The sequence below is a fragment of the Podarcis erhardii genome (assembly GCF_964252035.2).
Source record: "Podarcis erhardii genome assembly, chromosome: 2".
Lineage (NCBI taxonomy): Eukaryota > Metazoa > Chordata > Lepidosauria > Squamata > Lacertidae > Podarcis > Podarcis erhardii.
In genome coordinates this window covers 88,264,364-88,336,452 of record NC_138498.1, presented here as the reverse complement: position 1 = coordinate 88,336,452, position 72,089 = coordinate 88,264,364, and the positions used below count along the sequence as shown (strand labels likewise).

Below are 72,089 nucleotides of genomic sequence, written 5' to 3'. Positions count from 1 at the left end.
CAGTATCTGGTTACTGTCACAGAGAAGATACCTGAGTAGTATAGTCAGCGGTTAGTCGTTCATATAAAAATTCCTATGGTCATGTTTTCCACAGCTCTTTCCAAAGTGGTTCCATCGAGCAATTGATAACTAAATGAATCTGGACACTCTCTCTCTCCCTATTTTTTTTTTTTAAAAAAAAGCAAACAGAAGATTGAAGTTAACGTTTAACTTTTGGCCATTTCAACTCTGATAGCTTTGGCATTGATGTTGATCATTTAATGCGTGCGCCCTTGTGTCGCTACAGCAACCGCAGCCCTGGAAGACCTTGACGTTCAGTCAGCGAAAAATAATAAAGTTAATTTGTTTAGGCCTTTGCCGATAAGTGTCTGCGCTCAGAGTCAATTGTTCTGGCAAACAAGAGCCAGAGCTATCAGAAATGTACTGCATGTTTTAACGCAACTGTTGCACAATATCACCTCCTAGGCTCACCAGGGGCCCAAGCCAGCATGCAAACAAACAAAACTATATGCTAACTTGCATGTTTGATGTAAAAAAAGAAAAGAAAAAGTAAGAATACTTGCCAAGTGACTTAGCATTTGTGATATCGTTATGCAACAGAGCGCAATTGTTGGTTCACCAGCAGCATCTGAAGCAGGCATGGCGGCATTCTGTGTTGAAGTTGATGGACTAACACACATCACCCCTAACCATCAGCCATTTTGGCTGAGGCTGATGGGAACTGAAGTTCAACCATGCCACCCTTGTTCTAAAGCACCAGGGTATATCCAGTCTTATGTATACTGTCAATGATACTAATGAATATGCCTACTGTGTGGAACAGGCTACATTTCGGATAAAAGATTTATTCAAAATACGGCCTCTAACTCAGCACACTGAGGAAATCCACAGCCACATTAGAAATGCACTGCAAAGCTCAGAGGATCACGAATTGTCTATCAAAGAACAATGAACAGGAGTTTGTTTTTAAAAGATATAGATATAATTGATTAAAAACAACAACCCTGAAGAGGAGAGGTCAGTTTCTGATAAACGAAATATGAAAACACAGTAGAACCTCTCTTTTTTTCCACCCAGACTTATGTTTGTCATTTAAATCAGGGAGTCTTTGGAACTCCCTGCCCTGGTAATTTCATTTGGACCTTTTTTTGGTGATATCCTGCTGCCACATGAATATGTTGTTGCTGCTGCTGTTATTGCTGCCTTTTGACCTGAATGCTGTTTGATATTATCTGGCTACCACCCACCGACACCCATTCCATTTTGATTATATGCTTTTATCTGTCACTCTGCCAGTTATAGATAAAAAGGCTGACTAATTATGTGCAAAATTGTATGAAAAAAAAAGCCACATAAAGGAGTCAAGCCCCATGCTGTGCCATATTTCTGCTGCGTAATTTTAGAAGAATGTGAATAGAAGTGGGTGGTATTCAGCAGAGGTTTACTCAGAGGGTCATTAATTTCGATGGGTCTACTCTGAGTAAAACCTAATTGGCTACCACCCTGTGTATTCATTTTGCATGTATCTGATTATGTGCTGTTTGCCCTGGGAAACCTGGAGAATATTATGTGTCAGTGTGCATATAATATTAAATATACAATAATGCAGGTCATAATGCATGTAATATGCAGTAGCTGTTCATATGTTTAGCGGAACAGGGGGAGAACTGGCTTCTGTTTGAGATGAAGGAGAGGGATTGGAATTGGGGGGGGGGGGAATCTAGGTGGATAAGCCTGACTTTGAGATTTAAGATGAGCTCCTTGGGAGCATTAGGAGACCCTAGGTTCCGTGAAGATTTGACAGTTCAGCCTTGACTTTGAGGCACATCTATTAAATAGTGTTAAACAGCCGGTGTAACAGCATGTCAACTTCTGCAGTGATTAGACTTCTCCTTCAGACAGGTGTTTACACATATTTACACATATTACTCCATCAAAACCCAAGACGTTTAGCCAGGCACTAATCACATGAGTGATTGTGTTATGATTACGAGCGATAAGACTGGGAGGAATGCAGCAGTAACAGTTACAAACCTATTGCAAAAAATAAGAAATAGCTGCTGTCTGTAAACATTTGCCGAATAGCAAATTAAGCCATCGCTCTCCTCTCCCTCCCCTCCAGTCAGCAGCATTTTGTGAACATCTTGTTGGGGGTACTAGGCTGACTGTTACTCAATGTTTCGAGTGACCCAATTCTCTTGGGAAGAAGGAAAAGGAAGGCTGCCAACTTCCTGAACTGAGCGGAACAATGATCCTCGACTCTAAGAACAGCATCCAAGCCTTCTGATGGTGAATTATTTATCGGGTGACACAGAACAAAACACACTTTGTTGTCACTGTGCAAAATTCTCCATGTGTGTTGAATTAGAAGGCAACGCAAAGCTAGCTATGTGATTGTAGAAAACAGGAACAATGTCTTCTCTAAAAGAATTCCATAAAAGCTTCATGATTCCATAATAGCTCTCTGTAGACCCTAGCTAGGAAGATGATCCAAATCAGAAGGGACCTGCAGGCTGCATTTCGGTTACTTCAGGACCTAGAGAAACAATGGTGGGAGCTGAGGTATGGAGCTGAAGCAGCTAAGAAAAAAGTAGGCCGCAGGGCGGTCTCAAGACATTTTGAGGGGAGAAAATTGGCTCAGTTTGCGCTTAAAGGCAGAGCTACCTAATTCACATTTGCTGAACCAATACGTTAATTGAAACACAACCACCCTAAATTTGCATTTCTCTGACTTTTGAAATGCAGCGCTTCAACCCAGAAATGTGGACAAAAATCTGTGTATTTGGAAAAGCTTCCCTTCAAATGCCCGCATTAGTGACAGTACCATATAGAAATACATTCTATGAGGGGAAATTGCTTGTATCCTAGGCAAAATTGTATACAAAAAATTGTGTATTAGGACAGATTTGGGTAAAATGCTGGTGAATTCTCATGAGGACTTTTTTGTGTGAAAAATTGCAAATGAATGTGGAGAACTGAATGCCTTTATCTCTCTTCCCTCTTGCCTCATTCTGTGGAGATGGTAAGGAACCTGGAAAATATATCCCATTAATATCAGAAAGCGATAGAGCATTTTATCCCCTTTTAACCCCAGCTGACAGAAACAGCCTCCAAAAAAATTATGCAGTCGTCCTTGGCATTCAAGAGAAACAGGAGTGCCCATCAGCAAACTGTTTATTGACTTCCACAAGGTGAACACCCGAGACAAATGCCCAATTGCCAATTTGGTCCCGGCTGCTCTCGTTTTTGAAACCTGCAGCATTGGGGCCTGGATGTTCACCACCATGAGAAGATGTTGGCAGCATAAAGTTGAAGGACCTTCCACGAACGTTAGAAGTGTTAGATATAAACACTTTGGGATTTAACAGTGCCATACAGAGTTGCTTCAATTACAAGAAGCTGACCAGCACTGGGGATCATTATATCATTCCCTACAAGCAGGACAGACCTGCAGTTTTGTGTTCCTTAAATAGAAATGCTTCCATATAGAGAAAATCTGCAGTTGTCAAAAAAAAATAAACAGTGTCACAAAAGTAATTGTCTAGCGATTGCAACTTGAATGGACATCCTGGCACTTTACCCTCTTTATTAGAGTATTTCATCAAGAAGTGGCTTGATTGCGTGTTGCTCTGCCCCTGAAACACACACTACATATAACCTCCTAGAACAGCTCCCTTTCCCGCTTCCTTTCTCCTTTTGCTTTCTGCATCGTCTTAAAGAGAAGTTGCCACATGCGTTCTTTGCCCTCACTTTCCTTGTACATCCCTCCTGCTAAACCAATCACATGCTCTGAACTCCCTCGCTGTTGCTGATGAAGCACAGCCTTGATGACAAGCTGTGTGTCAGTATATCCTTTTGCTGCATTGTCACGGCAGATAAGTCTGTTCACAGGCTTGGATGTATGGCAACAGAGCAAGAACTCTCTGAAATAATAGGAAGACAATGGCCACAGAGCTTCCTTCAGACAGATGTTGTGCCACAGAGTGTACATGTGGTGAAGAATAAGGCTTCAGTCCTATGCACAGGATTACTCAGTAGCAGGAAGTCCTGGTGAGCTCAGTGAAGCTTACTTCTGAGTAACATTCCTGAGGGGTCAGATTCTTCTGCATTGCAGTTTATTGTGGATTTGGTGCTGCACAGAAGGTTTTTCACAGCATCTAGGAAAAAACCCCTGGATGTACTCTTCCAAAATATAGGATAAAAAACAAATAAAATAAAACCTACATACAGTTAGAGCTTAATAATTATTTCACTATTAATATACTTCTTAATTGTATCTCACTATTAACATACTTCTTAATTGTACTTCGGTTCAACAATTACTCTGATAAAATACATATTTTGTTATGTGCAAATGGCTTCAGATAACTGTTTGGTCCATAAATTACCATATAGCATATATTCAGCACAAAAACCAGTGACAATTTGTTGTTGACAAAGGACAGCTGGACATATAAAGGGCCCCATTACCTTCAGTAGTTTAGGGCCTCATCAAACCTAAATCTGGCCCGGGAAATAGATATTTTTGTGTCTCCATGTATGCTTTTCTTGTTTTGCTTCTTAAAACAGAGCAAATAGTACAGAACTGCTCCCTCAAGCAAAGGAAACCAAACCCAAGTACCATTGCACCCAGAGCTTCTCATCAAATGTGTTAATCCTCAAGACCACCATTATGTATTATGTAGAAGTGGCAGTGAGGAAGAACATTATTTCCAAACATTATTTCCCCCAGCCAAAATGAAGCACTAGCTTGGGCCAAATTATGTAGGAGCTTCCTCTTGTGAATTCACTGGTCTCTGGATTGGCTCCATCATCAGCACATGCTTATTACTTCTGACATCCCCTTTGAATCTGTGTCCATCTATGAGAGCTTCAATTACAGGGGATATTCTCCTCCTGCCTCCGCCTTGCCATTGCTGCAATGAGCGCAGCACCACACAGAAAAAGGGCTGAAGGCACATCTGTATTAGGAGTCAGGAAGGTAATGTTGCAGCTCCAACTCTTACAAAAACGAATGCAATCATTGATGACAAAGAAATTGCTCAAAAAGGTGAGTAAATGGTGCTTAGAAAGCGTGCGGTGGGGGGGTGGGAATCCCACTAAGGTGCAATCGGTGGCTAAGGCAGAGCATCTCGTAGTCCATGTCTTAACACATTGTTCTTTGCTGGTATTTTGTAACTGTAGTTGCTATTGAGAAATCAATTTATTGTGCTCCAGGCAGAGTAATACCATATGTTTGGGGGGACTGCACTCTTGAATGAACATAGAAAGCCAGTGAGGATGACAAATGGGAAAACTGTGGTTTAAACTAAGTGGCAAGAAATTTCCAATAGTTTGGCTGGCTTGCAGTGGTTGCTCATTTTGGCAGTCATGACAAGAAAGCTATTGTCTAGGCCAAACTGTGTGTTACATACAGTTGTGTGTTTCTCTACCTTGACAGGATTTTTTCCTCCACTGAAAAGCAGCCCTGGAAGCATCAGTAAAGAATAACAGAGAGATGGCATAATCCTTTCCTACCATTTGTCAAAATTACCCCTCCCCTCCCCTCAGCTACTTTTCCCACCCACTGGGGAAAAGATATGGGATTCTGTATCTTTATCACCATCATTGAGGGGAAAGAAGCGCAAAACAATATGCGAATTGTAGTTAGCCGTAGTCCTGTAAATGGCCATGTAAGATGGCGGGTCAGAGCTGATGGATCTAATTTTAATAAGTGTACCTCTTGCAGAAAACCATGCATGAAAAGAAATGAAATCAACTTCCATATAATGGTGGTTTGGGTCATTAAAAGTGGCCAGTGAGGAGTGCATATAGAAATCTACATAGTTTGCATTGATGCTGATTCACCCTGCTTTGTTGTACAGTACAGTGGTACCTCAGGTTAAGTACTTAATTCGTTCCGGAGGTCTGTACTTAACCTGAAACTTTTCTTAACCTGAAGCACAGTGGCGTAGTGTGGGGGGTGCAGGGGGGCCCGGCCGCACCGGGCGCAACATCTGGGGGTTAGGGTTAGGGGGCGCAAATCCACGGGTTAGGGGGCGCAAATCCACGGGTTAGGGGGCGCAAATTACTTGCCTTGCCCCGGGTGCTGACAACCCACGCTACGCCACTGCTGAAGCACCACTTTAGCTAATGGGGCCTCCCGCTGCTGCCGCACCGCCGGAGCACGATTTCTGTTCTCATCCTGAAGCAAAGTTCTTAACCTGAAGCACTATTTCTGGGTTAGCAGAGTCTGTAACCTGAAGCGTATGTAACCTGAAGCGTATGTAACCTGAGGTACCACTGTACTGAGTTAGGTGGCCTTGTGGACTTTTTTAGCTATGTGATTTTATGGCATGAAAAATTCTACAAAACTGGTTTTTAATCACTGGAATAATATGAGGGGAGGGGGAGGGAAAAAAACCAATCTCCTGCCTGTTGTCATACTTTATCTGATTGCAAAATGTGTAAAAGTTTTTAAAAAACGAACAAAGGCCAGACTTCTAGATGAAATCCTCCTTTCTCTAATGGGTTCCCAGAAGAAGGAGGCTCTTATTTCTCTGTCTCCTTTCTCTTGTATACATTCTCAATCTTTAGCATAAACTCCTACAGCAATAGTTAATAATTTTGCAAATTTGCAGCTTTAAATAAGACCTTTGGGTCTGTTGTTCAGATACGTGTTGCCTATTGTATCTCCACCGTTGCTTTCACATGCTGACCCACGCAACCCTTTTCAGAATGCTTGCATAATGAAAGAGGCCAAATTCATCACTCATTGGCCTGTTTTGCTCGGCTGCTGCGAGTTTTGCATGCATATGTATAACTTGTAGTAGAACTGTAGCCACTGATGTCTCAGTGGATTCGATCTCATGCTAGTCTATCATTGTATCATTAAATTGTTCCTATAGGGGCCTACGATATTGCTCTTTTTTCTTTTTAAAAAATGCTTTCTATGCTGATTTTTTCACAAGGGAACTGGGACATTTTAATCCAGTTAAAATTAATAGGAATTGGGCAACCAAGTTCCTTACCTCTGGAAAAAAAATCTCAGCAATGTACATTGATTCCTACTTAGTTCCGCCAAACAACTCACTGTCCTGGAACAGTTGACTCAGTTCATTGAGTTGGAACCATGACTCTCCATTGCTGTCTTGTTTGGACCCCATAATTGGTTAGAAGGATTTTCATTTTAACCAGAGCGCTCAAGCAGTACACTTGCACTAATCTGTTTTTTTAAAAATAAGATAAACCCACTCCACAACAACACATCTTCTGTCTGCTCGATACTCTTCTCAATACTGTATATACCATCTACTAAAGGTCAGGTAAATGACAACACTGATGAAAGGGTTAAGGTCTCCACTGTGGTGTGCAGGACACCAAGGGTGAAGGACATTGGTTTCCTAGAAAGGGGTCTCTTGAGATGAGCCCACGCTTCAGCAGCATCACGTTGGAGGCCAAAGTCAACAACGATACATGTGACTCTGGTGAACTGTGGAAGATCTGAAGCTGGAGCAGGGGGTGGCTGCTAGCTCTGCAAACTGTGTTAATGAGCACATGACCGGAAATGAAAGGTTATTATGTACAAATGTATTGTTGACTGTTTCCCAACTTTATTCAGATATATCTCATAGAATCATAGAACTGCCGAGTTGGAAAGGACCCTGAGGGTCATCTATTACAATCCCCCGCATTGCAGGAATCTCAGCTAAAGTGTCCATGACAGATGGCCATCCAACCTCTGCTTGAAAACCTCCAAGGAAGGAGAGCCCACAACCTCCTGAGGGCCACATTCCATTCCTGGCAACCACTTGGAGTCCAAATCTCAGTGGTGGGTGGGGCCAGAAGCAAAGTGGGTGGTGCTAAAGACACAATTTTACCTTTGTACAACAGGGCTATTACGTACACAAATGCAAGCACCCCTCTCTGTCTAGTAACCAGGCTAGCAAGAAGCGTTATCCGATGCATTCCAGCCAGGGGAAAAACTTGAAGATGCAAAGCAGGGATAGTAAGGGTCTGGCTCAGTAGAGTGTGTGGTGTAGGGGGACTCCCAAGGGCCAGATAGAGAGGTCTGGAGGTCACATCCCCCCTCCCCGCCCAGGCCTGAGGTTCCCCATTCTTGCTATAAAAGTTTATTCCCCCACTCCCGTCATATTTTAGGAAGGAAGAGCTTTTTCACGATGAGGGGCTATTTCTTGTCTTACCATTTCAGTCACACTTTTATCTATGAGCTTTATAGTGATACAAAATGAAGAGAGGTTTTGAAATGTTTTATACTTACCTCCAGATTCACATTCGTTGGTGCGTGCTCTTAAGATGAGCTGAAACAACGTGCAGTACACAGTATGTGTGTTTGGGGGAAACAACAACCTATCAGCAGCAGTATTCCTTTGGGTTGATGGTATGTGATTTATCAGATGCAGCGGTGCACACTTGATGGCAGCAGACAAGCACACCACATTTACACTGGTGCTGCATGGGGATGACGACACATAAAATGTGGCTTGTGAAACATACACCACCAACCTCTCAAGGACACTAGAACATAATTGTTCAGGGAAGCAGCTCCATGTGATCAACTGCTTTGGTTGAAATGGTTCCCCACGTGAGTTCTGGAAATTTAATCACATGATGCTACTGATCATCGCCATCACTGCCGCTCCCATGGCAATTTGCAATGTGATTGTTACATTTTATTAAATGCATCATTTTAGTGTACTTTGTTGTGTTGGTGACTTAATTTGCATACACCTTTTAGAGCGGTGACCCAAGCAAATGTCTGGAACAGACTCTTGAGGGCTGAAGCACACAAATACTCAAGATGACAGCCTCCAAGGTCCCAGGTTTACAGACACTGCAAGCTTCACTCATGACTCCTTGGTAGTCACCTCTTTTGCTTCATAGATCTGAAACCTTGCTGACTCAGCCCTGTAACCTGACAGATTCTGAATGCCTTTTCCAAATTCAGATTAAATTCTTGCACAACACACACACACACACACACACACACAATTTTTTTTACTAGTGGCAAATGCAATTTGATCTCCGATAAAAGAATGTGTAAGATGGTCACAGTTGAAAATTTGATCTATGGTTTCAGTTCCAACACTCTGCCTATTGATCAAGTTTCCTGAATGGATTCCACATGTTCAAATGCCTCATTAACTTTTAACAAATAATGGTCCCCTTTTTTCCTTAAAAACATCACTTTTCTTCCTCCGCTGATGATCTTACAATCGGATCTTTAATATTTGCTGCACCAACAACACATAAGGGCTTAGAAGAACAGGCTGTACCAAAAGCTACACACGCAAACATGCCAATACAAATTCTTAGCAGCCTCGTGAAAATGATCTCAAAGCAATTACATCTTGCAGGGCCAGCTACAGTTTAAAATGCAACCATATTTTGTACACATTTTTTCCATTACGACCACATGCTTTCATGAACAAGTCAAACACCTGCTTGAATTGCTGCCAGTTTTCTGCTGCATTGTTTGATATCTTCAACGAGACTTGAAACACCATATAATTCTTTAAACAAACACTGCATACTTTTCCAGCTTTGCTCCAGAGCCTAAATTTCGCTTTCTCAGTTCAGCCTTGTTCTTGCTTCATATACAATGCAGTCAAAGTTAAGCACTCTTAAGTCCTGTCGATTACAAAGGGACATGTTTCACTCGCTCCAAATCAGCTGGATTATAGAATGCTTAACTTTGGCTCTAACATCTCCCTTCCGCCCATCAGCAACTCCTACATTTTGTACCAGCCACTCCTGATATATGCTTGGCTTCAAAAAGAAGAAATAAAAAATCTCCATGGCAACTAGATGTTTAAGTTACAAAGCTGTTTCCAAGAGTAATGGCTCTTGCGCAGTGTGATCCTAAGCATTCTTACTCAGAAGAAAGTCCTTCAGAGTTCAAGGGGATTTAAGATGCAATCGAATACTCACCAGTTTGGGAGTATGTGAAGAGGTAAGAAGAATTTAAGAAGAGTCTGCTGAGTCAGGCCAATGGCCCATCTAGTCCAGCATCTTGTTCTCACAGTGGCCAACCAAATGCTCATGGCAAATCTGTAAACAGGACCCAAGCACAAGAGCCCTCTCCCCTCCTGTGGTTTCCAGCAACTAACATTTGTCTAACCCTCTTAAAGCTGTCTATGCTGGTGGCTATTGCTGCTCCCCCTGGGAGCAAGATACATAATTTAACTGATGGCTGGGGGGGGGGAGTACTTTCTTTTATCTGACCTGACTCTTCCAACATTCATCCTCACTGGATGCCTACAAGACTTAGTGTTACGAGAGAGTCAGCTGTTGAAAGAGAAGCTTCCCCCACCCAAGAGGTCAACTTTGACAAGGGTCAGAAACTCACACCTATCAGGCTCCTGACATCATCGACATCAGGTGACTGATATGTCAGTGCTTCCACCAACCTATCCATAGTTGGCCTTTGGGCTTGGGGAAGGCCCACCAGACCATAGTTCCCAACTCCAAATCTAGGAAAGCTGATAAACTCCTCCAATGATTTCAATATATTGCTATTTTTCAAAAATATCTGACTCACGCCCATTCACACTTTCACACAGAAACTCCCACAATGTATATACAGTGGTACCTCTGGATGCGAACGGGATCCATTCCAGAGCTCCGTTCACATCCTGAAGTGAATGCAACCCACGTCTGCTCGGCTGAACGTGCCACGATTTGCTGCTTCCACACATGCACGTGACGTCATTTTGAGTGTCTGCGCCTGCGCGAGCTGCGAAACCCGGAAGTAACACATTCTGTTACTTCCGGGTCACCATGGAGCGCAACCCGAAAATGCTCAACCCGAAGCTACTTCAACCCGAGGTATGACTGTATACTCTGTAAGAAATGGCCCTGTGCAATGTATTAGATATTGAGAAGGGACTGGAGAATTCACTGGCATCTGACAGAGTGAAAGAATATAGCAGCACTGTTCAGAATCCTTCTCGTTCAGTACTTAACCTTGAGGGCTTAGTCCCTGAGCTGGGACAAACATGCTCAAGAGCTCTTCATTCAATAGAATCATGCTGTGACTATATGCACACACATCTCAGCACCTTTCGGTATGGGTTCTTACTTCTTTGAAGGCTTTATACATGTAAATGTGTAGGATATGATGTGCATACATGTGTGTGTTTGTAAATAGATTCAAGGAATGAGGAAGGTTGAAGATGAGGGTCAGACATTTGGATCAGGAGGACAGTTCTTAAGAACCTAACCTGATGATTTTCTGATTGTGGATTGTTGTGGAAATGGGATGCTATGAGTGTATGAGTGAACAGATGAGAAAAGGACAGGGAAAAGAAACAGACTGATCTGCCCGTCCATCCAAGTATTCAGCCTGCTACTAACAAATGTGTTCTTCATCGGCGATAGGTAGTACTGAAGGTGGAGAGAAAGCATCTATTTAAAAAGAAATGTAACCAAAAAGAATCTAACACTTCAGCCTTTTCTCCTGGTTTGTCTGTCAGTGTTTGGAAAGTGTGCTTTCCATGACTGTTGTTTGAGCAATCAGAAATGATGGTGTCATTCCCCCAAATATCTTGATGCTAGCACCAACTGAAAGAATGAACTGGAGCTGCAAAAAAAGTGCAGAGCACATTCTTGGTACAGAGAAAAATAATGGTCCAGATGGGAAGGGGAGGCAATTAACCACTCCCAGATGTCTTAACTCAGCAGTGTTGCATCATCATCCATCACAACTTTATCGGCGCAATCAGCTCCAGTGATCTAGCACTGCTCTGAAGGGCAAATGTGAGCATGCCAGCAAAAGGTGTACAGTTGTATCATTGAGAGATCATACTAGCAAGGGACAATGCATATGCATCGTGAAGCTGAGGCTCCAATGCTTTGGCCTCCTCATGAGAAGAGAAGACTCCCTGGAAAAGACCCTGATGTTGGGATGATGTTCCTAGTACGCATACGCCTTTTTGTAAACATTGTTTGGTTGGAGAACTGCATTGCAAAATTAGGGTAGCTGCAAATTTAGAAGGATGGCTGTGTTTTAGTTTGCATATTGTTTCAGAAAGTGCAAACTGGAAAGATTTGCTTTTCAGTGCAAACTAAATCAGATTTCTTTCCCCCCCCCCAAGGTTGTTCTGCAACCCCTAAACCAGCCTGCAGTGGCGTAGCATGGGGGGTGCAGGGGGGGCCGGCCGCACCGGGCGCAACATCTGGGGGTTAGGGTTAGGGATAGGGTTAGGGGGTGCAAATCCAGGGTTAGGGGGCGCAAATTACTTGCCTTGCCCTGGGTGCTGACAACCCACGCTACGCCACTGCCAGCCTGCTCTCCTCAGATGTCAGTGCTGAACTGAGATTCAGCTGCCAATCCAGTTGTCTTCTATATGTGACACAGGAAGAGCATTTTGTCCTTTGTCTCAAACAGCAAAATATCTTGGGTTGGCCCTGTAAGATGTGCAGATGATATGGTTCCTTTCCTTACCTACTTGAGGACTAGCAGCATTAAACTATAGAGCCTAGGGCTTGCCGATCAGAAGGTCAGTGGTTTGAATCCCCATGACGGGGTGAGCTCCCGTTGCTCGGTCCCTGCTCCTGCCAACCTAGCAGTTCGAAAGGACACCAAAAGTGCAAGTAGATAAATAGGTACCGCTCTGGGTAAATAGGTAAATGGCGTTTCTGTGCGCTGCTCTGGTTCGCCAGAAGTGGCTTAGTCCTGCTGGCCACATAACCCAGAAGCTGTCTGCGGACAAATGCCAGCTCCCTCGGCCAATAAAGCGAGATGAGCGCCGCAACCCCAGAGTCGGCCATGACTGGACCTAATGGTCAGGGGTCCCTTTACCTTTACCTTACAATCACATTGTCTGTCCATTCAACCATATATTATTGTTACAAACGTTTCCCCTGCAGCAGGGAGCTTTGCCACATAAACATGGCACAACGGCAACGCAGTAATTGTATGAGAGCTTCTGTCTAGCACTATTATTCCATAAGCTTGGTGTGCCAAAGAGTTTTCCATTCTTGCTCCTAAATTTCACTGTTCTCCCAGGCCTTCTCAGCTTCTCAGCCATGATTTAAAGTTTCTATAACGAAAACATATACAACAAATCCATTTAAAAAAACCATTATCAATATGAAGTTACAGGAACATTAGATGTTAATTGTTTGTTGTTATATGATTCTTGCCACCAGACTGTAGTCTAGAAAATTTGATCCCGCACAGTGCATTGCATACCATAATACATTGGCAGGGCTCCCAAAACAAGAAGACCCACCCAGAATTCCTGTGGTTTCTAGGCCTTTAGCACAAACTGCCTACATGTTTTCCCCTGGAACTTGAATGGCTATAAACTCATCCCAGAGAGAGAGAGAATATTCCTTGTTTCTGCATCAGCGAGGACCTGCTGCAAGGTCAGTTATGCAATGTCTTTACACAGACTGATACCCTTTAAAAAACTGGTTGTGTATCAGCTAAGCGCTGATGTGCAAATGATCAGCAACAGCCAAATAACATGCCAGAGGTTTAGAAGAGTGATGGAATCAAATCATTCTGTACTACATTTGTGATGCTTTACAGCAGAGGTCCCCAACCTTCTGGCACCTGGGGGCCACATTAGAAGGTCTACGGCCTGAAGAGGGCCACAAGTTGAATCAAAACGTGACTTCACATTATTGGCCTGCTAATGAAGGTCAAGAGCAGAAAGTCAAAGGTAAATGAAGAAACGTTAACCTGAACACAATCCATATTGGAACAATATTTAAGCATTGTAAATTCTTATCTAGGTACACAGGCTTACCTAGTCAGCGTGAGTTCTGTGTCTGTTTTGTGTTAGCCAAGGCCAGGTCAAGATTTGTGCAAATGATCAGTACAATGTGACTTGATGACTGAATCTTTGTTGGCCTGAATCGGAAAGAAAGTGGAGCATGTGGCTCTTAATCTCAGCGTTGTGGGTTTGAACCCCACATTGGGCAGGGGGGTTGGACTAGATGATCCCCATGGTCCCTTCCAACTCTACAATTCTATTAGTCTACTTGAGGTGCAGGTAAAACTGAACTGGAATTGAACGACAAAAATGCAATAGTTGGACTCCCTTGTGTGAAAACCAGGAAAAAGCAGTGCTCATATGCTGCTAACAAGAATTGTGCCCATGTTGAAACTGTTTCACTAGCTTGTCTGGGTACAGAAGGCTCTTCCAAAGTAGCTTTGTGCCTACTCTGGTGCCATTTCGACTCCATACAAAGACCTTTTCATTTTCCTGCCCTTGCTTTGTAATCTGTTTGTACCTACTGTGTTTTCACTCGTTCCTCTTTCTGCCACATTTGGGTTTGATGTTGTACATTATTGCTTTGCTTCTCATTTTGTCAAGGGCTACGGAACTGTCAACTGTGGAAGGACGGTTCAGATAAAATAAATAACCTTTGCAGCAGCATTGACAGAGATGTTATGCCTGCAGAAATGTATGTACACATGTTCTTAAAGGCACAAGTGCAGACACACACCATTCATTTGCAGTGCCTGGGAAAGCAATCTCTGTCTTCTGCTTTGAAGGCTCTTTCTCCTCCAGCCCTGCCTCTCCCTCCCTCCCTCCTCTCTCTGCAAGGCATTTAGGAATGCAACTGGGTATGAAATTATGGCATATGCAAATACAAAGCAGTGTGGTGTTTGAAACCACTCCAGTATCTTTCTATGGACATCTTGTTCCCTCTCTGTTTATGTCCTTGGAGGGATCAGGTTTCCTTGTTTACAATCCATCCAAAGTAGGAACTGGAATTCCTGAAGAGCAGCAAAACAAGTGCATGTGACTTAGCTTATTTCTAGGAAAAGAGGAAGAGGTTCCAGAAAGAGAAGGCGCTGCTTCATCCTCTTCTTCAGCACGATATACCCTAATATGAGAGCCCATGAAGCATCATCCCTGTGCAGTTTTCAAAGCCTGTTCTAGCAGAAAAGGTGCTATGTAAAATGCCCTTGTTTCTGACACGTTCTTTTACAATGGGGGGGGGGGGGAGGCCTTGTTTTGCAGCAAATTCAGAGAATGCCACGAGTCGAGGGACAACTTGTGCCATATCGTGCCAAAAGGGACACATGGAGTGGCCGTTCCTACTTAGAAAAACAAGCAATGGTGTCAATATGAGGAAGGAAAGAAACCACAGAAACCACCTGATTTCTAAGCAGTAATGCAGAATCTAGTAAAAATGTGCACCTCCTCTCTGTGCCGTGAGTCTTGAATTTGAAGCTGGCTCAAGGACATTTGTCATGGCTGCATGCTAGGTTGAGGGTCAAAACATATAGTGTACATATTATGTATTTAAAGCACATAGGAAACCCATTCCCCCCACTCAAAGAATTCTGGGTACTGCTGTTCCTTAAGGGTTGCTAGGACTTGTATCTTTGTGGTGGGCAACCAGAATTCTTTGAGGGGTCAAATGTGCTTCAAATGTGCTTAAAGGTATAGTGTGTACAAAGCCAATTCTCTTGCTTGCCTGGATGCAGGATGGAGAGATGGGTGGACGCAGATACCTCTAAAACAGTTTCCCAAACTTAGGTCTTCAGCTGTTTTTGGACTACTGTTCCCATCATCCCTGACTACTGGTCCTGCTAGCCAGGGATGATGGTTGTAGTCCAAAAACAGCTGGAGTCTGGGAAACCCTACTGTAATGTATGAATGGCTGGCAGGCAAAGGTAAAAGTCACATCCATTTTTGCACCTTCTTTTTAACCTCTGTACCAACTCACCTCTGATATGTGTCTTTCTGAAGTTTGTTGAGAAGGGAATGCAACCTTCTGGTTGAAAACGGTTCCCCTACCTTCTAAATGCAGTTGTGGGGTTCCTCTGGCCCTCTATCTCCCATCAGCCAGTATGGCCAAAGGGCAGGGATGATGGAAGTTGTAGTCCAACCACATTTGGAGAGCCAAAGGTTCTACATGCCTGTTCTAGGGTCTTGAGGAGAGGTCTTACCTGCCATCTACAACCTGATCCTTGCCCCCAGAAAGATGCAGGGACTGAACCTGAAACCTTCTGCATGCAACACGCATGCTCTACCATGGACTCAGGGTACTTGTGAAGAGCTTCCACTGCCTTTTGCTGAGATGTTTCCACGTAGAACCCACACTTTCCCAGAACTGTAAAACTGGATGTTTAAATGTGCTTGTAGGATGCAAAAACAAGTGCAAGTTAGCGCCTCCCCCCCCCCCCCCGTCAACAGACACTATGTCAATAGACACAATGTTCTACATGGTATGTAGAAATGTCAAGTGGAGCTAAAACCTACTGAGTTGTTAAGTACTGACAGCACGCTGCTTCTGAAGGATATGCAGGGCAAACCAGGTACAATTGCAGGAATCCAAGGGTTAAAGTTCTCCAGGCGCACTCCGACTCTGCAAGCTTGTGGCTGCTTATGCTTGCACAGGGAAGGCCACCCTGTTAGAGACCTGTCTCTTTGACTGTCAGTGTTTCAGGGGTCATTGATGGAGCTGCAGGAAGGATAGAAAAAAAGAGAATCAGCAGTAAATATGCTGTGAGCACACTGCAGCTTTATTGCTGTAAAGTGGGAACTCTTGGTGCTTCATGCTCCACTGCGCATTCTGACAGTAAGTGATTTCTGGATTATGGAGCGAGTCCAGATCCCTGAAATGTACTAAAAGGAAGGAAGTGCTCCCAATGTGGTTGTTAGAGACACTTTGTACCAATAGTAGGATCTCTCTAGGTTCTGAATGCAGGATTAATTCTCTCACACATATAAAGAATATATGTGTGCTGGAATATAAAGAAAAGATGTGCTGGATGACTGATTTACGTGGTGTAGACAACACCCTATTTGCACTGTATGCATGAAGGGGACTGAAACTGTGGTGAGCCAAGAGCAGGGGTGAGTGAATCTGTCAATCTTGGTTTCCTTCAGTTTCTCATTTTACTAATCTTATCCACATTTCCACAGTTATCCACAATTATCCACAGTTCCACATTGGTTTAAAAAAGAATTCATGCACTTCACAAGCATTTTAGTGAGAATTTCTCCCAATATACACATTTTAATTCATTTCCCCCTGATATATGCATCTCCCCTCAAAGTGACTCCCCCAACAGAATGCATTTTGTATGCTGTTTTCTGTAATGTACACATTTATAGGCACGCTTTACCCCGGCACATGCATTTTTGCACACATTACTTAGCTGAGCAACTGCATTTTCTTCCAGAATTGGATGCTATTTGCAAGCATGGTTGCCCCTTCTGAAGGGATGATGCCTGCCAACTTTCAGAATGACAGGTGCCGTGGTTCTCCCACAAAGACAGATGTTGCCATTTTGGGCTGGGTTAAACTGAAATCCCTGAAGCTCCCCCGAGGTGCTTTCTGGGCACTCAGTCTGAAACCTGAGGAAGGTGCCTCTGGTAAACTGAGTAGCAATTGGTTATGCAACTGGGAACTTACTAAAGGGACCAGGTTTATCTGAAGGCCAGGAGAAGAATCAAACCTAGAGTGGAGAGCAGAGAAAATTTTCATAAAAATATTGAAATATTGAATACAGCAAGAATTCAGCGTAATGAAATCTTAGGCACCTTTAAACTGAAGAGAGGAGTTTGAGACTTTGAACAAGCCAATGAAAGCCAGGAGAGGAAAAAACAGCAACTGGAAATGAATAAAAAGTAACATGCAGCAGCCAGAGGTGTTGCAAGGGGTGTGGGGTAGGTGTGGTTCACCCCGGGTGTCCCCACTGAGGGGCTGACAAAATGCTGGGTGGCACTCACAGCGGGGAGTGATGTGGTGGCTTGGGCACCCACAGGCTCCACGCTGCCCCAAACGGTCCGCCCGCCGCCTCTCGCTCAGCTGCAGCTGTAGGGAGCAGGGCACGTGTGCTGCCCTAGGAGCCAGATCGGCCTGCTCTGCCACTGGCAGCAGCAGCAGGTTATTGTTTGTTGGAAAACAGAAAGGAACAAATCGATCGCAGAGAAAGCTCTGCAAGTGAACCAAGAAAGCACAGAAGTAGGGTGACCTTATACTGAGCTCTCCTAAATATTTGCAAAATAAAAAACCAAACTAACACAAACGGGACAGGGAGAGGGAGGGGGAGGAAAAACAGGAATGAAAAGAAGTGCATTAAGTATTGGTTTTAATTACTTGTTTGGGAAGTGATTGGGAAGGATGCCAGTAGCCTCCCGCTCTTCTAAGTTCCTTGCTTTCCCAGGCAGCACTCACAGAATGATCACGGGAAAACCAAATGCTTTTATTTATGTCAACATCCCTCCCTCAAATAACCATTCAGCTCACTTTGGCTTATTGTATTTAGCAAGCAGCCATTAGGCAAATAAAACAACAATAATAACAGGAATACTGCTGCTAATAATAGTCTACATTTCTACTCCCCGACACCTAGTGAATGAATCATTTCCTGTTCCCCCCTCAAGTTTCATGACATGAATCTGTAAAGCCTTAACAAGAAATTTAAATGTTCTAAAGGACATATCGCTCTCAACATTGGACAGCAAAAAACAGGTCTTTGCAAGAGACAACCTTCCCTTCTGCGATCTTAGCAATGGGTGGATGTAATTGTTTTTGAGATTGTCATAGAAAGGGCATTCAAGGAGTACATGAACTGTGTATTCTACTGATACAGAGCTGCAGCCACAAACTCTATCCTTCTTAGGAACTGCTTTCTGTTGGCCTATCCAGTCTGCTAATGGAAGGACGTTTAGTCTTGCCTGTGTAAAGGCTATCCTCATTTTAACATTTGGTAAATCTACCAGATATCTTGGCAGGGATGGATACAAAGAGATAAAAGAAGCATACAGTTTATTAGATTGACAGAAGTTGATCACAGCCACTTGCGATTGCGTCTCAGTGTCTCTCAGCTTTTGGAGTATTAATTCTGTAGCTCTCTCAAAACCCTGTGTCACAAGAAAGGGGGCAGAGAGTCCCAAGCTCATGGCAGCAAACTGCATTTCACGTTCCCACACGTTTGGAGCCATATCTTCCAAAACTGTCACGAAATATTCCAAATCACTGTGCTTGGAGTGGCTTTGGACTTTAGGGTATCGCTGTTCCTGCTAATAGTGCAGCCTAATTTAGGCATGTGAAAACCTCACCCAAACCTTTCCTGCTCACCTGGTCATCCAGATTGCATACAGAGGTGATGCACAGTTCTAGTTCTGAGTCCACCCAAATTATATTATTTATGATGAAGACAATGACGTACTTATTTTAAAAGTATCAGTTTCTTGTTACCCAAAAGGTATCCGAGTGACTTACATTTAAAATATTAATATAATTAGATCACACCTTTTAGAAAACAATGTAAAACATTAACATTTCATACAACCTATCACAGGAGCCAACTCCTAGGGGCCGGCAGGGGCTTTGGCCCCCGCAATAAAATATTTGAGGGGGCTGGGTCCCCACAAAGTTGATGGGCATTGCCATTCAAATGTTGTGTGTGCACTGCGTCATGTAATCAATTATGCGGGGAGGGCGGGGCTTACCAGGGCCCCCACAACATTTTATTCAAGTTGGCAACCCTGGAACACACACACACACACACACACACACACACACGTGTGTGTATATGTGTGTGTGTGTGTGTGTGTGTGTGTGTGTGTGTGTGTCTATATCTATATCTAGATATGAAAACAGCCACCCATCATAAGTTTGATAAAATTCTTTGGCAACACACTAACAACATAGCAAGGCAAATTCCACTCAGACTGTCAAAGGCCTAGGGGGGAAGTCTTTACCTGACACTGAAAATATGCCACTGAAGGCAGCAGATGGACTGAAGGCAGCAGATGGACCTCACTGCAGAGGGCATTACACAGATAGGGAGCCACAACTAAAAAGGCCCTCTCCCTTGTCATCACCCTCAAAGTCTCCCTCAGAGGAAGGATCCAGAGAAGAGACTAAGGGTTCGTGTTGGGAAAGCCATTCCAGAAGATATCCCTGGTTGACCTGAATCCATTCAGTTTGGTTGGGTTTGCAGTCAGATCTGGTGCACAACCTTATTGACTTTAACATTATGCTGTGTAGACAGACAAGTTTAAGTGCTTTGAAAATGGCATGAGAGAGACCTTGCTGCCCAGAGGTTTTCCAGAGGTTTTGTTGGGATTGACAGCCTTACATCTTCCATTAATTCTCATAATCCTCTGTTGAAGCCATCCAGGTTGTTGGTCTTGACTACCTCTAGTGGGAAAAATCACCGTTGTTTAATTATATGTCTGATCATCTTTTGTCTGATCTTCTTCTTTCAATGTTCAGCTTCATGGGATGACCCCCTAATTCTAGTATTAAGAGAGAGGGAGGAAAACTTCTCCCAATCCACTTTCTCCAGATTATGCATAATCACATATACCTCAGTCAGGTCCAACCTTTCTTGCCTTTTTGCCACAAAAATGCCCCAAATATTGTTACCTTTCCACACTGGGAAGTTGCTCTATCCCACTGATTATTTGGGTTGCCCGTTTCTGAAGTGTTTCAAACTTTACAACATCCTTTTTGAGGTGTAGTGACCATTATTGACCAGATTTGTATATCAGCATTAGGATACTGACAGATTTATTTCCCATCCCACTGCTAATGATATATGATTTGCCTTCTTTCACAGCTGCTGCACACTGGGCAAACATTTTCATTGAGCTGGCCATCATTTGAGCACATTCTCCTTTCTGGTCAGTCACTGCCAATTCACACCCCATTAATGTACATGTGCAGTTAGGATATTTTTGCCCAAGTGTGCATCACTTCATACATACACTGAACCACCCATTCACCCAATTTGGAGAGAAACATTTGGAGCTCTGTACAATTGCAACTACAAGCCACTCTGGGAATGGGGAATTTAAATACCAGCCAATAAATAATACTCAATAGCTTAAGCACCAACTTAAAAGATTGCTGAAAGAGCAAAGTTTTTGCTAAATTCTTATAAGTGGCTCTCAAAGCGCAACGATGAGTCCTAGCTAATACAGAGATACTGCTTTCACTTTGTTTATCTTGGCTATTCCATGACAAACTCTGGGCCACGACCCAGCATGGTGGCTCAATGAAGGGCATGATGCAGCAGATGTGTTTTTCAGTTGCCCTGATAAGCGGTGTTGCAAGATACTGACTCTTAGCTTGGCGTTTGTCAAAGTGGCAATTGTGAAATTTCCAAAAGCGAAAAGAAAAGGCCATTTTGCAATTGCCAGTGGAACTGTCTGCTGAGCAGTAATTCTTCAAGTTCATTAACACTGGACACACTGATTCATTTGAGTCGGGGTTCATGGAAAGTTGCTTCTAAATATATCAGCTAGACGTCTAGCCCAAAGGTTGGAGCAAAGAAGACATGAGTCTCGAAAATGCAAAATTTTGGCTACAAGGCCAAGTTCCGTCCTTGGCTAATGAGGAGTCTGGCTTAATTTTGCAAGTAAGGCAAATGATTGGATGGTGGGTATAAACAGATCATGTTAAGTTGAAAATCGAGCAAACAGATCCAATTGGAACAGGACCAGGACCATCTGATTAATGATCAACACTGAATTGAGAATTCTTGCTCTCAATACTTTGCTGGGGCTTCAAAGCATTCTTTGTCAGCGCCTTGGGAAGCTATGGTTGTTTCGGGTTATGGATTACCTCTTTACCATTTTCTGGCATTTCATCCATGCCCTGAGGCTCGTGATAGCAGTGGGCTATATTGAATGTCTCTTTTGAGTTGCATTTTTTCTTCCTTGGTCCTGAAGTTGTATGTATCTTGTCTACTGCATTTGCATTTTGGATTGTTGTATAGCATCATTCTCCAAGGCAGAATCCACATGTTCTGGGTGAAACAAAGGCGTAGTTTGGCCACATTATTTACCAGCAGTTCCACGCTATTCCGCTTGTGGTGCCAGCTGTAGGTCTTTGTGCACAACACATAGGGAAGAGTCGTAATTCAGGGAAGAACATATGCTTTGCATGCAGAAGTTCCCAGCTTCAATTGCCAGCATCTCCCATTTGGGCTGGGAAAGACGCCATGCCTGAAACTGTAGAGAGCCACTGACAGTCAGTATAGACTACATGGAACTGGATGGACCAATGGTCTGACTTGATATATGGCAGCTTTCTATTTATGTTGGTGTGTCCCATACAACAGCATGATTATATAAAACCAGTTGTTGCCTTTGGGTGATATTCAACTAAATTATTGTGCTAGGATTTTCACTACTGCAATGTGATTTCCCCCCTCTCCCAAGCATGTCCCACACCACCCCCAAATCTGTTCTAGAGGGTTGGGGGAACTCCTAGAACAGATCTAGGGGGTACGCAGAGTGAGGACATTCTGTTGCACAAGGAAAAATCCCTGCACTGATGGAATGTTCACCTTAGTGCTATGTTAAATACAACCTTTTGCTCTGTCCCCCAGTACATCTGTTGCAATTCACCATCTACCTAATGGAGGACTATGTAAAAAACCCAATACAGTTGCCGTGTCTTCATTTTGACATCTGAATGGCTTCATTTTAAGGCCATTGTCAAATATTAAAATGCAATGTTGGGATGGTGTGATGACCACGAGAAGGAAGCTCACCACACAAACACCTAAATTCCATAAAACCCATGAGTGTGGTTTGGACAGAGTGTGATGAACAGAATGTCTCTTTTGAGCTGCATTACTTTCTTCCTTGGTCTTGAAGTAGTATGTAGTTTGTCTATTGTATTTGCATCATTACCTTTTCTCACGGGAGCTCAAGAAGGGTTCTCAGGCAATCTCCCATTCAGATTCTGAACAGAGCCAGACCCTCATAGTTTCAAAATGATTGCTGCATTGTTGAAGCACAGAAAACATTTCAGAAGAAACCATAATGCATATTATTGTCTTTGTATGCAACAGCCTAGGGGTTTGCAGGCTGGTGACTGTGGCAGAGCAATTCCTGCTACTAGAGTAAAGGTAAAGGGACCCCTGACCATTAGGTCCAGTCGTGGCCGACTCTGGGGTTGCGGCGCTCATCTCGCTTTATTGGCTGAGGGAGCCGGCGTACAGCTTCTGGGTCATGTGGCCAGCATGACTAAGCCGCTCTGGCGAACCAGAGCAGCGCACGGAAACACCATTTACCTTCCCACCGGAGTGGTACTTATTTATCTACTTGCACTTTGATGTGCTTTCGAACTGCTAGGTTGGCAGGAGCAGGGACCGAGCACCAGGAGCTCACCCCATCGCGGGGATTCGAACTGCCAACCTTCTGATCAGCAAGTCCTAGGCTCTGTGGTTTAACCCACAGTGCCATCCACACTACTAGAGTGGCCAGATGTAAAAAAGAAGAAGGCTCATGCACATCTAACAATCAAGCAGAAGGGGCAGTTTCAGCAGGTGTAGCTTGTCCTGACAAAACATGTCTCACAGGTTTGTCGATATCTTCAGAAATTGTGAGCTACCCTAGAAATAGTGATAGTGAAGAGCAACACAGAAATAGATATGCATAAATAAAACTCCCTCCAGTCTTATAGCTGACCGAGGATTCCACTGCACCAGCTGTTGCAGTGAGAGAGCACTTACCTAATGTACGAACTTCAGTTTCACATGGACAATGAACAGTTTGCTTTAAGAGGCTCCAGGGTTTCCCAGTAGCAACCGGTCACAGAAAAGGATTGATCACGCTGCTCCTAAGCCTTCTTTAACTAAATATATATATATATATATATTTCTGTTCCAGAGGAGGAGTCCCTAAGGCCTTGTATAGATTATTTTGTGTTTTTGTAGCCACAGAGTCTAGCTGAGGCGATGTGGTAAAGCATCAGCCTCAAATACTAGAATAGAGCAAAGCATTATATTTTGTAGGACTGGGGGACCATGTCAGGAGACTCGGGGATACAAGCCTTGGTTGGGAGAACTGCTGTATGTTGAGGGAGCACAACCTCTAGGGATGTAACATGGACTCCACAACGTATGACAGCCAACCAATAAAGGATTTCAAAAGAACTTGATGCAAGGGAGGGAAACAAAACAAAACAGCCTCTTGCAAGGGCTGATTCTCCTCACACGTAGAGGGATGTCTGCCACTTCACTTGAACTGGCGAGGCAGAATCCCAGAAGGCCATTTAAAGTAACTTGCGTAAGCCCTTGGCTGCCCCACTGTAGGAATACAGGGCCCCTTCTCTGAATCTTCGCCCCAGCTGTTAAAGATTTTGGAGGAGTTATCTGTGGTTCTGTGAAATATCAGTTCAACAAGCAAATTAGGAGAATAAAGAAAGTCTGTCAGTGTGCACAAATTACTGCAACTGAGGAAGATGGAGGCAGGATTTATCAGGCAGGCTTTGGAAGCATCAGCATGTTACAGCACAATCCTTCCTGTGTGTGTCAATTCAGATTTGAGTTCAATGGGGCTTGCTCCTGATTAGGGATTGGAGACTCTGTCAAAGTTGCTTTCACTCCGTTTCTCATATTTTCTTATTTTAAACAACTTTTTATTGATTTTTAATATGCAGGAAAATAAGATACATTTTAATATAAAAAAGACAAAACTTAATCACAACAAATAAATTTGGATTAAAGATGAATTTCTGTGTAGGTGCACAATAAAAATCTTCATTAAGTGATCTACTCAGGTAACCGCATCAAACATATGCATCATCATCATTATTTTTTAAAAACAGTTTTTCCTTTCATTTTTTTTTCCCCATTTCAGGGTATAGGAGTAACAAAACAGAGAATACTGTAAAGGAGGTGTGAGCACTGACAGAATTCAGCTCATGTAGATCTGTTTAAAAGCTGGAGATGAGGAGCATTCAAGTTCCCATACATTAAAATATGTCACAAAATCATATCATACCAAAAGAAATTTATCTCTTTTACTTTGGCCTCCAAAGACTCTTAATTTGAATGTCAATTTTTCCAGTACTGCAATATCCCATACCTTATTTAGTATACCAATAATCCAGATTATCTCCTGCCAAATCCCTCCAGAAATTTGCAGCTGTGAATCATGCTGCAATAAGAGAGGGTCCAACTAATTTCCTGCTATACAACATGGCAGTGTCATCCTCTGTATATACAACAAGGAGTGGAGAAGGTGTCACCTGGCATGTTATAAAAGTTCTAGTTTCGTGGCATACTGTATCCCCAAAGCATCTGGGCATTTCCACCATATGTGCAAGTCCATCCTGAGGGCTTGCCTTCCTCTACCAACACTTTGGCAAGGAACCAGGACTCATGTAAGACACTCTGTGTGGCATTCAGCACCATTTATGAATCAGCTTTAACATGAGTTCCTTGTTCTTGCAGAACAAAATGGTTGTTTCTTATTTTTTCAATCTTAAATCCCATTCTCCACATTTCCACATCAGTTTGCAAATTCTTTTCTGAAGAGAAATTCATCTTAGTGTGGGTTTCTCCTAATGCACACATTTTTGTTAGGCAGTTTTGCCTGAGACACACATTTCTGCAAAGCATATCCCCCCCAACACTTCACCTTAGTATATGTATTTGCATATACACCCACAGCGCCCCCCCCTAAACAGCAACATTCTGTCTGCAGCTTTTATTGATTACAGATGTAGGTAGGCTTTGGCTCAAGCATTGGGTATATATCCATTTTCAGCCTCCAGATGGAGCGTGGAGGGCTGACGGTTAAGCAGGGTTGTGCAGTTGGCCTTTATCTCCCTCCAGGCTCCACCCCTCAGCTTGCCCCTGATAGGGCACATTTGAACTTCAGGTTGGCGGTTGGCCAGGGAGGTGTTCCAACGGCTGGCTGACACAGCGAAGACATTTGGCCCTCTGGGGTTGCGTGAGGCTGCTGCACAACCGCAACCTTCTGACCGGGTGAGCGGCCATTTTGTACACATTACCTGGCTAGAGAACTGCATTGCAAAATCCAAAGAAGTGTGAATTTCTAAGTGTGGCTGTGTTTTGGTTCACAGAGTGTTTTGGAAAGTGCACTTTAGACAGGTTTGCCATTGAATGGGAACTGAAGTTCTCTCCCATCCCTACTCTTAAGTAAGTGTGTAAAGCAGGGATTGGGAACCTGTCCTGATGTTGCTGGCCTCCAATTCTCATCACTCCAAGGCAGCATGGCCAATGGTCAGGGATGATGGGAGTTAGAGTCCAACAACATCGGAAGGCTACAGTTTTCCCCAATCCCCAATTGCAGCTTAAATATCTCATCCTCCACTTGATTGGCAAATGTATTGTCACGATGAGCTTCCTCAAAGTCAAAGGTTTGAACCTTCCCAAGCATAAAGAGAGCTTGTTTGGCATCCCTCACTTTTCAGGGGTGCACAGTCAATGGAGCGGGGCGATCTCTGGATCACTGGCATGTGCTTGATGATCTCAAAGGGAGGAACCCAAGAAACTGCATGCCTATAAATCTAATGGCCCATTTTATTTCCTCTCATTGCTATTCAGGTTTATGCCAGTTTTAAATGGACTAAAACTCTCCCACCTAAAAATAAAACAATTCATAGATATATGCTTTAGAGAACAGCACACAGAATGACTTTCCCTCTGCTTCCTTGATTTTAACCCTAAATGTATGATGGTACCTTGGACTACCTGGTCTGTAGCTGCAGGTGCCCCAACTGTGGGAGTTTCATTTAATTGATAAAGCCATTTCCCGTTCCCGTGGAGATGACGTTGCGGGCTGGGAGCAAGCCCTCCCCATGCCCCTGCGCCATTGGATGGTCCTTGGCCATGTCTTCCTTAGGCCGTCCAATCTGGACGGTCCGGGGGTGTGGCACAGGCTATTTAAACTGCCCACGGCCGAGGACTCACCCCTGTATCAGCAGGGCTCCCCCTATTGTTGATTAACCCTTCCAAGACTCCTGCAGATGGGCAGGAGTCAGATATAGTCGTGTGGTTTCCAATGCCTAAGCCAATACCACTCACATTCTGTAACCAATAAAGTTGTGGCCTTTTTCGCCCATTATCCTAAAATACTGTTTCATGTGTCTTTATTCCATTTCCTGGGAGGGTTTCGGACCTTGCCACACAATGGATTATTACTGATTTATGGAGGTCTTCTCAATGGCTTATTCTTAGTTTTATTTGCAGTTGGATTGATAATTCTAAGATGGAAAATATTGTGCATGCAAACAAATTGGTGAATTAACCCTCCGGAGAGATTTGTTATCTTCTTTCACATCATTCCACTCTGCATTATAATGAAACCAGCCATTAGATCCCAGTTTAGCTGGAATAAAGATGAACATGACTCAGAATAAGAGGCTTGTCATTCAAAATCATAAAAGAGAACTATATACCATAAAAGAAAACTGAATAATTTTCACCTTTTAAAAAATAAAAAGACAGCAATGCTGAATGTTAGATTATTTGATTTTGTGACAAGCATCTTTCCCATCTCATGGCAGTAGGCCAATTCTGTGGTCAAGGAGCTGTGTGATCTGTTCTCTCCTGCCCCTTGCACATGACCTGGACATCTGTTCTCCTAGCTATGTGACAGTTCCAACTTCCTGGGCAGAAAAGTGCCCCCAACAAAGAATGCTTAAAGGGGCTTCTCAGTCCCTCTTCCTCCTTCTGTGTCTTCCTGAGCTATTTATCTGCTCCACTTTTTGAAAGTAAGCTTAAATGACATAGCTGCTTTTTTATATAGATATAAAAAAATCAAAGATCAACAATTGTGATTGCCAAATTAAACCTCTGTGCCAAGGGGTAATTGAAGTTCAAGGCACCTCTTGCTGAGATAGCAAGTTCAGCTACATATCCTCTGAACAAAATGACCTCGTGTGTTATTCAAATGCATGATCCAGCAGAAACCAGCAGCAAAACACTCAAAACCCAAGAACTACATACACAAAACTAGGTGGGCTTGTAGAGCCTTGAACCTCCCTCATATTGACATGAGTAGCACTTTTCAACGGAGCTCTGAGTTTTAAGGAGAAAAGGTTTAATCTTTAGTAGAGATAGGACAATTAAACCGTTTTCTCTCAGATCCAGATTTATCTCAGATCTCTCAGATTCAAGCATAGGGCACCAAATCCCTTACTCAATCTGAAACTGTAGCATTAAATCTAGGTTCAAGTGGGAAAGGTCTGGTCTCAAAAATCTGTAAGGAGCTACTGGAAGTTACAGCATAACACAATGTAGGTTTAAAAGCTGTCTGGGAGATGTACGTTGGCTGTGAAACTGATTGTATAAAATATAGAAATCTGTGGAGAAAGAAACCAGAAAAGTCAATGTAAACAAGTGTAAAGTGATGCATCTCAGGGCAACCCCTTCCCCTTTATTTCACATATATGCTCATGGGATCTGAAGTGGTGGTGACCGGCCAATGAGTCCTTGAGGTCATAATGGAGAGCTCAAGAAACGTGTTGCCCCTGTGTATGGCAGCTATGAAAAAGGCAAACTCCAGCCTTTGGTGTTGATGCAAAACATTTTATGCTTGTTGTTGTTGTTGTTTAGTCATTTAGTTGTGTCCGGCTCTTCATGGACCAGAGCACGCCAGGCACTCCTGTCTTCCACTGCCTCCCGCAGTTTGGTCAAACTCATGCTGGTAGCTTCGAGACCACTATCCAACCATCTCATCCTCTGTCATCCCCTTCTCCTTGTGCCCTCAATCTTTCCCAACATCAGGGACTTTTCCAGGGAGTCTTTTCTTCTCATGAGGCAGCCAAAGTATTGGAACCTCAGCTTCAGGACTTGTCCTTCCATTGAGCACTCAGGGCTGATTTCCTTAAGAATGGATAGGTTTGATCTTCTTGCAGTCCATGGGACTCTCAAGAGTCTCCTCCAGCACCATAATTCAAAAGCATCAATTATTCAGTGATTTTATGCTTAGTTATCCCAAAATGCCTTCAGTTTTTCTAACAGAAAACTGAACATACATTTTGGGATTCCTTCCCCCACTTAATCACACTTCCCTCAACTGTAAATTATTTAGTCATCTGCATAAAGCAACATATGAAAATTGTACAGGGCAAGCCAGTCCCAATCAGTTCAATGGGAATTACTCCCAGGTAAGTATATATAGCAGCCACCCCCAACTTGGCGCCTTCCAGATATTTTGGACTAAAACTTCTTGTTTGGACTCCAATTCCAATCATCTCCAGCCATCACAATTGTGCTTTGGAGTAGTAGCACTAAACATCTGGAGGGCACCAGGTTGGGGAAGTGACCGTGCAATCTTATACATGCATGTACAGAAGTAATTCCCATTACATTCAGCGGGGTTAGCTTTTTTAAAGTAGATCTATCATCAGCTTTTCACAATTACATAATATGGAGCTAAAGTGAGTGCTCATATTTCTTCCTCTCCAGGGATCAAGCACAGTGTACTGGGGACATAGGCAAGAAGTCAGCAGAACTGTCAAGAGTAAGTTGTGCAAGTTACTGGCATGAGTGTATGTGGCATGCGTCTTTCTAACTGGGGGAGTGCTGTTGCCTGGCAAGGTCAGAGGAATATATCCTTGGCTTGGATGGGGAAAAGAGTCAGTGGAAAGGCTGGACCTGGTGCTGCCAGCACAGTCTCTAGAGCAGTGGGGTGAAGAAAACCTATAGAAGCTTAGATTGTGTATTAACTATGACCATTCATATCAAAGTTATGAAGAATGGATGGGCTCGTCCTGCATACTTCTGTCTTAGTACAGTATTTGTATACATGCAATAGTTTAGGGGCAGGCAGAAGATAGATCTTGACCTACAAGTAGATCATAGAATCATAGAATCATAGAATCATAGAATCATATCACCCAGATCTCTGTGTGGCTTGAAGTAGAGGGGCAAGGATTCCTTATTCCCACTTGTTTGACAATAGTAAACAATGAAATTATTCTGAGCACCAAAAAAATCATGGTGTTGAAATGAATAAAGCTTTAGTGTGGGTAACCAGGAGCAGATCTTGTGGACTAAGTTTCATTTACCATGGTACCAGCCTCCACTACCGAGATACAGAGAATGCACACTCATTTGATGCAACACGCCTACAGATAGCTAGCTGAGTTGCTGTGACTTGCTTCTTCTTCTGCTCTGCCTTCTAAAATGCTTGTCTACTTATTGCTTGTTTTTAATGTACCGGTAGATTCTAAAATTCTATTTCATGTTTCTAGCCAGATAAGTGCTTTGAAGGCCCGTTGGTGGGGAAGTGATATATATATATATGTCAAAACAAAATAAAAATTTTTTCCTTCCAGTAGCACCTTAAAGACCAACTAAGTTAGTTCTAGGTATGAGTTTCGTGTGCATGCACACGAAAGCTCATACCTAGAACTAACTTACCGTAGTTGGTCTTTAAGGTGCTACTGGAAGGAAAAAAAAATTATTTTGTTTTGACTATGGCAGACCAACACGGCTACCCATCTGTAACTATATGTGTGTGTGTGTGTGTGTGTGTGTGTGTGTGTACACACACACACACACACACACACACACACACGGGAAATGAGAGAAATCAAAGGGGCATTGGTGCCAGCTCCTAGGGGCTGAGGCAGTTTCAGGCAATGTTCAGAGGGCATTTGACTCTGCCCCCTGACTCCCCTGGATTTGAAAAGATGCTTCCTCAATCAACTTGAGAAGATGGCAACTCTGCAAATGGGTGCTGTGGAAGGACTGCTAGGTAAATAGGAAAGGATTGAAAATATGTTCCAGTGCAGTCTTCCCCCACTGCACCACTGGGTCCCCAGATGTTGTCAGACTACAACTTCTACTCTTCCTGATCATTGACTAAGCTTGCTGGGGGTGATGGGAGCTGTAGTTGCCTGACCTTATTCCTGAATTCAACACCTAATTAAGGGGTTTCCTCTCATCCCACTCCCACCAAATATTTTTTCACCTCAGCAATGCTACTTTAATACAGTTCAGCTTGTGACTGTATTAAGGTATAAACCCAACATTCTCTGAGGGATGTTTCCACCAACTTTTCAATGACATCATCATCAGAAGCTAATGTTACAGCTCATGATTCTCCCTCTCAAGCCAGCATACTGGGAATCCAAGCAGTGAGTCAGGAGCAAAATTGTCCAACAAATTGGCAGTGTGCAGATGTGTGTTGTGTGTCTTCCCAGCTGAGGGCAGGATATTGCAAGGAGAGGACTGAGGAACCTACCCCACCAGAAAATGTTGCCAGCTGAAAGGCTAATCTTGGGGCTATCAAAACCACAGTAATGGATTGTGGGATGGCCTAAATGTGAGAGGCAGCTGACATCTAAGTTCCTTCCCATGCTATCTCTACTCTAAAGCACTGGAAAACAATATATATTTAAAACAAGGTATCATCACCTGCTTTTCATATGGATTTGGAAACACTGGCTATTATGTAAGACAGGATCCAATTCTATTTAATAGGGACAGTGATGAAACAAGCAATATGAGCCAGAAGTCCTCATTGATAAAGTGATTATTTTTTAATAGGTTAAAAGTAAAGGATATATAAAAGATGTGGGTTTCAATTTACAACACTGACAAATTATGCCTTGCCCAGTCATAGCAATAACTTACCATCTAATTTCTAAGTTTCTAAAATTACTTAAGGGCTACTACATTTTTCTATGCTTCAATTTATTTGCCTTACAAGGGAAATGTGAGATCCAATTAGAGCTAGCGGCAGATTCAGATAACTTCTGGCTTCTGTGTTTTCAAAGGGAAAGCTTCTGTTTGCTTCTCTGACAGTCTAGCTGTCTAACCTAATGCCAAGCATCCAGACAATAAAACAAACCACAGACAGTCCTTAATCTCACCATGTTTGAAGATCTAACCCATAAACAAAGGTATGTATAAGGTTTTATTTTATTTTGTGTGTGAATAATTTATATTAATTTTTCTGTTTTACAATTTAGAATATTCATTTAAACAACCTTAAAATGTCAATGACTTCCCTTCTCTTTCCGTGGTTCATTTTGCATATCACAAATCCCTGCATATTTTACATAAACGAAACCATTCAGAATTCCATTATTACATCCATCAAAACTTGTTTACACTGTTGAATTTATCTTGATGCTGCCAATGTTTTCAAGTGTACACAGTCCGCCCGCCCCCCTATTCAATAAACATTTTCTAGTCTTCTTTAAATGTATGTTCTTGTTCTCTTTTTCTATATGTTAGGTCTGCAAGCTGCGCATATTCCATCAGTTTAAGTTGCTATTTTTCTTCAGTTGAGACCTTGCTCGTTTTCCATTTTTGGGCTAACAGAAAACGGGCTGCAGTAGTGGCATACATAATTAAACTTTTTTGACACCTGAGAATTTTCTTCTGTGTAAGGTTTTATACCAACATTGCAAACTTTTGTTGATCCTAGTACAAATGTTTCATAGAGAAGGTGGCTCTTGAGGAGAAAGAGATTGGTGACATCACATAGATCTTCTAGGAAGAGTTTGAGGCATACGGGGCTATTATAAACTCAGTGATAGGGCATATTTTTTGCACACGGAATTGAAATCCTCATAATTTCTAGTAGAAACAACCTCATACTGCAGTCCTGGTAAAGAATTCCACCTGAGACTTTGCTTTGGGAAACCATTGTCAGTCACAGTGGACAGTACTGGGCTATATATACTCAATGGTCTGACTCAGTATAACATAAATTAGATTATAATGAGGCAGACTATTGAGCCATCTAGCTAAGCAGATGCCATTCTTAGCCTACCTGGAGATGCTTGGAAGCTTCCTTGTGGGAAACATGCTTGGCCATTGATTTATTGCTCTTCTCCTGAATAAAGTAGCTTCATATATTCAAGAAACAGCAAAGAAAATGGGTGGCATCATTTGAGAGCACAGGAGGCTTTAGCCGAGGGTGATAATAGGAAAGGAATTCATGGGCATGAATGTAGACCCTGGGTAACAAACCTGTGGCCCTCTAGATCAGAGCTTTCCAAACTGTGTCGTGACATGTTAGTGTGTCAGCTGCAGTGTGTAGGTATATCAGGCAAATGCTTCCCGCGCTCCTCCCGGGCCTGGAAAGGGGTTAGTTTGCTAGTAAAACTGAATTACTGTGCTGCAAAATGATGCATGTCTAAAAAGTGCGTCACCAACATGAAAAGTTTGGAAAGCTCTGCTCTAGGTATTCTGGGCTCCAGCTTTGATCAGCCCCATGCAGCATGGCTAATGGTGAGGGGTGATGGGAGGTAGAGTCCAGTGACATCTGGAGGACCAGAGGTTCCTCATCCCTTGTGTAGAGCCAGTCTTCAATTGGTTTGAATATCTATGGGAAGACTTGGGTGTGGATTCCAGTGGCCATTATGCAGTAACTGGCAATATGAACAAAAGCCACATCGATGTCCTAGAACACCATCAATGAGAGCAGAATTCATACGTAAATGTGGCAGAAGCTGTGCTTTTGAAGACAGAGTCACTGTAACCTTGATTGATCATGACAGAAAAGAAAAACGGCCTTCATCTACTAGCAAACAAAAGTTCAGGAATCCTTGGAACTATTTGCTTAACCTTGCGTTTGAGAGAGATCTGTTGAAAATGAAACATTGTACACATTTCGGCAGACTGAGGTCACTTGGTTTCATTCCCACCTCTTTCTCTGCAATCCTGTTTTCAGCCATGTCACAAAGTTTCCATGTTCCATTCGGCTTGTCCGTAATAACATATTTGGGACAAGCAGTTGTTATGCGTCAAGGTAATAAAAAGCAGGTAGGCAACTAATGGAAAAAGGTCAGGATGTGGGTGGATAATCAGCCCAAGATGACACAATAATCCCTACCCACCCTAATTTCATACAGTAATGTAGGATTTCATACAGTAATCTATATATTGTTTGGTCTTAATGCTACCTTGCACAACTCTGTTCTTGGTGCTCTCTGCACAATTAATTTAGGGACATGACCTGTTTAAACTGGTTTTGAAGAAGATAAACTGGGAACACTGCCTTAGCATAATCCATCATAATCCAAACCCAAGATCCACCAGGATAAAAGAGTTGGGATGTGGTGGACATTGGACTTTCCCAGCTACCCAGGCCTATGCTGGCATAATCCCTCACCCCAGATGAGCTGGAGAGACACCAGCATAAGTCCCTCACTCTGGTTCAGCTGACAGAACTTAAGTTGATGTAATTTACACTAGTCTGAGTCCCTGGAAAGGGGCGTTCCAGGGGCACAGCAGGAGTGGGAGAGGTCAAGGACACACTTACACCTATTCTAAAGCTTGTTCACCTCAGTCATGTGACCTAGGGCCCAATCTTCAAAATTTGGGCCCATTCACTAATGTTTCAGACAACAGTAACCCCCCTCCAAGAGGTTCCTGAATGAGATTTGGAACAGGAGTAATCACAGGGCCAGTTCACATGGAAAGGGATCTCAGGATAAAATAAAATGGGGAGGGGAAGTTCTTGGTGTGTCATCTTTAGCTCCTTGGTGGAATTGTGAGAGATAAATGCAGTAAATAAATCAAGTATTGCAGCTATCAAGAAATAGTTGGGTGCCAGATTAGTTGTCACCTGCCCATTAATTGACTGTGCCATCAATGGAAGTAAGCTTAGGAAGTGATAATATTGCCATGGAAGTATGCCACCTCAGATTTTAGCCCCATAGTCAAAACATAGGAGAATTTGGTATAGGTCATATTGTGCCTAGGCATAGTTTTCTCTCTCTTTAGGGTGGAAATGAATGCCGAAATCCCACTAAATATCACCACATGGTTTATGATGGTGCCAGGATGATTTTCACTGAACAGTTTGAGAAAGGCTGTGAGATTGTCAGATGAAAGGTGCAGTATTATTATAGCGTGAGTGATCCTTTGGAGGCTGGGATTATTACAATGCTTCCCTTATTGACTACAAAGCCAGCATTGGTTGCTAAACCCATAAAATTGCATGAACAGAAGTCCAAAGTGTGTGCTCATTGTTGACTCCCACACAATGGATCACACTTTATAGCAACCAACCATTCATTGTATGTCTTGACATTTTTCTAATCATTATCATCATCTTGGCAAATGTATGACACAATTATATTGTTGGAATCCTTACACAAACCTTGTAAGTATTATATCCCTCACTCCAGCACTGCAGATGGAGCAGTTCAGGTCACCAACAGGAATTGATGGCACAGGTGAGGTTTATACCTGAGACTTCCTGATTCATTCATCTCTTAACCACTATACTACATCAAATTTATCAAAGAACATTTGACATTTTTTCTTTTCTTTAGATATCTATTTTCTTATAAACAATTGTGCTCTTATTTATTTCTTTTGTTCATATCCCAACTTTCCTCTACAGAACTCAGGGTGGGGAACATGGGGCTTCTTCCACTCCCATTTAATTTCACCTTGTGCGATAGGGGTTGATAGAAACGGGCCTGAGATTATACCATGAACTTCATGGCTGAATAGCCCAAGTCTCCCCCTGATTTAAGACCAAGTATTTCATCACACAGTCTCTTAAGCTGAAATCATTCTGAACCATAAAAGCAAGAAGAACCAGACACTGGTTATCATATGTGTTCAAATATGGAGATGTTTTGAATCTACAGCAGTATGATTGAACTCTGTTTTGGATAGAGAATCTTAGGGGAAAACTCAGGACTCAATGGCCAACATGCAGTCTTGACCACAGGACATTGCACAGGGAAGTTTATTTATTTAAAATAGTATTCTACAAAAAAAAATGGCAATACAACTCAAAAACCCCTTTCAAATAAGGCACATGCATTAGACTAAAATATGTACAATAAAATACAGCAGAGCCACAGTAAGTCAGGCAATTTTTCAAAGGCTTGTCAGTAAAAGCCTGCGTAAACAAAGAGGGTTTTCAGGAGGCATTGAAAACCTAATAGAGTTGTTTCCACAGATTAGGCACCATAACAGAAAAGTTCTTGAGAGACAGACTCCCTCAGAAGGTGGCAGACTCTCCTTCATTGGAGGTTTAAAAGCAGAGGTTGTATGGCCATCTGTCGTGGATGCTTTAGTTGAGATTTCTGCGTGGTAGGGGGTTGGACTAGATGATCCTCAGGGTCCCTTCCAACACTACAGTTCTATGATTCTGTGACTTCAGCAGACTGTGGCGCAACTGGGAGGGCCTCATCCTGATATCTTAATAACCATGCAGGTTGAAATTTTAGTTCCAATTACATTGGCAAAATCCAAATATTGGAATCAAAATCAAGCAGAACATTTGTATTGTGAAATTTTGAATTTTCAAATTGAATTTCAGAATTTCACATTCAGCTATTGTAGTCTCATCCAAAAGAATGAACATGACATTTAAGTGCAGCTTTACTGGAACTCTCAAACATGATCCCGAACAACCCTCAAATGGAATATTAAGAGAGCTGCCTATAAACTACTAGGTTCCTCTATAAACTATAAATCATATGCACAAGCAATGTCTCAAAGGCAAATAAGCCATAATTTAAAGTGAGTTTTTTTAAAAAGCAACAATCCTATAATAAAGAAATAATGTTCTACATCAGTAAAATTGTTGGAAGGGAACAATTATGTTCCTACAGCAATCCCAGAAAGTAAGAGCCAATATGGTGCAGTGGACTACGTAGACCAGTGGCACCTGGTTTCAAATCTTGCTGCACTGTAAAGCTCACTGGGTGTTTTGGGAGCCAATCACTATGGTTCACTTTAACATATCTCACTCGTTGGGGCTTATTTCTTCCTTCCTACCTTGCTTTTCTGTTTAAAAACACACAGAGCATCTTGCAAAAGTTAAAAACAATAACATACAACAATTAAAAAGCAACAGTACAAACAAGACTAAAAGCAGGGTTTATTTTTTATTTTTAAAAAGGAGAGCATACCATTATGAGTTTTTTTGGGGGGGGGACCAGTCTGGATGATGCCCTGAGTCCCTTCCAGTTTGGGGGTTTCTGTATCTGTGGCCGTAGAACATATAACAGCAAGCTTGCCAAACCATTGCCCAGGTAATGGCTTTGGCTGACTAGGTGAGCACCACAATTAGCATAACCAAAGAAGTTGCTCTGTGCTGAAGAACAAGTGGGTGAGCTGTAGTCCCTCCCTAAGGATGTAGAAATCACTGTCTTCTTTGTGTTTCTTCTCCACTTCCAGACTTGAAATGCCCTCAGTCACACAAGTTTCCTCTTAAAAGGAATGATTATGTGAAGAATGTAGTACATAGCAGGCAGTGTGTTAGCTGAGGATGTGGAAGACCCACACAGGTGAAATTGGGGTTCCTCGAGCTGGTCACTTCCTTTCTCCTTAATTCACATGGTGTTTCTGGAAGGAGATAACTCCATGTATTGTACACCATCTTGGGCCCTGGTAGAAGAGCACTCACTTTTCCTTCCCATGCAAAGGTCTGTGGTTCCAACCCTGGCATCTCCTAGTAGCATGGTGATGCCCCCTGCTTGAAATTCTGGAAAGCCGCTGCTGGCCAGTATCCGCAATATGGTGCTAGACAGACGATGGCCTGACTCAGTTTAAGGCAGCTTCCAGTGACAGGATTGAAATGTGATGTGTGTTTTGAGCTTGGAAATTTCATGGTCCCACAATAAACAAGCCGATTAGGATATATTAGAGGCACATTCGTTTCACACCAATAGGCTAACAATAAAAGTGGAAGAAGGGGACCATAAAATGTTATTGTGAGCATCAAACACTTTTATTCCTCTCAACTTACAGCACAGCTGCCTATCTTCAGAATCACCACCAGGCTACGTTTAGAGCAATAGCGCCGATTTCCCCCCTACTTCAGATTTCCAGCTATAGTTCTCCAAGGCTGCTGAGAGTGGTTCCCAGTTCTCTGAGTGCCCAGGAAAGAGAAATTGATTGTTAAACCCCAATGTGAACTGTAGGTCTGCAAGTGGAATAAGGTAAACAGTGGAGTTTTCACCCCCTTTCAATATTTTAAATATATTTCTTTATTTTTTTGGTTACTTCATCATAGAAAACTTCTTTTTTATTAAGGGGACACTACAGTGGTACCTTGGTTGTTGAACTTAATCTGTTCCGGGGGTCCGTTCGACTCCCGAAACCAAGGTGCAGCTTCCGATTGGCTGCAGGAGCTTGCTGCACTCAAGCAGAAGCCACATCAGATGTTCAGCTTCCAAAAAATGTTTGCAAACCGGAACACTCACTTCCAGGTTTGCTGCACTCGGGAGCCTATTTGTTCAGGAGCCAAGCCGTTCAAGAATCAAGGTTCCACTGTACTTCTTAGAGCTTCTGGAAAAGCATGGTTTGCCTCATGGTAGGGGAAAGAGGTCCTGTCACAGCCCACAATCACATGTGCATAGTAAGTGCGGAGTAGTAGTTAGAGTGCTGGGCAAGGACTGGCAAGTCTTGAGTTCAAATCCCCACTTAGCTAGGAAGCTGAGTGGGTGACCTGGGGTCAGTCAACAGCTCTCAACTGCACCTGCGCTGCAAGGTTGTTGTGAGGATAAGATGGGAGAAGGAACCACATACAGAGCCAAATGCTTCTTAGATACAGTAAATAAAAATATTCAGTAAAGTCAAAGAGCTGGATTTCATTTGCAAATTCACAGCATTCCAGGTCCAGAACATGAAACTTTCTCACCATAGTCACTGGCTTACTCTAGTCCCTAGAGGCACAGAATGATGACACTGCATTCTGCCTTTTCAGTCTTGCAGAGAAATGTTCCTACCTGGTGAAGAAGCCAAAAGCATCATCCCGTTACTTTAGTTGCGTAGGTTGGAGGCGTTGATTACGTTTCTGCCACTGGGTAATCATGGATTTTGTATACTCTCCCCTTTTTCTTTTAAAAAGGACATTCTCTTTATAAATGAAGGCTGTTGTGCTGGCTCTATCCCCCTCAGCAAACTTCAGCTTGAACCAGTTATTTGTTTTCTGGAAAATATTTGTGTTTTCCAAGAGGCCACTGAGTCACAGATAGCCATAAGGACTGGCAGAAATAACAAGCCAACGCTTCTCTTTCATGCTGCTAAGTGCCCAGTAAATCCTATAAGCATGTACTGTGCTAAAACAGAGGAGCATAAATAGACTTTATTAAGGCTCAGTGCTCATTTACATTTTAAAGCTGCTCTGGTAGCCAGAGCTCACATTTTATTTCCTGGAATCGTAAGTTATCCCCTGATAGGGAGGCTTCTTGGGCTACAAGTTCTTGGTATAAATGACTCAAGACTTCAAAAGTGGGCAGCTAGACAACCAAGGACGTACGATTTTTTGTTACGTCAGCGTGAATCTCAAACAACAAATGGCACTCAAGACCATTCTAGCCATACATGTCAAGATGGCTGTGGGAGGCATTATTATAGCCAAGTGGTTCATTGTAAGCTTGTGACTGGAAGTGGGCACTTCTGAAATTGCAGAAGAACAGATCCTTCTAGTGTCTCTATTTTCCAGGAACTGTCCTGGATTTACAGAAGCTGTCCCAGTTTCTGATTTGATCCTGGAATGTTTTTCCTTAGGATGTCCCTATTTTCACCAGAGAAATGTTGGAGGGTACGGTAGGATGTTCCTACTTTCATCGTAAATTTTTTGGAGGTTATGGAGTTATCTGACCCCTGAGCCATGTTTTTAATGTTGGAAGCCACCCAGAGTGGCTGCGGCAACCCCGTCAGGCGTGAGGTGAAAATAGTCTTCTTCTTCTTCTTCTTCTTCTTCTTCTTCTTCTTCTTCTTCTTCTCCTTCTCCTTCTCCTTCTCCTTCTCCTTCTCCTTCTCCTTCTCCTTCTCCTTCTCCTCCTCCCTCCCTCCCCTATTTTCATTGGTGAAATGTTGAAGAAGAAGATCATGCAAATATTCACAGTTTTCGAGCCAGCTTGCTGATCTACAAGGTCTTCAACAACTGGTGTCAGTTACTTTCCCCGAGCTAAACCATGTCTCATTTATACTGCCCCCCACCCATCTGCTAAAGAGGCCACAGGGCCACACACACATTGCAAAAGTGTCATTACAGTGTGCTTTCGCTGCTGGTATCCTTGACAGGCTTTGAATGAGCCATTGAGAAAATTCCAAACTGCACCCCCATGAAGCAAATGTATTTGCTCAGTTGTTGAGGGTGTGTGTGTGTATGCGTGTGTGTGTGTACGCAGGCACTTTTAAACACATATACCCAATCAAAATATTGTCGAATCCGTGGTGCTTCTTTACGTCAAAGGGGTTTGTTTGTTTGTTTTCAAAATCACAGAATGTACTTTTAGACTGCTTGAAATTTACACTCTCTTTAAAAGAAAAAAAAAATCCTGTTCTTTTCTTAACACACAGGCGCGTAGGGAAAGAGTGCAGTAATGAATCTGGCATGCTATCAGACTGTTGACTTTCAGCCAAATGGTGATCTCAGCTTCACTGGCTTCATTAAGGCTATTCTGGATTTACACTGGTTTTTGCTGAAGTCAGAATAGCAATCTCTGGCATTCAATACTTGGTTGCACTGTGCTATTTTTAAATAAGATTAACAGACTTTTTACACTTTGTCCCAGTGGAATAGTAAAAGATTGCTGGGTCTATGAGGTTTAGGTCCCTTTGGTTCAGGGTTTGAGATGCCACTTGGCTTGCTGCCTTCAAGGCTGGCATCTAGTTCCAGCCCTGGTTCCACTAGGATTGGGGAAATCTGATGATTTCGGTTTCCCTCACCTCAGGTTTTTTTGTGTTTTTTTTTTTTTTTTTTTGGGTGTAAATCATCACAGTGCAATTTTAAAAGGGTGAGGAACATGAAAATCTTTATGCAATTCCATGCACATTTCTCATTTTTTTTTTTAAAAAAACATACTTTTGTATACAGTTTTGCCTAGAGCAAGGTGGGTTTTTTGCAAGCAATTTTTCCCTAAGAGAATGCATGGCGATTGGGCTAGATTACCCTTGGGATCCCTTCCAACTCTTTGATTCTATTCTTTGCTCCGGTATGGTATTTTCACTTGTGTGCATTTTGGGGTTGGAAAACGACGTAGCAAAATTCGGAGATGTGTGAATTTCAGGGGTGGGTGGGTTGCAGATTGCAGGTTCAGGTTGTGTGGATTGAAACAGCTTTCCTTAAACTGCCAACTTTACTCCATGCACTTTCTCTGTGCTATGCGCTATCACTTCTAGCATGTCACTTCTTACCTGTGTTTTCTCTAAACTAAAAAGGCCCAGATGCTTGTATGAGGAGGGAGGGATCTGTGAGTGGGTGTGCAGAAACCTCTAACTTTCTCACGGCTGGAATGCAACCATCTGCAATGGTTAAATGCATTGCTCTGCCCACCATTGGCATGCAACCCCTGGAATGTTGCCCATGGAGGAATGTGGCCTGTGGGCTGCAAATGCCACACACATGCCCACCACCCCAGGCCTTCTATGACATATTGCTTTCTGCCTCCCTGGCAACTGTGGAGCATGTAAGATGTGGATGCAGCGATGGAATTTCCTTCCCTTGCAAACTCACTGAGCCCCATCCCATGTTCTGAAGTGTTGTGTGGATGTTTGACCTTCCTCTTTGATTCTGGGTAGCTGAAACTAATCCAGTAGAAGGCTGAACATGTTCCCTTAGACCAGATTTCCTCAACCTCAGCCCTCCAGATGTTTTGAGACTACAATTCTCATCATCCCTGACCACTGGTCCTGCTATAGCTAGGGATCATGGGAGTTGTAGGCCAAAAACATCTGCAGGGCCGAGTTTGAGGAAACCTGCCTTAGACGATATGGGGGCTTAAAGAATAAATGGCTGGGAGGGTTTTGTTACCTGAGTTTGCATGTAATGCACAGCTAGACCCTCAAGTCTACCTCTGGAGCCCAACTGCTGCTCTTCAGCATTCCTGTAGAGTCTTCCTCCTACACAGCTGCATGGACCGAAGCTAGTTTTATAAACCTCCCAGTGCCGATCTACAAGATTTTGTCTTCATTCCGCCCTTGAGGCTACTTCCGACCTTCAGTTCGTCAGGAAAGTTATAAAATCTTGGTAATTGAATTAGTGTGTACAGAGTGAACCCACTTCCCATTCCCCACCCAATTTCACTGTTGCATTCAGCAATGGGTTCATTGCTCATTGCTCTTGCTTATACAGCCCCAATGTGGACCATAGTTAAGAGGGGGAGGGTGTACAAGTTTCAGCAGAAATGAACTATATTAATTGTAAATCAGTCAAGAGGATCCCACTGGACAGGAGTTCCAGCATTAATACTTTAAAGCCTGATGACTATATAAATCATTTTGCACAGCTGCAACAGTGAATGTTGATGCAGTTCTGTCAGAGGGGGGAGAAGCAGGAATGAACATCTGAATCACATCCAGGCCCATTCCTTGTTATTACAGAACATCTATTCATTTTCCCACTTGATGGGAAAATCTTCAGCTTTGTCGAAGGAGCATTTCATAGAAGAGCTTTGCGGAATATGTGCACGCTGGGAAGGCAACGTTGGCCAGCGATGCTTCTGTTTGCCTTTGCACATAAATTACTGCCATGCTGTAATTATTCCTCTGAAGCTAAGTATACTGTTTCAGAAAATATTTAAACAAGAGTGTGCTGCACATTTAGCTGAAAGCAATACATCTTGGAGGAGAGTCAGACCTTGGTTGTGGTGCAGTAAATCCAGAGCAGCTTCATGGAACTCAGCGGAATTGATAATTTTAGATTTACGCTACTGTCAAAGATGGCTTCTGGAGCCATGTCTGTGGGAACATCAGCAATTAATCTTAGATGTTTTTAGGACTCCATATATGCTTCTTATAACAAGAAGAGGAACTTCCCGTGCTCAGTATTATTTTTACTGAAACATGAAAAAATGAGATTTGTGTCCAATATCACAGATTAACTCAGACTCCCACTTAGAATGTTGGGTAGCAGTTGATATCACGCAGGATGAGGGAGAATACGAGAAGTGTGCCATTTCAGAATTTGTTGATGTGCATTAGCAGAATAATCAAAAGCTTTTTAAATGATGAGTACAGTGTAATTTAAGGGACGCGGGTGGCGCTGTGGGTAAAACCTCAGCACCTAGGACTTGCCGATCGCATGGTCGGCGGTTCAAATCCCCGCGACGGGGTGAGCTCCCATCGTTCGGTCCCAGCTCCTGCCCACCTAGCAGTTCAAAAGCACCCTTAAGCGCAAGTAGATAAATAGGTACCGCTTTATAGCGGGAAGGTAAACGGCGTTTCCGTTTGCTGCTCTGGTGCCGGTTCGCCAGAGCAGCTTCGTCACACTGGCCACGTGACCCGGAAGTGTCTGCGGACAGCGCTGGCTCCCAGCCTCTAGAGTGAGATGAGCGCACAACCCTAGAGTCTGTCAAGACTGGCCCCTAAGGTCAGGGGTACCTTTACCTTTACCTTTACAGTGTAATTTATTTTATTTTATATGCTGTTCTAACGCATGCCCTCTGGAATGTGCGACTTGCTGTATGTCTGTTTAGTGGTGCAGGATTTTATCATTATTATCAATGCATGAATGAAACAATTGCACCAAAACCCTATCTTTTACTAGAGATGTCAGTTTTATTTCACAAATCTAGGATAAAACGATCTCTGCAGCGGCCAGAGAACTGAAAAGTCATCCTGTGAATGAGACTCAAACAAAAGAAGACATTAATCCCATTTATAAAGCACAGCTCCAATTCCTATCAGCACTGGGTATCAACAACTGAAAACAATAGGGCAAAGCTGAAGAAGTCTCTGTAGTTGTTTTAAGCTGCTTTAAAATCTTGTGTAATCTTTGTTTGAATATCAACATTGTGTCTTGATTGTAATTACCTGCCCTGGGACCTTAGGGGAAAGGGTGGGGAATAAATGGTAGTAGTAGTAGTAGTAGTAAATAATGATGCTATATCTGAAATAGGATGGATCTTCACTAATGGTCAGATGAAAGGAGGTGGTCAGAGCTATCCAGACAAATTGGCACTCTTTACAACAAGAATGACTTGCAGGTTAATGTTTGGAAAAGTTAAGGGAGGTTGATTATAAAACAGCATAGCTAGCAAAAGGATGAAGTTGAAAATTATTCACAAACCAAACTCCTCCCCCCCCCCAAAAAAACCCCCCACCTTTGATTTCTTTTATCCCATGTATACTGACTCCAGCTGCATATACTGAAAAGTCTGTGTGGCTTTCTGGCTGAGAGGAAGAGATAATGTGGATTGCATTTTTTAGCATAAAACAAACTACTTCCTGTCAGTGTCTATATTTGTTAGATAGTTGACTGTGCATCTCGGGATTCTAAGGAATGAGGAAGGACATAGGTTTCTTGGCAAAGACAAACATGACCACAAAGCAAAATCGATCAATCAATCAGTTGAAACCTCTACTGTGTGTGAATGAATTGCATTAGAAAGCAGATGCTGGAATTTAAATGGGGTGCAAACTATTTAAATAGCCATCAGACCACAAATCCCCTTAGGCCTGATACAGCAATCTCCTAACTACATGCATAGACTTCTGCAATTTTTATGCTTCTAATAACTTGTTCAACTGAGAAGTCTACATGCTCATCCTTATGCAGCAAGAAATAGCACAGGAAAAAGGGTTTCATTTCTTCCCTTCATTATGGGCATTTTTAAAGCCCCCCCCCCCCTTTAGCAGAGGCAGATACAATTTGCAGGCCTCTCCAAAGTGCATTAAGCTTGCCAAATTCCAGGCAAATTTTAATTTCTTTTTTAAAATAGAAAATGCCCATAATGTTATCTTTTTGGCAAAACTGGTTAAAATTTGCAGGCATGGTAGCCCCTTCCTGTGGTGACGAATTCTGCCAGAGCAGCAGTTTCCCTCCAGTGTTGAGGTGGGTAAAATAGGAACCATATAAACTTTTCTAGAGATTTTGGGGCCTTTGGTCTGAAAGTAGCAGATATGGAGAGATGTCCCTAAGTAAAAAAATCTGCCAAATTGCTGACCAATTGATCCAGTAGGTTTTGTGCTAGGCATTTTTAAATTTGATTTGGAAGAGGAGAAACAAGAATTCACTTTGCTCCCCCAAATCAGTGGAGTCTGCATACAAGCTTGACCTGTCAGTCACAATGTAGTTCTCCCTCCTCCCTCTCCTGTCCTGGCATTTGCCCCACCTTCCCCATAAAATTCCTTACACAGTAAGGTCAGACAGATCAGTACTGTTCTTTGTAGACACTTGCCTGTAGCTGCTTTGGTGTCCAAGTCACTGAGGCACCCAGAGGTGCTTTAGAGGTGCACCGCTTTGACCTAAGGTGCCATGCCCAGATCCTGCTTCACCTTGGAGAATCCCAGAATCCCACTTTATCTCAGGATTTGGGATTTGCTGGAAGTTGCTGCACACCCCTAGAGCAAACTATCATCTTAGATGGCTGATACTTCAGTGTTTAAAGTTCCCTGGCCCTTTTGTAGAATCTGAGCCACAAGGATTCCTTGGTTGAAAGCCATAACAGTTAAGCAGCCTGGAACTGACTTAGCTTTATATTATGAGCATGCCTGTGTTATGCTGCCCGCAGCATAAACATATATTGCTTAGCAAAATCATAAATAAGGTGGCTCCATTCCGAGTGCAATTTGTGGTGTCTCAGATTGTTTTGAGACCAAGATAGTTACTCCACTGAACTATCTATCCATCTATTAGTAAAATATTTATATCCTGCCTTTCGGCCCCTCGCCTGTGTCTTTGCCAGACAATGAATGAGATCCGCGATACATCCAGTAATAATAATAATAAGCCTGTTTTGAGAAATAAAAACACACACAGGGATGACATTTTTATTGATGTCCTAGCTACTCCTAGGTTCCAAAAAAGTAAATTTGAAAGAACTTTGTAGACACAGAATGTCTTACATTAGAGGCAAATTTGTGAGCCAAGAATAAGTTTTCTTCCATGATCCTGAAGTGAGTTTTGGTTCTGCAACATTTTGAAGCCACAGGTAGTGTTGCCAACAGAATTTCTTGGGTCTGGTAGACTGTGTGTGGATTGGGGCCCTGTGCACACACTAGCAATCTATGGGAAAGAACTGCTGTTTCTGTACGGATCTTAACTTGGATGATGTTATGGCTTTATTTGCCAATTCATTTTGCACTTTAAATTTTTGTTTTATGGCTACTGTATATTAATAACAACAGCCCAGTGATGACAAGGAAACCAGCAGTGGCTGTTTGAAGGGCATGGAAAATGAGGGGAAGAGCAATATTACCATTTTTTTCACATTATAAAAGGAACCTTGTTTATTTCAAAGGAGTTAGTTCTGAATAAAACACACCCAAACCAGCCAATTTTGTTCCATAAATACAGCACAATGCAATCTAATAAAGGTGGAGGCAGCTACCAGTACTGTGCATCTTGAATGACAGGAAAAACTGGATATAAGGAACTAAATATAAAAAGCTAATCCTCTGTCATATGTGTTAACATTTGACCTGCTTACACAATGCTGGACCCCTGCAGAAAGTGATGACCAGGCATGATAGTCTGGGTCCAAGAATATTTCCCCATGCTTGACTTTCTAAATGTTCTGCTTAATTAGCTTACTTCGCTGTTACGAAAGGAACTTTATATTGTTATTGCATTTTATTTTCCCAGCCAGTAGTACGAGGGGAATATAGCGTATTTATTACCCACATTTGCACCAAGCGAAAAGCCTTCAGTGAAGCTGCAAGAGAGCACTCACAAAATGGACTGGTTCACATTAAGGTGCTTCTACCTTCCTTTCTGTCATGAACAGGAAAAGGGTGTTAACTGGACAACAACTTAGTAAGTCACAAGCATGAGCTATAGAGGAAAATAAACAGAAGCTGTGCTCAGTACTATCAACTATTGTTGTGGGTCAGGTGATCTTGTTCTTCCTGGTAACATGATAGAACCTTTTACAGTTTTGTGCTGAAGAAGGAGATGGAATAACTTTTTAATTAAAAAAAATGGAAACTGGGGCAGGGAATACTAAGTACACACCTAAAAGTATGCAGAATGAGGTAATAGCACAGTGTGGCTGGTTTCTGAGGGAAGATGTTGTTGTGAAGACTAACGCTTACATAAGATCCTCAGTTTTAGCAGATGAAATAGGAGGTATTTCTGGCATAGAACAACTGTCTCTAGGTGTAAGATTTATGGAAGAAAGTGATGGGAATGCACAGGAGGAATTTTTGGGTTGGTTTCAATCTCAGACCAAACTACAGTAGGCATAGCCGGCCCAATTTCATCTGCTTGTTCTGATTTTGGACTAGATCTCCAAGCTAGTTGGACAAGGATGCAATGGTTGTGCAACTATAGGGCAGGAAGAGAAGGTGGGATTCAAGTACAAATCAGGACAACCTATCCTTAGGCAACCTTTGCCCACTGCTCATCCCATAAACTTTATCTCACTGTAAATGGTCCGAACGGTGTAAATGTGCATAATAGAGTTGGCACAATTAAACCATCATTAAAAAGTTTCTGTGTCAGCATCCTCATTAGGGGTATTCTGTTAACGGGATCCGGGGTGTGGATCCTGTTCGAAGCCTGGGCATGGGATAGGGCCATGCCACAACCCCAATGGGGACCCTGGGGGTTCTCTTAATTAATGTATATCATAGGGCACCCCCTATCAGTGGCTGACTCTTAAGAGACTTCCTGCGGGTGTGCAGGAGTCATGATATAGTTGGTTTCACCCAATGCCTAAGCCAAACCGCTCACATCTGTAACCAATAAAGTTGTGGCCTTATTTATCCCATTAACTCAAAAATTTGTGTCTGTGTGTCTCTTATCTAAGGGGAACTTTGGGCCCTGGGGCCTCGCCACACAAAGAGGCGTGCTATTAAAATGACAGCACTTTTCCAATTATAACATGCATAATTGAATGATTCTTTAGCACTTTGCTCAGGGTGAATATATGGTGATGTTTGGCAATGAGTGAAGATCAATTGTCTGGCTTGTGTTAGTTATGTGTCTGTAGAGAAAAGCTGAGGACTTACCCCAAATTTGTAGAAGAAACTAATGACCATTTTGGCTAATACTTTTGAAGGCACCAACTTCCTTTAAAAAAATGATCCTCTTTGTAGTTTAGTTTCCTTGATGTCATGGACAGACAAGCGTGAACAAAAGAAGTCTGACTGGTTTCAGAATTTATATCACAGCCAGGGCAAATTCTGTGTAAGATTTGTGAAACTTAGCCTTGGGGTTTAAATTTGGTTTAGAGTCCTGCAGTATTGTTGTTAAACAAACAAAGTAATTTGTTAGACGTTAATTCTGAAACGCATAATCCCATACAATGCAGAAAATCACCAACAGCCACAGCCTGTCATCATGGGTGTAGTCAGGATATTTGGGGGGGAGGGGGGCAAAATGTTGTTGAGCTTTTTTTGTGAGATTGCCCCCAAAAGTTGTTGAGCTTCTTATAGTGGCATGACCTCAGTTAATTAAGTATTTTTAATGCTTTTCAATACTTTTTGAGGATGGGCGGGGGGGGGGGGCAGCTGCCTCCCCTTAGCTACACCCATGCCTATCATTGAATTGTTCCCCTTTAGCTCATTGAGTTCAGTTGTATAAAGACTGCAAATAGTTAACAACCTGTAGTTACAAGTCAGTCCTTGCCACACCCTGAATTATTTCTGCAGACTTGCGACATTAACAACTCAATCCTATGTTTGTTTACTGCTTTACTCTCAGGTAAAGGTAAAGGGACCCCTGACCGTTAGGTCCAGTCGTGGCCGACTCTGGGGTTGCGGCACTCATCTGGCTTTATTGGCCGGGGGAGCCAGCGTATATGCATAAAATAGCAGCTTGAATGTCTGTAATCTTTTTTTATGTACCAGAACCTGCAGGTCTCTTATGAGCAAATATTTGGGTTCACATCCTCTGCAAAATCCCTGGGGAAAAATGTCTATTGAACACAGTGGGGCTTACTTTTGAGGAAACAGCCACAGACTTTTCACTGTTAAGCTTTATGTGCCCTGTGGTTCACATATAAGCTTATCTTAACTTGTTCCAATTAGTTCCAAATTAGAACACTATGCAAATTTATTTCTGCCACATCATTGACTGGTTGGGATCGTAATGTGTAATTAGAGAGATCTACTTGGAGGAGTTCCAGGTTTTACTGATGAGAAAATGATTGTTTTTGACAGAATATGGACAAACAGATGACTTATGGGATTCCACCCCACCCCCCTTTTTGCCATCAGTCAGCTTAGAGAGAGTGCCAAAAGGTTGTGTTTGCCAGTATACAGTGGGAGTTATGACAGGCTATTTTAAGACTCTTTTTATATAAAGGAACAAAGCTTATTATAGAGAACACCTATTAGCGTTAGATGGAAACTGGGTATGCCAACAGCATGTGTTAGTGATAAAGACAGTTAAAGCAGTCCTTTTTGTCAATTAAAAAATGTAGTTATGGTTACATCGCATCACCTCTGTCTTCAAACACAATAAATAACATGATCTTACCTGAAAGTTAATCCAGGTTACTTAGAAGGTGACACTATCCCAACTCTGCAGGGGTGGGGAACCTTTTCTGACTGATGGGCCAGATTGTACTCTCTCCACCCTCAACAGGCCAAATTTGATAGGTGGATAGAGCTGATCAGTCGCCTGATACAATAGTGACATCAGGTGAAGTTGCGCTTTGAAGCCCCAATTGTCAGAACATCAAAGGTCAGAGTCCGGCTTCTTGAAAACCCTTTGCAGGCAGCTCCATGTTGCTCCTTTAAATCTCTGATGGGCAGACAAGAGTATGCCTTGCTCTGGGGCAACCTAGCCAGATGGATGAGGAAATAATAATAATAATAATAATAATAATAATAATAATAATAATAATAATAGAATATGACATCCCTATTTTCATCGGAGAAATGTTAGAGGGTATGAATTATGTCAATGTCCATTGACGTTTTTATGGAAGTAAAAATTATTTTCAAATGTGTTTCTCTATTCTTTTCAGCAACTTTGCAAACAACAAAACAATGAAATGAAATGAAATAAGTGTTAATTGCTTCAAGCTTTCCCTCCCTTCTGGTACAATATTTCCTTTTCAGTGGGATTTTAAAATTATTGACAGGGTATATATATATATATATATATATATATGCTTTCGTAGATTTTCACGGGTACAGGAATGCAGGTTTTGGTGTCCTCGGGTGTCTTCCCGTGTAAAAGTTGGGGTGTCTAGGCGACGTTTCGACGAGGTCTCACAATTATTGACAGGGTATATATATATATATATATATATATATATATATATATATATATATGCTTTCGTAGATTTTCACGGGTACAGGAATGCAGGTTTTGGTGTCCTCGGGTGTCTTCCCGTGTAAAAGTTGGGGTGTCTAGGCGACGTTTCGACGAGGCTCTGTTCCAGTAACAAGAAGCCGAAAGCACCAGCCTGAAGATGACGAGTGAGACCTCGTCGAAACGTCGCCTAGACACCCCAACTTCTACACGGGAAGACACCCGAGGACACCAAAACCTGCATATATATATATATATATATATATATATAATCTCCTTATATATTTAACATAGTCAGTTGTTGTTAGAAGGAGATTTACAAGTAATCCCAAAGCCTTCTAAGAAGAAAAACAAGTTTAATTGAAAACATCCTAGGCATCTCAAGCCAGATCTTTGTCTTCCTTTGTTATCCTAAGAGAATTTTTTAGTAACTTGACTTTCTTCAGTTCCTGATGTAAAGCTTTAAAGTTTTCAGTGCAGTTCACACCACAGAAAGATTAGCGAGAAGGGGGGGGGGCGGCAATAAAAAGAAACTGGTGCATCTGTGATAACACACCATATTAAAAAAATCAAATGTGCAAGATGTTCATATGGTCAGGTACAAAAATGGTTGGATATAATCTGCTGAAAGCCATGCAAGGGATGTAGTGACTGTCCTATGTGGTATGATGGAAAGAGCTGTGACTTCTTAGCCTACTGCAGGGGTGGAGAACCTTTGCTCCTCCAGATGTTGCTGAACTCCCATCAGCTCCTGCAAGCACAGACAATGGCCAAAGACATGATGGAAGTATTTCAGCAACACCTGGAGGACCAAAGATTATCCACCCCTGGCCTAGGTTAAGGAAACCATCACTAAGTTCTGTTCTCCAGAAACTCATTACTTGTTTCTTGGAACCCACACCTAACTAGTTGAGGCTGGCTGGCTCCTTATATCTTGCCAGGTAATTCCCTGAATCCTTTAACTAAGCAGCCTGTTAGGGATGCTATGAATAGCCACAATTTCCTGCTCCCAAGGCAAAGATCACATATTCACCATTGCAATAAATCCCAGAACTGGGTTTCCAAATATTGTTAGGTTAGAGTGGAGGGAGCTTAATCATACAAGATGTTGTTCAATAAGAACTTATCCTTCGCAAGAATGGGGGGTCGTTGATGCAAAGAAAGAAAGAAAGAAAGAAAGAAAATTAAATCAATTGAATCATAAGAGTCAGAGGGCACCTTGAAAGTCGTCTGTCCCAAGCTCTTGCTCATGTAACTGGCAACAATTAGTTGCAGGATGGTCTCTGTTTTCCATTGCAAAATGTTGCGGAGAATTATGCCTGCAGTGTGCAGCAATGATTTGGCTACAATATTGGAAATCACGTATCTGTTTTTCGGGATAGCTATCCTAAATATATGATGCCAAAGGGAGGGAGAATGGAAATAGCAGCGGACAGTTTTTGCACCTCCCTGGGACCAGCCACCACCTTGCCACTGCCTGTGTTTCCTATAATCTTGGTTCCATCTTGAAACTCCTTCTGGATCAACTTTCTGGCTCCGAACCCAACTCAGAGATACAACTAGATCTGTTAAGCCCAAGCCTGTTCATTTTTGGAACCAGTCTTACAAAGCTGTTTGCATCCAATTCCATGTCTACCCTCCTGAAATTCCCACATAATGCAAACATAATTTTGAAGGTGATAATAAACAGTCCCTTTCCCAGCACTGCCTGCTTAGTCCACGGTGCCAAGCACATATTGTGCCAGAAGTATTAGTGGGTGCCACTGAAATGTTCTATATTCCAGGGGAGTTCAATGTGCTCTGGTGTGAAGTGCAGCATGTTCCACTAGCTTTGGCTTGATGTTTGCTTAGTAAAGCTTGTTAGTAACAGAACTGAAAATTGGAGATTGGTGCCAAGTTCTTTATGGGGCTCAAGCTTTTCTCCAGCGTGCATTTATTTTAATGGAGTTATTGCCAATTGTAGTCCCATCCATAAGACTAATTACGGGTTTCTTCATATGGGCCAGCTCTTCTGTAATCCTTTCTGATTTCACCCCTTGGAAAATGGTAGCAGGAGGCAACTATTTTCCACTGGTGTGCATATTTAGTTGCATTTTTATTAGCATTCCCGAAAGAGTGGTTATCTAAGATGCAATCAGAGCCACACTCCATCAGATTAGGGGACCATATTTGAATCAATCAGCTGCCTTGGAGGAACAAAGCTATTCCTGTGCTGAAAGTACTGTGTTAGTAGTAGTACCCCTGACTCGTGGAACCATGATTCTCATATCTAATCATATATACATTGTGGGGGAAATGCAACAACTTATAATAAACATCTTAGGGCTGTTTAACTCTACAACAGCCCTAAGATGTTTATTATAAGTTGTAGCATTATAAGTTGTAGTAAGAGGGGATATACTTGTGACATTAACATATATGAGAGAGTGCTGGAGGGAAAATAGTTAAATAGGCTACACAGTCAGGACCCAGGGGGGTGGAGTCAGTGGGACTATAAAACCAGTTCTGGGGGAGTCCGTTGGGAGTTGTTGGTGGGTAGTTGGTGGGTTTTAGTGGGTTGGCTGCTTGGGAAAGGCAGTTGGTAATAGAGAGACAGTTAGGGCAGTGGGTTGTTGAGTGTGGGGAGGTAGAAGAGATAGAGAGAGGAAAATAAGACTAAGAAAGTAAAGAGCAGCAACGTTTGGAATGCCATAAAAGTTTGTTTGTGTCTGAAATAAAATACACTCTTCTTTATTAATTGAGAAGCTGACTGAGACTGAAGTGATTTTACCAGGGAGGACCTGGTTGGTGGCAGTGGATTAGTGAGACGATAGTCCGTGAGACGACCAGGGGCTCCGTACGAATGCCACAATACTGTATAGTTTATAAAATTATGCATGCCATGGAGAAAGTGGAGAAAAGCTTTTTCCCCCTTTCTCACAACACTAAGACTCATGAACATTCAGTGATGCTGCTTGTAGGAAGATTGAGGTCAGGTAAAAAAATAAAAATCACTTCCTCACGCAGTGCATAGTTAAACTATGGAACACAGAAGACATTGATGGCCACTAACTTGGATGGCTTTAAAAGAGGATTAGACAAATTCATGGAAGATAAGGCTATCCTTGGCTACCACCCATGGAGGCTATACTTTGCCTCCTGTCATAGGCACTATGGGTTCTGAGCACCAGTTGCTAGAAACTTCAGCGGGGGAGAGTGCCCTCAAGCTTGAGTCCCGCTTGCCAGTTTCCCGACAGCCATTTGGTTGGCCGCTGTGAGAACGGGATGATGGATTGGACTGGCCATTGGCCTGATCCAGCAGGCTACTATCTTCTTAGAGTTAACCTTTTCCAACATGCCAAGCACTTTTGCAAAGTTAAGTGCATGAAAGTGACACACGGATCTCCCGCTGTGATGATTTCACACAATTAGAGCCAGTGCTGGACCATAAGCTACTGAGCATGTATAAATTGAATCGTGAGCTGACATTGGATAGAGACATGAGCAATGGGGAACAGCCACATGTTGCACTCCAGCGGGTGCAAAATGCTGCAGCGAGACTCCTTACGGGGTCTTCGCTTAGAGATCACATTCATCCAGTGCTATACCAGCTGCACTGGCTCCCGGTGGAGTACAGGATCAGGTTTAAGGTGCTGGTTTTAACCTTCAAAGCCCTATACGGCCTAGGGCCCTCGTACCTACGGGACCGCCTCTCCTGGTATGCCCCACAGAGGAACTTACGATCTTCAAATAAAAACATCTTGAAGGTCCCAAGCCACAGAGAGGTTAGGCTGGCCTCAACTAGAGCCAGGGCTTTTTCGGCTGCGGCTCCAACCTGGTGGAACGCTCTCTCACAAGAGACAAGGGCCCTGCAGGACTTGACATCTTTCCGCAGGGCCTGCAAGACAGAGCTGTTCCACCTGGCCTTTGGTCAGGGCGCAGCCTGACTCCCTCCTCTGGCAATCTTTACAAAACTTTAGTTTATGGTTGCCAGCAATTTTGATTTTAATTCATTTTAATCCATTTTTATAATGTTTTATAATGTTGTACTGTTTTAGTGTTGTTAGCCGCCCTGAGCCCGGCTTCGGCTGGGGAGGGCGGGATATAAATAAAATTTATTATTTATTATTATTATGAGCATGTATAAATTGAATCGTGAGCTGACATTGGATAGAGACATGAGCAATGGGGAACAGCCACATGTTGGGCTCAGGATGGAATCGGAGGCAATTGCCAGTCAAGCTCTGGAACCTAACGAGTCCTATGACAATAGAATTATTGGCATATCCCAGTACTATTTAATATTATTTGTTTAATTTATATATTGCCCTTCACCGGAAGTTCCCAGTTCCCAGGATTCTTTGGGGAAAGTGGTATAGAAGAGTGCTTTAAGTGCTTTAAGGGGGCAGATGTGACCCCTATTTCACTAGGTATGCATAAAAGGTGTACATGTGCTTGCCATGGCTTGCCCGTGCATACACTCACAGCAAACAGATACCTATGTGATAATCCTGTTTATGTGAGACAATTCATCGGCTATTTCATATTTCTTCCTACGTGGGAGTTGTTTCCAGGTAGTTAAAATGTAATGCTTAAAGTGCCCCTCAGAAGGCTATTTCTCTACCCCTGTTGAAACACCCAGAACCAGTGCGTTTCCCCCTAAAAATAAATAAATATTTAGGGGTGCTCTCATTTTGACTGAAGAAAATCACCATTTTATAGTTGAAATCAGGGAAAATAAGTACAGTAAATGGACAAAAGTACAAAGATTCACAAAATGTTTAGGGGTGTATCCCTGCGTCTCCCCAGAAAAAAAGCACTGCCCAGAACAGACCCCATTGTGAGTTTCCATTGTTTATAAACTTGTGACCTGGCAAATGAAGCTGGAAGCAACTCTCTGCAAGCTCTCCCATGTTTCCACATCTATCGTGGGCCATGGGCATCACATCTTAAAATATAATCGATAACATCCCCAAAATAAAATAGACTTGTGTCTAGAGGCAACTTAATTCTCCTTCTCCCACCAAACCTTGTCTCAGTTTGATAAAGTACTTGGAATGAGTTTCCAATTGGAACGATGTTACATTCTGGAGAAGTCCCTTGCATAACTTGCAGATGGATCTGGAGATGGGGGGTGATTTGTCTTCTGTAAATAAAAAGGGAGGGAGGGATCAGTGACTTCTAAACCAAACCCTGGGACTTTTTGCATCCAAAATATGTGCTCTACCGCTGAGCTATGGACCTTTCCCATTAGATAAGAGGCTGTAATGGCCACCGGTTTGGAATAGCTTAAAAGGGGATTAGACAAATTCACGGAGAACAAAGCTATCAACAGCTGCTAGTCTACAATGACTATGTTCTCCCTCCATTGCCAGAGCCATACCAGTTGCTGGGAATAGCCGGTGGGCAGAGTGTTGCTGTGTTCATATCCAGTTTGCAGGTTTTGCTCTGACTTCTGACCAGCCATTGTGATAGTAGGATGCTGGACTAGACAAACCATTGTGTTCTTCTGGCATGCCACTATAAATGCGACTCAGTTAGTTGACCAGTAATGAAATCGTAGCTTGAGCAGCTGCTCTGTGAAGCTCTCTTGCCAAGGGATTGTCTGGAGAATCAGCCGGGAGTAACTTACACAAAGTACGGTGCAAGATAACCCGCACAAATGTGAAAATAGGGGGTGGGATGTTCGGAGTGGGGAAAATTTATCCTGGGTATATGTCCAAATTGAATGGCAGCCCCATGGAAAGAGAAGCTGTCATCTGGAGATGCCAGGGCTTTTGCGCCGAGCCACATTGTAAAAACTTAACCCGACAGCGAAAGAAACACGTTGCTCTTGGGTCAATTAAGACAGTTGGAACAGGGCTGGGGATGCATATCTCAGTCATTTCCAAGCAATAAAACAAGGATTTGGCTTCCTTTTGTTCTTCTCAAGTGCCTGGGGAGTGAGGAGGAACCAAGACAACATCAGGCAAAAGGATAGGAAATGTGTCTTGCCTGAAAACCAGCAAGGAGTTTTGATTTATTGCGGAGTCCCTGTTCACACTTCATCTCAAAAAATAGCTGGTCAGTTTTCAAAGCACCTTTTCCATTGCATGATAATTGAGCAGGATTAGGGTCTTTTGCGAACGCAAAAAGTTTCTCCTTGAATTTAAAGCTTTGGCCCACAGAAGCTTAAGCCACCATCTCTTTCTATTAGCATTTAACATGTCCCATGACTTTGTTCTTGAGAGAGTACTCAGTAATCAAATGTAATAATAGGATGGGGAAAACTAAAGAATATATCTGCTTCAGATTTATTTTTAACTATCCTGAAGGAGCAGGGTAAGTTACTGCCTGTTTAAAAGAAAAAATAATTATTTTGAGGGCCTTGGGGGGCCAGTTTGGAACAGAGGTATCAAACCTCTATGCATTTTTGCTTGGACCTTTGTGTATGGTTTGACCTGATCACCCCCTCCCAGATCAATGAACCTCTTACAGATGCTGGATAGTCATGGCTGAATATGTTGTTTTTCAAACTTGAGTTAAACTTGAGGTTGAAAATGAAGCCATTCCAGAGGTAAATGCCTTCCTCCAGTGGTCACTTCACATGCTAACCCAATAATCTCATGTGCTTTGGTAATATGTTTAATTATTTGCTATAGCTTCCTACACGTACTGTTCCCTTGTCTGCTTCTGATCACTGTGTTAACTATTGCCCATAGTTATTTTTCTAAAAGCAAAACATCAGTGATGGGTATGGTTTTCTCTTTGGGAAAGGGATATTCTGATATTTGTTGATTATGTATATCTAAATAACATCTAAATAATTGTTTTTAAAGGCATTTGTACTAAAGCATTATCAAACATGAAACTGGTATCAAACATGCAAATTCCTACACCTAAACGTACAAAGGTAACTTCTACAGTTAAAATCCAGCCCATGCAAAAATCTCTCAGAACATTCCAGAATCAAATCAGAAACTGCCATGGCTTTCATAATTCCAGGACTGTCCCTGGAAAATAGGGACGCTTTGAGGTTATGCATATATAGGTGACTATTGCATACAAGACTGAAGTAATTATAGCCATTCTTGTGACATGAAAATGCATTGATGAGTTTCTGGTAATTCACCCCATTAAAGAATTAGGCTAAAATGTCCTGCACTGGCTGTAGTTTCCAATCAGCCTTCTAAGATACGTACATAATAGCAAATTTCTACAATGTCACACTTATTCCTATGGACCAGGGTGGGCAGAAGGTAGATCTATTTGGCAGATCACTGGATGATTTGCTGTAGACCAGTAATGATTTTTTAACAAGGCAATGACAAAATGACTCCGTCTCTATTATGGAGCTGACATGAAGGACGCTGGGAGGGGGACCAGGGCTGGATTTTTTGTGTGGAAAGACAGTTGTTCAGGTCAGTTTTGCTTCTCAAAACAAACCCCTGTGCTCAAACTTCTTTAATTCTGAGTATGCCTTTTGCACCAGGCTCCAGCTGGCAGATCTAGTGGGGGGGATCTAGTGGGGGTGGGGAGAGATCCTGCAAGCATTAAATTTGCCCATAAACACACCAAATAGAGTGGCAGAGAATGTCACTGTATGGCCCTTTAGCAAGCCCATGAGACACAGCAAAAAAGGCAGTTCTGAGGTAAATCTTTTAAAAGCTGGCACAAAGAGTTGACATGTTTGCCTTCAAGTTCCAACTGGGCTCACCTAGCCCAGATACTATTGTGCTTATAACCTGGATCAATAGGAACTGAACCTGTTTTGTCAGTTTCACCTGTTCTTCTAAAGCAAAACAAGGTAGCTCTTCACAGGATTAAATGCATGGCATCATATTTCATTGTGTAAGTGCTGCTTTATAAGCTTAGGAGTAAATTAATGTTCATGGGTTATTAAGACAAATATTTCCGCAATGTTTGGCCCAAAGTAAAATTTAAAAATCGAGGTGCATTTGTTGGTTCCCACTTGTGTGAAACATCTGAAATTTTTTGAGGGGAAACAAAGATGACAAAAAGAAGTATGGTCAGGCATCCCCTCGTTTAAGGAAATTGCAATGGCGATCTTATGTTCAAGCAAAGTACAAGAAAATGCACGACAATATCCACTGATGCCCACTGATGAATGCTGAAGTAGAAATTCAATTTGACAGTGAAACTCACTGAAAGTAAAGAAGAAAAGCAAACAAACTCCAAAATCTGTCCATCACGTGAACACATAGGCCAGGGTGGGTGGTGAAGGTTTAGCGTTTGCGTTGAACAAATAATAAAAAATATTTTTTACAGCATAGGGATAATTTTTCTCCCAAACCACTAAATGCCCTCAATAAAAGCCCCCTTGGGAGACATCTGTATGGAGGAAACCACAATGTACTGTAGCAAAACAAGTATTCTCCTTTCGAAAGTGATACATTTTCTGTGTCTCAAGCAAGAACAACACGTTTGATACTTCTCGTATAAAGACTCTACTGAGCTGGGCCAAAGGTAAACTTGGGAACATTATGCACTGTATAGAGCATTCCCAGCATCAAGGGATGGTATTTGTCAACACATTATATGGTTTTTATACTTAGTATCCCACATAGTGTGGGCTCATGGCCCGGCAGCCATGCCATTCATAGTTTTCCATTGATTCACTGTTTATCTGTGTGGTGGGGAGAGCTGGGAGAGGAGGACATGCTAAATTGGGTACAGCAAATAAAAACTTAATGGACACTGTTAGATGTAAAAGTCTGGTTTAAGTAAGTTCAACTTGGCACAGGCTTTTCAAGATGAGCCATTTACACAATGTAGGAATGTTTGCTCTCGCAAGGAACTGAATCACCTCTGCTTGCCTGCTCCTCTGATTCACATCTAAATCCAAGTAACTATTATTTCTCTGAGGCATGCATTTATGTTAACAAGTAATACGGGTAAGTATTAGCTCCCCAGCACCCTTTAAACTACCCCATGTATTTTCACAGTTACCTGTGAAAAGGGATTGACTTGGGAATTGCAAATCTGTGAGGGGAATAGGGGTCACCTAACAACTCTCAGCATCCACAGCAAACTACAGAACCACCCAGAATTCTTTGGGGGAAGACAAGACTGTTTAACGTGTTATCATACTGCTTTCCATATGTGCTGCGAATGTGCTTCTAGACTAGCATTCTCCTTCCAGTAATGACCAGCCAGAAGGCTATGAGAATCATAGAAGCAGGGAATGATGACAACAGACTTCCACTGTCATTTCTCCCCAGGATTTGCGATTCAGGGGTATCGTTCCTCTGGAAATGGCAGTTCCAAAGGCCAATAGCCATTGATACATATATCTTTCATGAGTTTCTCTAATCATTTCTAAACAACTATCTAAGGCAGTGGGCATCTTGTGGTAGTGAATGTGATAAACATATAGCAGGTGACAGAATTTTTCATTGACATATGGATTATTTGCCACTCTGAATTCCATAAATTAGTTTTCTACATTGTATGGAACAATGCTTTCTTTTGTCTATACTGAATCTACTGGCAATTAATTTCATTTGGTGACCCCAAGTTAGGAAAGAGGTTAGAAAAATTTATCTGCCTGCCTGCCTGCCTGCCCCTCTCTCACTCTCTTTCTCTCTGTGCATTCTCCATACTATTCATAATTTTATAAACTCTGCCCCATCTCTCTCCTATTCCTTAGTTATCTGTTCCCCTCTAAGTTTAATTATCCCAAATGTTTTTGCCCTTCCTGGTACAGAAGGTGCTCCCAACCCCTTGTTCATTTCGGTTGTCTTCGTCCCTGTTAATACATTGATGGCTGATAATACAAAGAACTATTAGGGCCAATGTTTTGATTCTCTGTCAAAGTACTGGCTGTCCTGGTCTATTGGTGGCTTTTTCATTTGTGTTCTTAAATATCTAATGTGTCAAATTTGTGTGACATGCCCACACTTTTAATGGGTTCTATGAAAGAAAGAAAGAAAGAAAGAAAGAAAGAAAGAAAGAAAGAAAGAAAAGAAAAGAAAATGGAAAATTCCCTAGAACACACTGGAACATTAGTTTCAGATGCTGGCAGTATGTTCTCTCTCCATTACCCCCAACCCGGCATGCTTCAACTCTGCTTCACAGCTGATGTCTAATTTTGCTTCATAATGGTCTTTTTTTTTTTCATTCTGCAGACAGATGCACAATAAATGCCTAACATCTCTGCTATTTCCTTCTCTTCTGTCTCCAATTCTGCTCTTTCATACTTAACACAAAACATAATGTCTTCCAACACATGAAGTTTGTGCACACGCACATACTCATAGGTATAGAATGTTTAATCATGCAAGATGTTTCCTGTGGCAGACAGCTAATATTTAATTTTACCAGTTCTCTGCTGCATGTAAGGTGCATACACTATGTTGTATGGAGTGGGGATGCTCTTGAATAAGATCATCTTTAAAACAGAGGATAGGAAGGAAGGAAGGAAGGAAGGAAGGAAGGAAGGACCTCATATCATTCCTCCAGAAGAACAGTTTGGCCAAATTTTGTGGTATTCCACTATTTATAAGGCCTATTTATTTTGAAGAAAGGAAAGGTTTGTACTGGGTGACAACAAGGCCTCTCAATTCCAGGTCAAAATATTGCTTACACCTGCTATAAGCTAACCCTTTGTTTCTCACACTGAAAAGCTTTTCCCTCTGACAATAAACACATCTGACTAAAATATGTTGAGCATCTTGGATGTAATAAATCAGCCATAGCATTTTATTGCCATTTCTTAGAACTTCAGGAGACCTGTGCTGAGGAATGCCACAAGAATGGAGGCTGTTTACCATTCTTGAATGCTGAGCCTCCCCCAAGCTCTTGACTTGCACTCTTTCAAAAGATCTCATTGCCTTCCCCTGTCACACGAGTGGTGTGCAAGAGTTGGTTTTACTTTCAAGATTTTTATTTTTAAAAACTCCAAAATCCTTTTTAGTTAAAGTTTTATCTGGCAAAAGTTCATTCACTTTTCAGTTCAGTGCTCACATTTGTCTTCAGGAAGTATGTTTTGCTGCCCCTGTTGATGACAGTGCTGGGAGAACCTGACTCCTGGTGGCCACCATTTTGTTTTCCCCAGTGTTATGTACTGAAGTTCTCACCCTGGGCCAGCAGGGGGATACTGTAGATAGTTTTCACTCAGGTCCACATATGCAAATAAGGAATTGAAAGTGACGTTCAGTGATTGGATAGTTACAGAAAGTTGTTACTGTTGCATTGTAATGGAGCTCTATATAAGCAGGCTGGCTAAACCCTTCAGTTCAGTTCTGTTCTGGCCTGTGAATAAACAAGAGCTGTTTGAAGAATCGCTGTGTCGTCTGATATGTTCACCCACAATTCCCCAGAGAAGGAAGTAGCTTCCCTTGTCACTGGTGGCACAACATAGAGGGTTGTGTATTCAACATTACACAACCCACACAGTCAATTTTTTAAAGTTAATAAATAATAATAAAAAATATTGTTCTTTTAGGAGGGGGGCTATTCTTTTGTTCTAACTATTTACTTGTGCTTTTATCTTGTGTATTTATCTGGTGAACCGCCCTGAGATCTTTGTTTGAAGGGTGGCATATAAATTTAATAAATAAAAACAACAACAATAATTAATGATTTCTTCTTTTCCCTCCTCCCCTCATCCTCTAGCTCCTGACTAATAAATAATAATAATAATCAAATGCTTAATAATCAAATGTACACAAAGTATTCCATTGGATTAGATCTGTTGCGTGCCTTGCCATGCCACTTATTCATATAATGTTAATCATTTTGTCAACTGCAACAGTGGAAGCGCACATATTGTGCAACTTACAGCTCTTTGCTTATCTTTGGTCATCATGTTACATGCCCAATTATTTCATGTGTGTGGGAGGTGTGTGTAAACAAGGGACTTAGCAGCTCCCTGCTGTGTATTTCAATAAATGCAATGCAGAAACAGCAAGGAAATATTTGGCCAACATAGCAAATCATTTTGGCTCCTCTCAACCCAAAAAGGGCCAATTTAATCACAGAGAGGGATGAATTCTATGTTGATCCCTCTTTGTAGAAGCTTTCTTACAAATGGCTAAAAAACCCTCATCTTAAAAATGATTTTCATTGCATTTTTTTCAAAGAAATGGTACAGATAAACCAAACAAAAATGAAAGCATAAATTCAAAGAAGACCACAAAAATGCAATCACTCAACGTGAACATTGTCCTTAATTAAGACAAATCTTCATAGAATCAACGACCACACAAAATCCATGCAGCAGTCAAGTCCTTCCACAAAGATCTATGCTTGCTTGAGAAATGTTGTACTGAAGAATTATTGTTTATATATGAAAGAAGCGCAAACCATCTATCAATAAACAACTCTGTGTCTGTCTTTCCGATGTCTGAATTTTTCAGTTAATTTGTTTATCAAGGCTAAATCCCATATACCACCAAATAGGTATAAGAAGATTATTATTTTTTCACATATGAAGACTTTCTAAATGTGCTGCCAACAGTGAAAAGGGAATGGAATGGCCTAAAGCTTAGTGATGGCGCACGTAAGTTGTGTGTGTCAGGTCACAGGCTCCCCCAGGCTGTTGAGTGAGATGATCTTTGCTTGCCAGGCTAAGAAGAGTCTCTCCTTAAGATCTCAGAAAACAGCTATCACAAAGAGATAACAATCCTGGTTGAGATGGACCAATGGTTATACTGTACTTAGTACAAGGCATCTTCACCTGATTCTTGCCACTTATGAAACTAAACAAGGGATCAAATCTTGCTCGGTTACAGCAAGTACAAATTTGAAATGATTCCAGCAATGTTACTTCAGACTGGTGCAGTTGAAAATCATCAGAGCGGACATTTTTTGCCCCACGAAAACTACTGATGGTTTTGGGTTGGTTTTTTGTTTTAAACCAAGCAACTTATGGAATAGTTTAAGTCTGGGGAACTTGGAGCCGAGATAAAACAATGTGCGCACACTTGTTTTCCATGTACAATTCATTAGTACACACCCAGTGTTGAAAGTTATACATTTAGGGATGTTTTCCCAGGTTTTCCTTCGTCGGAAGATCTTCCACGTTTTTCTCTTGCAACTTCCTGAGGCTATTAATCTGTCCCTATTGTCTCTAGTTGGCCCTGGGGTAGCTGAGCTGGAAATTGGAGCGTTAGAGAGTATTCTGGTCTTGGGAACATAAAGAAGCAGCATGGAGCTCTTCCAAACACTGTCTGCTTCAAATGCAGAATGTAGCGCTAAGTAGACTAACAAAGACTTTTTGTTGCTAAAGCCTTTCAATGTACACTTGCAGAAGGCCAGTGCTGGATACCTTGTATTGTGTTCCACGAGGGTTTCCATTCTCTTATTAGAGTGCAAATCTTTTCAGATGCCCTTTCCCTGAAGCTTTACTCTTCCTCCTTCTCCCTTAACTGTACGCCAATATCAGTTATATTGGATATAACAACTCAGAATGCGTATTAAGGACTACAGTGTATATCCCACAAAATACATTTTTAAACACATCTCCCCTTCCATCCAAAAAAAGAGGAATCCTGGTTAGTTCACAGAGGTACAATTTTCAGCACCATTAACAAATTATAGCTCTCAGGGTTTATGAGGGGCGGGGGAGGCATGTCCTTTAAATGTATGACGCGTATGCAGCCATTACAGTAACACATGCACAGTCAGGATTTGAAAAGCATTAATTTTTTTTCTATGAAAAAGAGATGTACAAATTAAATAAGCACTATAAACATATTGTTTGGGTGCTATCAAGCATATCTCCAGTCAGAAACTTGCTTTTAAAATAATTGTGAGTGGCACAATTTAAAGAAACCACAGCAGGGTTAGAATCAATAGTTTTTTAGGCTGATTTTATCTGCCAGTCGCTATGTATTTTTTATCCTGGCTGATAGCTACATAAATAAGTAACAAGAGCAAATTGAGACTGACATGAGTTTCAATCAGGGATGATTACAGAAGTAGATTCGGCCCTGGATTTTGGGGTTCTGCATTTCTGGCAGGCTCTCTGGATTGGAATCTGGTGAGGCATTTTAAAGTTATTGGCTTGTTTGGTTTTTTATGCTGTGAACAACCCCGAGATCTTCAGATGAAGGGTGGCATACAAATTGAATAAATTAAATAATAATAATTGTAAAACTAAAAAGTAAGAACACACTGTGGGGGGAGGGGCTATCCTGGTTTTTAAAGAAAAATGTGAAAAGGTGCAGCGTTGAAATGATGCAATGATGAAACTGTGAGATTACGCGCTTGATTTGAGTTCGTGAGGGAGGTCAGAAGGGACTGCAGCCTGGAAACATCTGGTGGGTGGCAACAAGAACCCCAGTGCTGAAGACCTTCTTGCTTGCCTCGGGAGAATGAAGAATGAAGTATCATTGAAGGGACTAGCTACCTTCCACAGGGAGCAAGCTCCAAGAGCATTCAATCTACCTATTTCTACCCGGTTTATCGAGTTAGACATCTGAGTGATGCTTGTGCACAAGAACACGTTCTTTGTATATTTGTGTGCGGGGTAGGGGTTGGGGATAGGAGTGTTGGTTTAGCATACCACAAATGAGGTATGCTAAATTAGCGTGTCCAGTTTGCATATTTATAGTGTACATAACCTTTGCAGACCGGAGACCTTCTGTGTGGTCGACATCCCTTTGGAATTCTCTGTCAAAGTCTCCCTGAGCAGCCCCCCTCCTCCTTTCTGCTGATGCCAGAATAGATAGCTTCTTGAGGGAAAAGACCTCCCTTTGATCAGCGAGTGTATATTTTTTTTGTGTGTGTGTAAGCTTACACCTTAGACAGGCTACATTCTCTTCCTTCCGTGCCTATGTAGGAAACCACAGATGAATTAATGGAGGAAGGAGAGGTAAACAACACTCCAATTCATCATTCATGGAGTCGGTGGAATTGTGAAGGTTGAAGGGCTGTAATTTATTAGAAGAATGCACTAGCATAAAAAGGGGGGGGGATACTAGCCAATGTTGGCATCCTATTGCAATCAGGAATTTAACAAATAGCAATGGCGTTCAGGGCTTGCTCTTCCGGTAAACCCAAAGGGAATCTATTAAAATTGAAACGGAGTTTTACTGGTGTAAAGCAAGTATTAATGCCATTATCTTCACCAGGATATGTCCTAGGTCTCTGTCATGAGTAGGCAAACTAAGGCCCAGGGACTGGATCCAGCCCAATTGCCTTCTAAATCCAACTCGTGGATTGTCTGGGAATCAGTGTGTTTTTACATGAGTAGAATGTGTCCTTTTATTTAAAATGCATCTCTGGGTTATTTGTGGGGCATAGGAATTCATTCGTTCCCCCCCAAAAAAAATATATATAGTCTGCCAGTGGACCAGCCCCCTGCTGAAAAAGTTTGCTGACCTCTGGTCTCTGTCATATGGCCTTTTTGCTTCATTCTCGCTGTGGGATGGTTCATCAGCTCCTCAGATTATGCTCATAATCTATCTGTTAAGGATTGCTTCTCTGTGAACAATTGGAATAGTGTGATACCAAACAGAAGGGGTGAAGGGCTGACATCTTTGTGTTCTCCTCTCAAGACGCAAGCCAAAAAGAAGAGACTGAATCCTGAATTTCATGTCAAAGCCTCTTTTTTAAAAAGTACATAAATACATTCTTCCGCTGTCATCAGAGATCTGCTCAGCTGTTCACTCTAAAACTTGATTTATAATTCATTCAGTAAATTGTGACAATCCTATTCAAATATCCAGGGATTCAGCACAGATTCACCCCCCCCATAGCTTTTTTCTAGAAAGAATCAGTCTTGCTGAGCAAGTAGTAGTTTCTTTTTGTTAGTAAAGTAGTAAAGTGTTGAGGTACTAGCAGAGTCATCTGTAATTTGGCTGTTGGTTCACTTCCTACCCCTGCTGCTTCTCCCTCAGCTGTTCAAGACATAGCTATCTCCAGAGAAAGAAAACTTCGTCACTACTCAGGGGGCTCATTGTACTATCTAAGAAAGGAAATTATGTAAATAGCAAAACATGATCTGGCAAGGAGGGGGGAGAGAGAGTACAGACCTGAGATGTATTCCTACCCTCATGAAATGAAATATCCAGAGAAACCGATTAATGAACAATTTTGTGCAGAAATGGGGCAAAGAATGGAATTCCAGTACAGAACATGAAGCAAGTTCATCTGTTTTAACTACAGCTGGATAGACATGCATTCTTGAACAACTGGGCACTGGATTCTTTTATCACACTCGTTAGGCTCATTATAGCCTCTCCCATTTCTTAATACAGTGTTCTTTCTGCACTGTCCATTGGAATTATTGTTCTCACCAGCAAAACCCTATACGCCTTCCTCAGATCCTTCTATAAAACCAATAGGAGCAAATTCAAAAGATACGCTGCTTTTTAGGAAGAAAGAAAGAAAGAAAGAAAGAAAGAAAGAAAGAGAGAGAGAGAAATAAATCAGTGGACAATGTGTGCAATTATTTCCTTGCACAACTGAGGGAAAAATATTTCCCAGAGGGAAAATGCTTCCCAGACCTTCTGTTTAGAGATCATCAAATTTCATAACATTCTGGGAGTCCTTAGCCATAATACAATGGATCCTTCTAATAAAGTATTGGGTTATTTTCCACCAAGATTCCAGTGGGAGCTATATTCTGTAGCAGCAATGTTAAGTGTTCAATTTGAAGATAAATTAATATCATATGGGAAGCCTGTTTTCACTTAGGACATGGAGGAATGGAAACCAGCCAGTAAGAAGTTGAAATGTCCTGTGGGGGGTATTCTGGTAACACTAAAAGGAACAGACTCATTGCATTATTTTGATTATTGCCATCACCGGTTGGTTTAGGAAAATATAAAACTCCACTATTATTGCCAGTTAAGGATAGCTTGATTCCAGCTTTTAGATTTCCATGCAAAGGGCATTTAAAATGTTTAATTTCGGATTCTGAGGATCAAGACCATGATAAATTGCACGGAGAAAAGACGTGTTGATATTTCTCGGTGTGCGGGCAATCCTAGCTCAATTGGGGTTTCATAAATTTCTTTTTACAACTTGCACAACCCCCAATAAGGCCCCTCGGAACACAACGGAGGTTTGGGATTGTTGAGGATTGCTGCAATTTTTTATTATTATTACTTGACACTGGCTGGTATTAGATATGGCCTTCACAAAACACCTATCAGAAATGGGGATATGGACAGGAATCTGGGAGGCTACTGTGAGAACAGGATACTGGACTAGATGGGCCATTGACATGATCCAGGAGGTTCTTCATTTGTTCTTATCCTGCCAACAAGACTCCCACCCACTCGCACATTCAGCGGCCATCTTAGCCAGGAAAGCTGGGTAGAGGGACACCACCACCCAATCCAGTCCACAGCTCCAGCTTTGTATAAGTCCATACAATGCAATAAAAAAATTCTGTTACAAGAAGAAGAGCATTTGAATTTTATTGACTTTGCTTTTATTTATATACTATCAGGGAGAGCCTATCACTGCCCGGGGATTTTTAGAAACCAAAAAATATTGTGATTTTAAAATGGATAGTGCAACTTGTGAGCTTGGACCTCTCAGGCCAAAAATCAGGTAAAGTCAATCCAAAGTCATGTTTGGGACCACCGACTTGATACAAAATGGCGCCTGGCACCCAAAGACTGCCGCCCCCACCTCAAGAACCCTCATGCCACGTTTGGTAACCATATCCTGAGAGGTGGTGAAAAATATGTCAAAAAAGGGGCAAAGTCACGTTTGGGTCCACCAACTTGAATCAAAATGATGGCTAGCATCCAAACATCAATGACAAGTGCCACACCTGTCTTGGAAACCCTCATGCCATGTTTGGCAATGATATCTCAAGAGGTGCCCAAACATATTGAAAACAAGCAGACAAACCACTTTTGAAAATATATAGTAGATAAACTGATTGGTCACTTTTTTATTTTCTGAAAAGCTTGAAGTGAGGCATAGTGCAGAAAAAGGAGGGCATAATAACCCCGTAAACAATGAAAAGGAGTGGAATATATTTATGTTATCTTTTAAAGATGTTGTATCCACTTTTTGAGCATCAGACGTCCTTGACTATTAACCTGGAATGGTTCATTTCAGTTCATCAAAACATAATTTTAGCATGGAAAGCAAAACTAGGTCCAAAAAGAAATATAAAGAAGGCAACACCCTGGGAAGATATCCATTGGAGTTACAGGAATATTCTCCAGACAATAAGAATGGTGAATTATTGGTACCCAGGCCTCAATGTGGAAAAGATGGAAAGAGAGATACACAAGAGTGATGGATTTTTTATTATTATTTAAAAAATTGTTTTCTCATTTTCCCACAGTGTCTTAAGGCTTTTTGGTATATTTAGCACTTATTTTCTCTTTTGTCTTTGGAAAACCTGGTTCGCCCAGGCGCCGTTAGAATAGGAACAATTCCCTCATGTTAATTCACTTTGGCACAAGAAGTCCCCAAATGAAATGCCTTTTTGTTTCATTTCTCTAAACCTGAATTGCTCACACAGACCAGGAGTGGCAAAGGCTGACTCCTGTTAATCAGAGGCTCCTCTGTGGTTTCAAAGGCTTCTTTTCCAGATTTAGCATGCTTTCCAACATTTCCCCGTTCTCTGTTGCCGGTACAAAAATCCCTCTGCCAGGTTTGTCAGCCAGGACAAAATGCGGACAGTGGACTCCAGGCAACTTCATCCAAAATTTGCAGGTAATTATAAAGTAATAAGTAGGCAACTTCCTCCATCCTTGGGGACATGGGATTTTTACTATCACCATTCAAAGTGGCTAGTGTTGCTGACAAAATGAAGCCAGAAACAAAAAACGAATGTCCTCATAATGGGGAGAAAAGCATACCTCTCTTTCTAATCACCAGTGGACAGTCGGTTGCAGTGGATGCTTCTCAATAAACAGCCTAGCCACAGGCTTTGCAGTATACAGAGTAGAAAATTCCCAGGGAAGTGAAGTCAATTGCATAGTGCTGTCATTATTCCCTAGGAGTGAGCAGCGACTACAAGCTGTACCTTTTTAGTAATGTTTGGAAGCAGCCTGGTCTGTTTCAGATCTGCTCTGTGTTGTTGTTGTTTTTATTCAGTCCTTAATTGGGGTCCAGACCTGATGTGTTAAATCCAAAGTTCGTTTTCATTCTCATTATGAGGATTCAGATTCCCTCATAATGGGGAATCTAAAAACAGGGGTTTTTTTACATAAGTGGATGAAATGTGCAGGCACCCAGAGTTTATTAAGCCTGCCGCTATAGGTGGAGCCATACAGGGATTTTCATGCAGGGAATCTTTAAAGTTTATTTCTAAGGAAAAATTCTCTTAATTCCCCCCCACTAGAATTGTATGCAATTTACAGATGGCTTTCAAAATGATAGGTGCAGTGCTTTTCCTGCAAACGCAGGCCTTAGCATTTGGGGGTGGGTTAAATAGAAATCATGTTCCTAGCCCCTAGGATTTTTTGTGAGCCATCAGTTTGAAAACTGGTGGCATGAGGGTAAGAAACCTATTGAAGCTCAAGTGATTTTATTTTAATTCTAGAAAACTGGCAAAGTAACTGGTTCTGTGCTGCAGAGAATGGGGAACCTGTGGCCCTATCCATGTTGCTGAACGCAAACTCTCATCAGCCAAAGCTAGCAGAGTGGCTGGGAAAACCCAGCCAGATGGGCAGGGTATAAATTATTATTATTATTATTATTATTATTATTATTATTATTGAATTATTATAGCATACCTATTGGTCAGAGATGATGGGAGTTGGAATCCAACATCTGGAGGACCACAGCTTCTCTATCACTGACATGGGCCTTTAAACTGAAAACAAAACTAGTGCCGGACTGCTTGCTCTCATTTTTCAGTTCTGTGTTTTTAAGAAATTAAACAATGTGCACTTCCCCTCTGTGCACTCAAGATCTTCCCTTCCTTGTGAAATTGACTAGAACAGAAGACCTTGTACTCTAGTTAAGTTAATTTCACCACTTCAATTTACTTGAATGGGATAAGTAGAAGCAGCTGTAATTGGGAATTTGTAGTACGGCTTTCTCCCAGCAGTGTAGTGGAAACCACACCGCCATTACGTTGCAAAGTTAGCAAGCTGTCACTGCCGGATCAGGGCTAGTTCTACAATAGCCGGAAGAGAAAGTTGCTCCTGCCTTGCTTGATGCATAGCAAATCAAATAATTTGTTGAGCAGCCAGCATGCTTACATTCATTCTGAGACCCATTTGCACTGAGATCATTCTACTCTGTTTGTATGTAAGAATGAGACAAAAAATGTGTGAGAGAGGTGCTGGAGCAGAGTTTGGCCTTTCTCTAGTGGGTTCTCTGGCTTCTAGAGAAATGTGATGGCAGATTCATACATTGTGACTGACAGACTTAGGGGAAGTGGGATCTACATGGGTAGAATTCAGGGTGGCCCTAAGTTTGTCATTACATCAGCACAAGCATCTCTACTTGCCAAATAGATGATTTCCTCTCTTCTTCCTCCTCAAGGCAGTTCTGGGGGTTCTCTCAACCCCTGCAAGGCAATATGGGGATGTGGGGGCACATGGGGAAGGACAGAGGAAGAGTCTTGTTGGACTAGTGGGACTTGTTGTGCTGTCTCCTGCTATCTTGTGGGTCCTCCTGGATCCAGCATTGTCACTTGTGGTCTTGGTGGCTAGGAATGCCTATTTCCATCTCCGATGGGTTTGCCAGCAACATACCATTTTGGAGAAGAGATGATTTGGCCCTGGTACTCCATGCTCTGGTAACTTCCAGGTGGGATTGCTGCCATTCCCATTTTCTGTGACAGCCCCTAAGTTGCAGAATGTCCTCCCTACAGAGGTGCACCTTGCTTCGCACTATATAAGGTAAAGGTAAAGGGACCCCTGACCATTAGGTCCGATCGTGACCGACTCTGGGGTTGTGGCGCTCATCTCGCTTTATTGGCTGAGGGAGCCGGCGTACAGCTTCCAGGTCATGTGGCCAGCATGACTAAGCCGCATCTGGAGAACCAGAGCAGTGCACGGTTCTATATCTCACTACATAGCTATATATACTCACTATATACTCACTATATAGCTTTTGGCAAATGCTGAAGATATATCTCTTTACCCTGTCCCTTTGACACTGGGGCAGATCCACACCATGCATTTAAAGTGCATTCAGCGTGCTTCTGGAGCACATGCATTCCTCCCAAAAGCATCCTGGGAAGGATAGTTCCCTTTCACAGAGCTACAATTCCCATCACTCTAGGGCTCACAGCTGACTGAGGGCTCATCCACTCTTCTGTTTGGCCCATGACTCCTAGACCCACAATTTCCTAGACCCCACAGTCCTACCCACAGTTTACTGCTGAATCAGAGCTAATGTCAACCGTGGGGGTTTTTTGTTTGTTTTTTTGCCAATTGATGTTTATTCTGATTCAGCAGTAAACAGGGGTTTTCTCAGGGAAAGCAGTGGAACAAAAGAAATGACGATTTTGATTTTTATGCCACTCACCTCTGGGCGGTTTACAGACCCTTACAGTTCACAACACAATCCAAAATTTAAATGAAGGTAATGATGATAATAATATAAATAAAGATTATACACGTACATTAGAATGTAGTTAAAACACATTTTACATTAAATAATAATAGTAAAATAATAGTAATTTTATCTGTTTATGTCTCGTGCATTTGCTTTCCCGTACAGTTTATCGCTCATGTTGCAGGTGCCTGCCAAGGCTTCCCTCTGAAATGTTCACTGTTGGAAATGCATCCCATTCAGTGTCCTTTAAGCAGCTTCCCACTCGCCAAGCTAAATGGGCTTATTTCTATGGCTGTTGCTGCAATGATGTCTGAAAGCAGAGTTATAGGCAGACGGCAACATTATAAAGTGGTCTGTTTTTATTTTTTTTATTAAATTTGTTCTCTGCCCTTCATCCGAAGATCTCAGGGCAGTTCACAGCATTAAAATACAACATAAAAACACAAAGTACATACTAAGAACAAAAACAATAGCAAAGCAAAACAATAACCCCCAACCCTCCCACAAACACATTTAAAGGGGTATAGGATGTTAATTTGTGAAAGGCTTGGTTAAAGAATAACATTTTCACCTGGCACCTAATGAAAACACCAGGTGAGCCTCCTTGGGTAGTAAAGCATTCCACAAATGGGGAGCCACCGCAGAAAAGGCCCGTTCTTGTGTTGTCACCCTCCAGACCTCTTGTGGGGGGCACACAAAAAAGGGCCTCAAGTGGAATTAGCACAATGCACTAGAAATGGCTTGCTGAAATCCACAAGACTTCTATGTTCTTGCGGAATCCCCATTCATTTCAGTGAAGTTTCATCTTGACATTGAAATGACTTG

The 72,089-nt window shown here is 42.2% G+C and overlaps 2 long non-coding RNA genes across 2 annotated transcripts; one reads left to right on the top strand and one right to left on the bottom strand.

The window, feature by feature from the left end:
• Positions 1-25,591: 25,591 nt before the first annotated feature.
• Positions 25,592-31,611, top strand: LOC309331710. The gene is made up of 3 exons (XR_014151947.1): positions 25,592-25,717; positions 29,168-29,222; positions 31,486-31,611. It is a non-coding gene; the product is annotated as an uncharacterized lncRNA (long non-coding RNA).
• A 4,632-nt stretch (positions 31,612-36,243) lies between these two features.
• Positions 36,244-39,791, bottom strand: LOC309335845. The gene is made up of 3 exons (XR_014153769.1): positions 39,544-39,791; positions 38,326-38,421; positions 36,244-38,235 (listed from the first exon to the last, which is right to left on the bottom strand). It is a non-coding gene; the product is annotated as an uncharacterized lncRNA (long non-coding RNA).
• Positions 39,792-72,089: the final 32,298 nt, after the last annotated feature.